The 72,089-nt window shown below is 34.4% G+C and overlaps 5 protein-coding genes across 8 annotated transcripts; 4 read left to right on the top strand and 1 right to left on the bottom strand.

Moving 5' to 3' along the window:
* The first annotated feature begins 2,744 nt into the window (after window positions 1–2,744).
* Window positions 2,745–9,488, top strand: LOC120346075 (dual specificity tyrosine-phosphorylation-regulated kinase 3-like). Its single transcript, XM_078115384.1, has 9 exons — window positions 2,745–3,414; window positions 3,820–4,022; window positions 4,655–4,800; window positions 5,088–5,225; window positions 5,805–5,937; window positions 6,573–6,669; window positions 6,821–7,066; window positions 7,659–7,779; window positions 7,967–9,488. Exons 1-9 carry the CDS (start codon window positions 3,021–3,023, stop codon window positions 8,085–8,087), a joined length of 1,599 nt encoding a protein of 532 aa, XP_077971510.1. The 5' UTR covers window positions 2,745–3,020; the 3' UTR covers window positions 8,088–9,488.
* On the top strand, window positions 8,018–13,982 carry LOC144425761 (transmembrane protein 17-like). Its single transcript, XM_078115385.1, has 4 exons — window positions 8,018–8,125; window positions 11,932–12,084; window positions 12,434–12,651; window positions 13,509–13,982. The coding sequence occupies exons 2-4, from the start codon at window positions 11,958–11,960 to the stop codon at window positions 13,794–13,796; spliced, it is 633 nt and encodes a 210-aa protein (XP_077971511.1). The 5' UTR covers window positions 8,018–8,125; window positions 11,932–11,957; the 3' UTR covers window positions 13,797–13,982.
* Window positions 13,983–14,425: 443 nt separating this feature from the next.
* LOC120345612 (rabphilin-3A-like) lies at window positions 14,426–34,412 on the bottom strand. 3 transcript variants are annotated; one of them, XM_039415133.2, is made up of 18 exons: window positions 34,274–34,412; window positions 33,718–33,852; window positions 33,177–33,309; window positions 32,851–32,925; window positions 30,147–30,238; window positions 29,615–29,826; window positions 29,232–29,330; window positions 25,817–25,891; window positions 24,464–24,598; window positions 23,718–23,801; window positions 23,036–23,115; window positions 21,301–21,375; window positions 20,400–20,414; window positions 18,360–18,493; window positions 17,731–17,830; window positions 17,035–17,192; window positions 16,521–16,699; window positions 14,426–15,405 (listed from the first exon to the last, which is right to left on the bottom strand). In XM_039415133.2, exons 1-18 carry the CDS (start codon window positions 34,345–34,347, stop codon window positions 15,296–15,298), a joined length of 1,965 nt encoding a protein of 654 aa, XP_039271067.2. In that variant the 5' UTR covers window positions 34,348–34,412; the 3' UTR covers window positions 14,426–15,295. The 3 variants fall into 3 exon arrangements, with proteins under 3 accessions (XP_039271067.2, XP_039271069.2, XP_039271068.2); XM_039415135.2 differs by lacking the exon at window positions 23,718–23,801; XM_039415134.2 differs by lacking the exon at window positions 20,400–20,414.
* Window positions 34,413–49,495: 15,083 nt separating this feature from the next.
* Window positions 49,496–55,055, top strand: LOC120345842 (protein FAM221B-like). 2 transcript variants are annotated; one of them, XM_039415411.2, is made up of 8 exons: window positions 49,496–49,637; window positions 50,967–51,085; window positions 51,421–51,570; window positions 51,663–51,773; window positions 52,082–52,226; window positions 52,782–52,847; window positions 53,436–53,548; window positions 54,495–55,055. In XM_039415411.2, the coding sequence occupies exons 1-8, from the start codon at window positions 49,603–49,605 to the stop codon at window positions 54,737–54,739; spliced, it is 984 nt and encodes a 327-aa protein (XP_039271345.2). In that variant the 5' UTR covers window positions 49,496–49,602; the 3' UTR covers window positions 54,740–55,055. The 2 variants fall into 2 exon arrangements, with proteins under 2 accessions (XP_039271345.2, XP_039271344.2); XM_039415410.2 differs by lacking the exon at window positions 49,496–49,637 and adding an exon at window positions 49,683–50,061.
* Window positions 55,056–67,282: 12,227 nt separating this feature from the next.
* LOC120346080 (cytochrome P450 2C30-like) lies at window positions 67,283–71,965 on the top strand. Its single transcript, XM_078115695.1, has 9 exons — window positions 67,283–67,511; window positions 68,059–68,201; window positions 68,389–68,491; window positions 68,765–68,874; window positions 69,400–69,515; window positions 69,787–69,905; window positions 70,140–70,284; window positions 70,579–70,742; window positions 71,014–71,965. Exons 1-9 carry the CDS (start codon window positions 67,503–67,505, stop codon window positions 71,332–71,334), a joined length of 1,230 nt encoding a protein of 409 aa, XP_077971821.1. The 5' UTR covers window positions 67,283–67,502; the 3' UTR covers window positions 71,335–71,965.
* The last annotated feature ends 124 nt before the right edge of the window (window positions 71,966–72,089 follow it).

A 72,089-nucleotide genomic window follows, 5' to 3' on the forward strand; every position in this document is an offset into this window, starting at 1 on the left:
AAGAGTATTTCTGCGTTATAACAATACATCTTGTCACGAAGGAATAAGCTCTGTGCCAAGTAATCATATATATGTCGTCTACGAAAGCATACGAATAAGTAGTAATGAATGTGAACGCATTACAAACCCACACATAATTAATTCAAATTTCCGCTCATTAGTTTAGCCGCGAAATCTTAAACAGATAAAAAAGGCGTGTAACTTTGGATACCATTATTATGTAAGACAAGAGAGCTATGCTCAAATATATGGACACGTAGAGTCACATAATTTTGATGACGTCATAGCGAAAAAAAAAGTAATAGCCTTCTGGAGAAAATTTTTATCTTTAACCACTAAAAATTTCAAAGCAATTGGTCCAGTATTCGAAGAGAAAAGCGACTTTTTAAAAACGTGTCAAGCGGTACTGAGTTAGCAGTCAGGCAGCATCTTACCTGTACACTGTAGGCCATATACGGTAATTGATCACAGAACAGTTGTTCCCTTGCAAATTTTATGTTGTTTACACTTTAGGACAGATAATTGATCCCAGAACAATTCTTCCCTTTCAAATTTTATGTTGTTTCCAGTAGACTCTCATCAAAATAAACAAATATAGTAGGCTACAAGTGCTACAACGCTTGCATTACTGCACTGGTAGGACCGTAAAAGAATAAGTTACGGTAATTTCATTGTGGTAAGACACCGGTACCGACACCAGTACCAGTATCGTACTTACGTACTGAGCTACCAGTACCGGTTAGCAGTCAGCCAGCATCTTACCTGTACACTGTAGGCCATATACGGTAATTGATCACAGAACAGTTGTTCCCTTGAAAATTTTATGTTGTTTACACTTTAGGACAGATAATTGATCACAGAACAATTCTTCCCTTTCAAATTTTATGTTGTTTCCAGTAGACTCTCATCAAAATAAACAAATATAGTAGGCTACAAGTGCTACAACGCTTGCATTACTGCACTGGTAGGACCGTGAAAGAATAAGTTACGGTAATTTCATTGTGGTAAGACACCGGTACCGGCACCAGTACCAGTATCGTACTTACGTACTGAGCTACCAGTACCGGTACCGAACCTGTAGGTCTGATATTCCGTTCCGCATACGATAGGCTATAAAACTTGCATTGCAGCATTAGTAATACCGCGGAAGGAATAAGTCAATTTCACTGCGTTACGGTACCTGTATGGCAACTTACCAGTACCGACCTACAGTAGCTGTAGTACTGAGCAAGACAATCGATCGCGAAACCGCTTGAAATAAGTGTAAAACAGTGTTCCCATGAGTAAAAATAAATACCGCGAAATTTTGTATGAAATATCATATCTCATAGGATTCATATAAAATTTAAGAATAAACAAAAGTAATAGCCTTCTAGCGAAAAAATTAATCTTTAACCACTGAAAATTTCAAAGCAATTGGTCCAGTATTCGAAGAGAAAAGCGACTTTTTAAAAACGTGTCAAAGAACAAGAACAAGAACAAGAACAACAACATAATATTGAAACGATCGTTATGTCCACTACGTGTCCAATTAACAAAAATACCAAGAACAAGTCTCGTAAACATATTATCATGCAAGCCTTAATTTCGCCGTATCAACATTGTTTATTGTTCTATTTTTTTCTGATCTACGTATAATTATTATTCTTATCGAGGCACGCTTCTAGTGTGCAATTTGCTAACTTCGATCTTTCGAATTTATTTGTGCACAGTTTTCATACGATGTCTATCTGCCAGCGTCCCACTCCCAACAAACCGAACACCGCCTAAAATTCGATGTATGATTATTCATGGTTGTAGCCAGTGGTGGGATTCAAATTTCTTGTCAGCCGGTTCCTTCATAAAAGTCATATTTTTCAGTCGGTTTTGTTACAAACAGAACATTGACAGTAACCAGTAATTCTAACCGGTTCTCTGATCTCATAAAATTTCGTGATACAGTTCTATAGAACCGGTACGAACCGGCTGAATCCCACCACTGGTTGTAGCCTACTACGTTTGTGTTATTTTGTTAGGATAGGATTTACAGATTTATCCAGGAAGAGAAGAAAACCGATAAGACGACACCCGATCTGAACACAATCATTAGCGAGTAAGATGACCGTGAGTGCGTCCACGAGTGCAAATGTCCGCGGATACAAATGTATGTGAGCGTAAATGTATGCAAGTGCACATGTACATGAGCGCAATCCAGCGCTGAATGTATACGATGATAGGCCCGCCGCCCTACGGCATTGGCTACGTCATTTGGTAGGCCATATTAGACCCTCCGCGGTTCTTGTTACAGGCGAGATAGTACGCTAATCAAGGGTGAGGTTGAATTTATTTGAAAACACTGATCCCTCATGAATATATCGCTCGATAAATTATCACCAAAATTCACAAATAAACAATAAAAGGTGTAAAAGGAAAATGCAAATTAATATTTGGTTGATTCAAGATATAAGTAAGTAACGAAAAGATTTTGGGAAAATAGCGAGGAATTATCGAATTGAAAAGAAACCTCAAATTGATTATAAAATTGATTGGAATCTATGTCAATATTGATACTACAACGAATACTATATTTTAAAATGCGGGCGCTTTTGACAAAGTGGCAAATAAAACCTTCGAGTTTAAAAATTGGATGCTTAATATGCTTGAGGCAATTTAAACTAATTAAAGTTAGCAGTATTCTAGGGCGTCTTGTTATAATATTACTGTATCGGATATATTGCGTTTTGAAAGGTTTTAAAACAAAAGTAAAGTATATCGTTATCAGGATGGCAAATGAATGTTCGTTTTACAAATTTTGCAATAGTTAGAAATAGAACTCCTTTTTTAATATAAACTAATGGGAGGAGAACCATATGCAGATAGAATATTGAGGGGGGAATGTCAGAGTGTAATAAGAACTAAAACAGAAATATCGATGGGGTGAAGCTTTCGGCTTCATAACACTTAAAGTTTATTTATCATTGTGTTATTTCTGTCACTTTTATTCATCCTAATTCTAATCAGATATTTTCTTCATATAGAGAATGTTCTACTTAAAGACAAAAAGTAGAATCATATATACATTTCTAGCCTGTGTTCCATTTACCTTACTACACTTCATCATCAATAGCAAATTTGCTGATAAAGACAAAAAGTTATTCTTCGTGAAAGATTCAAGCAAAAAAAATCCGTACGAAGATTTAAACTACGCCAATCGCGAAGAAGTGTATTATAGAGTTATACGTGAAGCAGAAGTGGCATTTCAGGCCCAAAAGTTGAACTTGACAGTGAAATCTTTTTATAATGATATTTTCCAATTAAGCGACAGCAGAGTTAAATTTTATAGACGCAGAAACTATGCAGAAGTTGAAAAATCATTAGTAAACGAGAGCAGAGTTGAAGATTCGTTCCTAGACAATTTTCCGATGTCTCCAGAAGGTACGGACATATTTGAACAAGCCTCTGACAATAACATATATATGTTCGGATTTGGTGTGGCTCAAATATTTATCAGATTTTTGTAATTGCAATATGTGTACTGTAGGAAGAAAATGCCTTTTAAATCTTCGTATCCGTTTTGTAATGATCAATCAGAGTTGTTATTTGTAATTGTAGTGGCAGCATTCTGCCATGTCGCGGGATCGCAAAGGGCTGTTACGCCCTTGGGTATGGAACAATGCAAACAAAAGAGAAACGATAAATGATCTGTAACTATCAAAGCTGTACGCATAACCAGCGGCTATACGGAGTTGTTGCATATAAATTAAAATATTTTTGTTTGTGGGACACAATCAGGGACACAACGTGGTACACGATTTGATAAATACTTCTCATTGATTACAGAGGCAATACGGAGGTTTGGGAGTAAATTACCATACTGGGAGAAATATGAAATTCTCAACTATCCAAAAGTATATTACCTCGGATTGAATGCCAACAAATCTCAATTGAAAGAAGACGGCAAAAACAATTTTGGATTTGATTTTGATACATCGGTTGAAAAAGAATCTGAGGGAAATTATGACGTCGGAGGTCACTATAAAATGGTAATACATAACTATATTAGTTTTGGGTCTATGGAGTCGTAAAATATTTCGAATCAATTACGGGTCATTTATAAAATCAACTCCGAAACATAGGTTCATTCGTTGACTTTGGGTGTGCTGATTATCAAGTCGAAATAAACCTAATCACTACTTATGGTTTCATCACTTTGATGAAAATGTTACCAATTACAATTCAACCAAACTTTTAAAAGATTTTCTTGGACTAACCAAAAAATACTAGACGATACTGATAAAACGGAAACACTTCCCCAACCTCCAAGAATATAACGTATAGAAGTGTTAGGACAAAACTGAAAGAACATGCTATATTGTCTTGCCATATTTGAGATGAACTTATCTGAAGATTTCAAAACTCGGTCAGACAACATTTTATTAGCGTGCAGCAAAACTCCTGTTTCACGTAGAATAGTCATAATCCCTACAGCGTCTGTGTATTATACGCATGCGAATCCACCAGAGCAAAGGTATGCGGCAAGAATGGATCTCGTGTAACCCAAACGGATAGTTGACAGAATACTAGTTTGATTATTATTACATGATGAAGAGAAAACTCCACTTTATATTTTTGCATGTTCTAATCAATTCAATTTTTTTTGTTCTATTATTTTAAGGTTCCTGGTGATCATATCGGTTACAGATATGAAATTATCAAATACATTGATACTGGCTATTATTGCGATGTTGTTGTAGCAAGAGACTGGTCAAATCCAATTTTAAAAAATGTTGCCATCAAAATCATGCGTGTTAGAGGTCACGGGTGAGTAAGTTATAATTAAATGCGGTTTTATCGATAAATCGATAACAAATTCACAAAATACCATTCCACTTTATTTTAAACTAATATGCACTCATTATATTTTGCATGTGACACGCCGGCACAGAAGGGCGTATCGTGATACGTTTCTTGATTATTTATTTAAATGTAAAGCCGACTTTCGTGCATTCACGAACGAATTTTTCAGACGGATTCTCAATTTATCGCTAAGTGGTCACTTCCTCGACGCTGAATTACTCCCCTTTTAAAATTTATTTTGTATTTTCCAGCACGTCAAGATTTTACTGGAGAGAAGTAGGTATTCTGCAGTACCTCAATTCCAACGCTCCCAATTTGGATTATTTTACACGCATGTTAGCAACCTTCGAATTTCGCAACCATCTCTGCGTAGTTTTTGAATTGTTAGGGTCAGTATTTGTCTCAGAAATAAAATATAGTGTATTTTATTGAAAGAGGTAGCTTATATTATTACATTTAATTGTTCGTTTCTATAATTACATAAGGGAGATCGTGCGCTCTCGGGAGTTGATGTTGTAAAAAAAATCTAATTTGCAACTATTGCATCAGTCAATGTTAAATTTTACTACTTGAATCCGCTAAAAGGATATATAATATATTAATCCTCTTTTTTTTCAAGTGCGATATTTCACTCAAAATTTTGCTATTATATTTAAAATTTATATTCATTGAAACACTTTTTATGATATAGCAGCACATTTTTCCGAAGCAATTGCTGGCTTATGTCAGGTCGCCGTCACATTTCTCCACCGATCTTTTCAGCAAAAAAACTAAGTTAAAAAGCTGAGGCGGTACGTGTTCATCCAAATATATGAGCATTGCTCTATTATTCTGATTTACTAAAATGCTTAATGAATAGATAACATGTTATGTGTTTTCTATACATAGCATGCTATCTATATTTAGATGCAGCATTATTCTACTTTTACATGTATTGTTCACTTACCAAACTTTACTGTACTTCACAGGGGAACTATTGATTTAAAATATTTAAAACACTCTGTGCGAAACACAACTTCAATACGAAGATATGCAAGTGATGCTTTGCATGGTTTGCGTATTCTCAAAAAAATCGGTGTGGTGCACGGAGATTTTAAACTGGTAAATGCATTATATTGTCACATGTTGCCATGTTGCAAAATTATTGTTAATTATTTACAATTTTACCATAGTGTGTAATCTTACCTGATAGTGAGAATTAGCAATTTTAATCAACGAGAAACCGCACTTTGGGAGTACACTAGAACTTTGCTAATCCAAGTCGCTGACAAACTAAAATTCAGTGGCACATAATGCATCAGTTTTGTGCCAGGCTCTTTTTTATTGTATTTGAGTTGAATAGTTTCTCATCAGTTTGCTTATAGGTGTGTGTTCAGCAACAACTCTTGAAACTAAAAACTAAAGAGAACTTTATACAAATCCATACTGTTGTTTGTATATAGCTTGTGTAGTAACGATTCTCTGATCTTCAATAACTATAGTGGGTGAATATGTACAATAAAATGTTCTCTATCCTTCAGCTTTCAAGAATATTTACTAATCCATTCCACTTCGCATTGTTATCAAATAATATTATCTGCTTATATGCGCTGAAAGATAATAAAACGGGTCGTTAAGGTTTGAGACACGAAACTGCGAGGAGTTTGTAGGCCAGCTCCTTTTATTAATCGCATGAGAAATTATCCGCTGTGCTAAGCCATAGCAATAAAGCATTAAATGTTTGTATATGTTTTCAGCACAACCTGATGTATATTCATGGAAAAAATATTGAAAGTAATGGACAACTGATAAAAATAGGTGATTTTGGAGGAAGCTGCATTATTGGTCAGCCAAGTATGTCTTTCTGAAAATATGATATTAAAATTATATTATTATATTTTTTGTTGCACAAAGTTCATAAATTTATCAACTTTTTAAACAATTGGTGAAATAAACTAAAACAATGATATGAAATGCCTTTGAAACTGGACTTATCTTTTCACAGAATGTGGATATATGTATTACTTTATTACTCGACCTTATCGTGCTCCTGAAATAATTTTCCACCTGCCACACACAACCCAGATTGACATGTTCAGTTTTGGGGTTTGGCTGGCAGAACTGTTTTTGGGTCAGCCTCCATTTTTTGGCGAAGATAATGAGGAAGATCATTTAGGAGCAATGATGGAAGTACTTGGGCTTCCTCCAAGTCATATGATTGCAAGGTCACCTAGAAAGCACATCTATTGGGGTAACTACGTTGATAAACTTTGTCTAGGCATTGGCTGAAGTGATGTTATCTACTAAAAAATACTGTAGTTATTGTAAACAACATTTTTTGTTTTGTTTTATACTTCTATTTGACACCACGTTTACTTATGGATCGTTTGGTTATTATAATGTCGCTGTTGCCGTTAGTATTTCTTTTTTGTTGTTGTTATGAAAAATCTTTCTTCTTTCTGATTACTCGACCAATTGCTTTAAAATGTTCAGTGGTTGTACTGTTGCTAGAAGGCTATTACTTTTATTTATTTTAAAAATTTGTGTAGGCTCTATGGAAGCTTTATGAGATTAGTTTTTTGTTTACGAGGACACCATCAAAATTACTACTTCGTTTTGGCTTTCGTGTCCATATATCTGAGCATTGCTCTCTTGTTTATACGAAGTATATATATATGATAAAAATAAAACAGTTTCAACGATTCGATACAGGGATAAACGCTGAATGCCATTACTTTGCCCACATTCTTATTCCTTGTTGCATCAGGGATTTTGCAACCTACATTGCTAACTAATTAATTCTTTTAATTTTTCATCTTTGTTTTTTTCATATGTTTGTCTAGATGCCTTTCGTCACAAAATTCACGATAAAGGGACACATCGAAAGCCTTACAGTAGACCGTTGTTGAAAGTTTTGGAAGGAATGGACTTAGTGCTAATTGACCTGATTTGCAGATGCCTCGAGTAAGTTTTGTTGAAAATCACTTAAAACGTTGTGTGTGTTTGTCTAGTCATCTCATACATCAGACTACACCTTTCTTGGGTGTTTTTCCGTGCGTACTTATCCATGAAACCGCCACTATGTTATGGCGACATCCTAAAATCAAGTTTAGGATCTAAGCACTTGGTGATTTATAAACTTCACGTACAGATGGGACCCTAACCTACGCATCACACCTGAAGAAGCACTTCGTCATCCTTTTATGACTGGAGCAGAGAAGAATTTAGAAGAATATCCAATAGTCATTCAACGATTTCTAGGGAAAATTTAGTGTGGAAACTTGGCAAACGAAATTCACAACAGACGGAGGTAAATCGCCGCCCAGTGCGCTGGGATTCCAAATTGTCAACAATCGTCATTGGCTACGAAGATTGTTTTCGAATAAAGTGAATGTTCAAATAACAAGAGAGACGCAAAGCACACCCTAAAATTAAGGAAAAGTGAAGAATATTAAAGAACGTTAAAACAAAATTTTAATTGGATTGAATATACGCGTACGTGTATGTCCGTGGTTCTCAAACGCCTGAATGAGTCGTTTAATTTTCCAAGAGCGTCGTAAAACAATTTCATTAGCAGAAAATACTCAACTCAACTTAGTAAATACAATAGTAGAAAATTGCACTGCAGTGAAGCTCTTGACAAAAACTGCTAATATGACGTCCTGTTAGCTGGGACCATGAGGTTTCATTACAGCTTAAACTCTTTGGACAATTTATAGATCGCTCGCGTACCCCCAAAAGTTTTGACCACTAACCTCAAATTGCTCTGATGCACAACTTATTTTCTACATCTAGGCAACCCATTATATTACCTTTTAATTTGTTGAATCTATGAAATTGATTATTTCAGTTCAATATGATGATAAATTTGCGCTAAAGTTATTCATAACAATGTAATCCCAAGCTTAACAAACACTACAATCAAAGTAACAATATGTCTGATAACCGGAGGAGTGGTCGTGGTTCTCCATATGATTGAGCTGTCTTATTGGCTTCCCTCTCACCTGGGATAAATATGTAAATCATATCCTAATATGATGGGCGAGCTCATTACTAAAATCACGTTCAGGTGCTTTGAACTGTGACATGCATTTTGAGCAGCACTAAAAATGCCGACTCACACAATCAAGTTGATGGAAACAACAACAATGCTTGAGTTTAGAATCAAAATAAAAAAATCATACTTTAAGGAATTGACAATTTTTTTTCATTTGTTGAGTTGCTGAAAAAATCCCTGAAATTCTTCACGAAACTCATATACACGTTTAGAAACATTTACCCCGGAAAACCATCGCACATTACTGTGAAATAGTAGTAGGCCTACACTGTGATCGTCGCTCAAACTGCCACGGAGAACGTTGTTCAAATATACCCATTGAAACGTCGAAAAGTACCTCTCGGGGTAGGCTACCATACGTGTACCCCAGTTTGGTGACCCCTGGTTCAGAGCTTATCTTTTACCAATTTCTGATTAATAATATTTATTAACATAATAATTTGAAGAATAAAGTTTTTAGAAAGGAACGCATCGTTTATTGCCTGTATTGCATGATGTTTTACTTTTATACACGTATGGAAATAAGTATAAGTTTATTTCGACTCCATAATCAGCATAAAAGACGATAAAATAATTGATAAAAACAAAATAAATAAAACTGATTATATAATATATGGAACACAGCAAATTACACTTTCCGTTGATTTTTGTTGGTAACGAGGGAGGGAGAGAGAGAGGGAGAGAGTTTATTTGTTTTGTTCATTAGAAAACATATACACAACATAAACATAATTAATAAAAAGCAAAACAGTTCTCGGTACAGACTTGGTGGCAACGATACGGGTATCGGAGTCAGTTACCACCCAATATTAATATAAATAGACATGAATAAAAAATGCTTCAGATATGATTTAACATATTTCAGGTGTGTTCAGAAACAACGTAAAGAAAAAAAAAGGTTTACATATACACAACAGGCAATTACATATAAGCGTTTAAAGCTAAATAAAATTTCGGACAAGTTACACACTTGATCAAGTGTGGTATTGGTCAAAATTGACATCAATATGTATTTTTGAGTAAATGGAGCATCAATTGTTTGGAATCGGGTATTTCAAGTTGAAGAATACATAATAACATTTTGTGTAAATGGTGAAAGACTTAAGGCAGCATATATATAAAGACATTAAACTAGATCACTACAAAGTAGCAAAATAAATTTGAGCAACTGTGTATAAGCGTAGTAGCCTAGTATTTATTTACGGTATAAGATACAAAAAAAATGCAAAATCTCAAAATTGAGCTTAAGCTGGGGCATGCAAAATAATACAGTTATAATATATATTAGTTATATATGATAATATACAAGATAGGTTAAATTGTAAATTTCTCTAATTCAAACCCGTGGGTTTTAGCAATTTATGCACCACTTCTGATTCTAGACTAATCAGTCGTAGACTACACTTGTCACCATAGTAACATCAACGTCACTTCACTTTAAACGCAATTCGGATTGGAAATTATCTACTTTGGATATTGTTATAATAAAGATAATTATGTCTTTTAGTGCAGTATGGCCAAAGTGATCGCAATAAATAGTTGTCAACCCCATCTTTCAGTGTATACCGTATCCGGATATTTTCAAATATGAAGGTTATGCCCTGTGGGTCTGCTGGTCTGGGCCTGGCAAACCGCGCGGCGCGGCGGTGTGGCTCAACGGGCTAAGCGTTAGGAATACGCTCGCCACCGCACCTCTAATTACTCTGCGTGGGTTCGCAGGTTCGAATCCCATGCAGGGATGGTTATGTACGAGAGGATTGCTGGACTCCTCGCCGTCGTTGGGTGGTTCACGTAACCGCTGGTCGGTTACGGCTTCCTCCACCACCAAGTCCATGCTTCCGAAAACAAACAATACAGTAAAACTAATCCCATACCCGACTTTGAATGGTAACCGGACGAGAGGCCGTGGTTCGCCATATGGATAAGCCGTCTTATCGGCTTTCCTCTCCCCCGGGATAAATATGTAAATCCTATCCTATCCTAACCAATGCAGTGACGGCACAACAGAGCTAGGTCAAATTTAAGATTCTGAGTTTAATAGTCTTGTTACTGGGCTGACACAAATATAGTTGGAGTCTGGTATAGTTTAGTACCACATGCACTTCTAGTTGGCCTGGCTCAACAATTTTTGCATATGTCAATCCTAACCCTCACCTGACTACGTCACCCAAAAATTACGTCATTTCGACGCGCAGACGAGCACCCGAAATCGAGCAAGCTATCTCTCTCGTTTTCTCGTCACAACGATCACGATAGGAGAGAGATCGCCGGCTTTAGCGAGTTCATTATCAGCGGCGCAGATGTCATTTCGGGCGATCCTAATTATACTTTGGCAAGACCTATGACGTGATGGTGACGTCGTAGTGACGTAATTTTTGGATGGCATAGTCAGGTGGGGGTTAGGAATAACATATGCAAAATTCGTTATGCTACGCCCACTGGAAGTACCTGTGGGCTGTGGTACTATACTAGACCCTATAGTTGTATTTTTAAGTTGAATACTTGACAAATGAGACTTGATAAATCTTGATAGTGCTCAGACAGTGGCAAAAATTACATATTTCAAGTAAAAAAATGAAATTAATTTTTATTTACGTGTATGTATACCAGTATTCCATGTGAAACTTTTATCGGCCTCATTTTTTGATACTTATATTACAACCTGGTGAAATTCATTTATCCTATATCATATTCTAGTCTACATGAATGGATGAGTACCGGTACCCTATGAGTATTTTAATTCTGATATGTTCAAATATTATTTTTAAACAACTCCCAACCAAAACCATAAACTAAAATCATCTTGCAGTCGGAAGAGTCTTTGTGGCAAAACGTCCATCGAGTGGAAAGTCTGTAAACCATAAAAAATCTGGCTTAATACTAACTCCACAGCTCTGAATACCGGGCCCATAAAATTTTCCGCAGGAGCATTTTGCTGTAAAACAAGTATTTGTGATGAAAATGGTTAGGTTTTTAGGGTTGGTGTTTGCTCCTAAATAACGAATTTTTTTTAAATAAAAAGGTACTTACAACTACCATAAACATCTTACTTGTTGCAGAAACTGATCTCATAAATATACTACTTATGGCTTCTGTCACATCAGGACCACCAGTTTTGACACCTCACATGCGCCAAGCTTTGTCAAACTTATCCAACAAACTCTTTATGCAGGGAAATTCAAAATATGACAATTTCACATCTCAATTACCAGGTAACCTATATCAATTTAAGAGTTGTAAATTGCCTATTATAGAAAGGCGTACAGGTACTATTAAATCAAAAGTTATGGTATTTGTGTAAAGAAAAACGGTAGACATTTATTTATTTGTATAATTTAGATTTCAATACTTGATAGCAGCTACATTTATCCTTACCAATATAAATAATTTCATCATTGGGAATTTTTTTATTGTATTAAGTTATCAATATCAAAGTTATTATTTGACATAACTAACATATTATTCAAGCAATGATTCACTATTGAGGCGATTTTTTCTGAATTCTCAAATTACATTTTTTTCGATTTTCCATATTAATAATATATATTGTTATTTTGTCAGGAAATGAAATTCTGACAAATCTACCCCTTCAAATGACAATGTATTTCAATGTCTATCTCTTTCCATTCTGGTTCACAACTTACTGTGTTATGCTTGGAGTAAAGTATTCTTATCTTGGAGGCACATTTAAAGTTATATTAATTGCTATGTTGATTCTATACACATTAATTGAAATTGCACGATTGTATCTCGGATACATTGGAAACTTGCAAGAAAAGGTTTGTACTAAACACCAGTATGGATTCTGCTTTACAAAGTTTTCTTCATTTATGTGCCTAGACGAATCTTAGTTGTATGCTTTTATGATATTTTCATCGCTATCGGTCAATAGCGTAGCCAGCCCCAAATTTTGGAAGGGGGCAAATTTTTTTCGTATAATGACGTAATACGACGCTTCCTCGTGCCTTTTGCTCCGAACAAACCGAGATAAAAAAGCCACTGATATATCAATATCTCAAAGAAACACTCCCGTGTTATTAAAGGCATATGAGCACGCATTTTCATCTATCTCGTTTGCTTCATTTGGTGAAAGGATTATTGACAGCAAGCCAGGAAACATCCGGTTTTCAATGAATCGTTCAAGAATAAAGCAAAATGGTGTTGGAAAGGGCATATGAATTTATGGGTGACCGTACATTTGAACCCATGCGTATATCCAAGGGTTCAATCTATATGCGGGTGCTAAAACCCATGGGTTAGTATGGGTTTAACTATCCGTGAAACAAAAAAAATTCCATAGGTGCAATTGTCATGGGTTCAAATGTAATGGAACCGAATTTATGTATTACTGCAAATTGGCATTTGAGAAAAATAGCGAAAATTGGGGGGGTCATGGCACCTCAGGTTCCCTGGCTATGACTGTATTTCATTATGGAATATTTTCGCTGCTACAAATAAGGATGGGGTTAGCATGGGCTCTGAACCCAAAATCCATTAACTTTTGATAGGTTATACTAGTAGGCCTGTTGCCTTAATTTTCCAAATTTATATTTTGCTTTTCATCAATGTGCATTCTATCCAAATGATCCATTTGTAGCAAATAGTTATGATATTAACATTAATTCCATTTTTTTAGGTTCCCGAATTAGCAGGATTTCTGTTGTTGAGCGCTCCTCAAATCGTTTTAATTTTGATACTCCTGGCTCATCCAGATGTTATACTATTACCAATGGAAGGTGTTATGCATACCATTTTGTTACTAATGATTGTCATAGAACTCTTAAGTGGTCTCTCCACACTTTCTGCAATGACCAGACAGCAAGCAACAAAATTCAGATTGCAGCAATTTATCGATCTTGAAAATATGAACACACCTCTTGTGGAAGAGCATAACCAACCTGATGAAGTGGGGAGGTTTCAGTGAAAAAAAAAATCTCCAGAAGAGCTTGAATTCCATTTCCTGATATATACATATGTATAAGGCAATTGTGAATATATTTTGCAATGAGTTGAAATACAGGACCATCCAGTAGTTGGGTGAAACAGCTGTCGATTAACGATCATTATCTGATCTTAAAATGTTTTGACATATCATTTTATACCTATTTTTCAAAAAAAAAAGAATATTATAAAATAACTACTGATTGGAATCATTTATGCATAGCTTTTTGAATCATTGGGATTTGCAGTTATATCACTTGAGAAGACTTCAGTTCCAAAACGGAACAGGTTTAGGACTGCAGTTACTAAACTCAAACTCCAGTACCAACGCCATTGATTACTTCCTACTTTAAGCCGTTTATGCAAAAGGGAGGTATCAGTTTAGAACCCTGTTACTTAATTTGATCAATGCTAGTGAACCAGTTTTCCAAACATGTCAACAACCAATGGATGGTTCTGATTGACAGTAATTGCCAAACACCACTACTAAGACAGACTAGTATTGCTCCTTGATCTTGTCCGGCATTACAAAATCAACACAGTAGGAAAAACACTAGATTCGTAATTCTGTCACCTATCCTTTTCCCATCACACAATTGCAACTTATTACTGTAGTTTGTTTGAAATGATATATTTCTTTTCAGATTATGATAAAGTAAATGAAGCCTCCCAACCACACGATGATTAAATAGACAGTGATAAGAATGCTAAATACAGTAAGAATACACTGGTTTGCCATGGTACTGTACGTACACCTGTCATTCTAAAGTACATTTGTTATTTCCTTCATTTGTGAATGACTGAATACAAAAATGGTATTAATGCTGAAAAATAAAGTGAAAGTGTGTACTTATGAATAAATGTGCAAATACATTAAATGAAAGCTATGAGACATGATTAAACCTTGCATTTATTCATCTGGAGCTTGAAGTGCCCATATATTGCTAAAATGCATAAAAATGAGATATCAAAATTTTCGGACACATAAAAACATTGTGCTTCATATAGAAATCAAATCCTTGTGGGATATATATCGAAATATTACTCATATCTGAAATTGAATAGAGTGATGCCTATATGAACATTATTATGTTGTTTGCCTTTTTTGTTAAGAAAATACAAATTGGAAATCTTTAATAAGATTTTCCGCTAAAATGCATTGACCACCTGCACTAGAGCTATGACAGCAAGCAGCACTAATGAACAATTGCGTTAGAAAAAAGAAAAACATATTGGAATGGAATATAACTACATCATACTGTGTCAGGCCAGAAAAGAAACTGATAATTCAAAAATCAGTGCTTTCAAACTGAATAAATTATAAAAAAAATTCAATGCTGTCAATGCTAATGAATATATATTGCTATCATTGCATCATAATTCAATGAATACTAACAAAAAAATCAGGCACTTCTGGTGAAATCTTACATTAAGACCTGAACTATAGATTATTTGTCATGAAAATTTATAGATTGTATTGCTTCATTTAGACAATATATGCCATGAGTTGAATTGCTGATCTTTACTCTTCAGGCAATTATACCATTGCTTCAGTGCTTCGTCCTTACTATTGATACTGAGTTCTACTGAACCTAAAAAGAAGAGATGTTGCAAGAGTATGAACTTCACAAACAACGTTCAGCTCAAAATTTAAAAATAATAACATCCACACTACTGTATACATTTTTACAAGGATAAATAGCATATTCAATATGTGTATGATATGATATAAATTTCACAGGTTGGCACATTATGTTGAAGATGTTAGCCACTAGGGCTGGGCATTTCGAATCGAATAGTAAATTATTCGAATCGGTTCAAAGCTAAATTTCGAATCGTCGCCATCTTGCTTTTTTTTATTTCCGCCAATGGTGGAGGTGAATTCCATAATTTTTTTTTCTCATTGAAGTCATATTTTTTCAACGCAATTCTAACGACTATTTTATGTGGTGAGTTATTGATAAAACGTGTTTGTTATTGGGTGTGAACGCTCAGTAATCTATCTGGGTGATGTATTCTATGTTTTCAGTATTTCATTTGTTAAGAGGACCAATTACTATGAAAATGTCGCTTACAATTATATATTTCCAAGTATTCGAGATTCGATTTGAAAATGCCCAGCCCTATTAGCCACATAACCACCGACCGAGAAAGCAACTTGGCAAAAAGATTGCAAGATTTTTGGCATTTCTAGTTAAGCAAAGTGTGCTTCACTAACCATCTTCACACATTAGAAATTCAGCTACCCGAACATCCCAATATTAAACTTGAATTTATTGATGGACTAAAGCAGTGGTTCACCTTTTGATTAAAACAACTAGCAGTCTTCCGGGAGAATATGGAATCCTATGCGCCGAATTTAGCCTACTCTTAACTTAATAATTATTGTTTATGATATAGCTGGCACCACTTTTTGCACAGTTTTATAAATTGTGGCAAACAAACAATCCAAAAATCAAGCTCTAGCTTAAAGCAGGCTTTCTCAACCTTTATTCCCTCGTTTACCCCTAGGTAAATTTTAAAATTAATTTTTTTTTTAATTTTAAAATTAAAATTTACCCTCTTACTGTCTATTCCAGTGTGTTGTGAGTGTAATATGAAAAATAGACTCCAGGCCAGAAACTCTCTGTAGTGGGAGCATAATAACAACTATTACGAGACAAAGGGCATTGCAATCCAAACAACGTTGCAATCTATGATGACTTACCAATAACATCTTGGCCCTTATTCATAACCGATACCAACAGCGATCCGCGAGCTAAATCAGCCTGCCCAGTTTCTGGTGAAACCTTGAACTTCAGTTCTCTATCAAATACTGGATTTTGAGTTTTCTTTTTCACTTCTGTCTTTTGTGTGAACACTCGATCATCATCCATGGTTAATGTTCTATAATACATGTTATAAACATAGATTGTGTGACATTATACTACAATGCATGTTAGATCTGAAGGAAATAATTGATTTCAACGAAATTATTTCATTAAATTTTGATAACCACAGTTACTTATTCAGCTCTGAATTTAATTGATTTATTTTCACTCAAGACCCATATGTATCGATTAGATTTTGATATTGAATATTGAAGTCTATGTAGCATTAAATGTCCCAGTGTATTCAATGAATTGAGAATTATTGCAAAATACATGCAATGAGATATTAAATATACTGGGCAATCCCCTGGAATTATTACATTTCCATTCAAAAACCACCTACAGACTTACGCTTTGACAAAAGCATTCACATTATCATTGCTGTTTTTCTTTGGTACTAGACTGGTGCATCGATGAATTCTTACAGAAAGATAATGTTCATTTGTATAATAACGAAGACCGAGATAAAGTCGACCAGGATCAATTGGATTCTTTTCTTTTTCTTTCAGCTGAATAAACCATAAATAGCCATGAGTCTAAAAGGTACTTTTAGTTTACGTAATTCAATTGTCAGGTATTTGGTTTATATGACGCTTATTCATGCCATTCGTTTCAAACAAGCACCAGTGTAAGAAGCTGCTGTTTTTTTTAAAGAACTAAAATCTTATGGGTTCTGCATTTCCTACCCCCAACACGGTTGAGGTGGCGGGCATAAGATTATTAATTGGTAAACCAAGATTGTGTGTATTATACTTTTAAAATTAATGGGCATCGCTCGAGGTAAGTTCACGACAAAAAAGTCAAACAAATCCTTATGAGTTCATAACACAAAAAGTTCGGGAACCACTGAACTAAATGTACAAAATAAAGCAGTGTTTAAAATTTTAATTTCTAGGGTTGAGCTGCATAGGTCAGAAATTATGGAATGACGTAACGAAAAGCCAGATTTGCAAGTATTATACGGTAACAACCCAGGTATTATGGTACAAATCATCTAATAAAACTATGTTTATTTTATAACATCAATGAATATATATCCATACTCACGGCATAAGAAGATCGCAGAGGCAAGGAGTATGTCTTCTTTTGAGTAGCAACAACACTTTTTAATGGTACAATTACTTCTCCAATAAAATCATGGCCAAACCTGAATGCGACATGAGGTTCTCATAAACACTGGTAAATTTAAAAACCTGATTCAAACAATAGTCAGGGTAGAATAAAAAAGTCTGAACAGTGTAACAATACTCAAAATTTGTATGTGTAGTATGTGTACCAGGTAAGGGTTGGGTCATAAAATTATTCTGATTTTCTTTATGTTAGTCAGGAACTGTCTTTGTTAGCCAAGTGAATATACCCCCTGCCCATAGGCTTCAGTCTCTTTACACAACTTGATGTAAAGTAGGCGAACAAAATTAGCTACCTCCTTATTGGAGGTACTTCTTCCCAAAATTTATTGCCTGAAGTCAATTTAACAATAATTGCCAATCTTCTTGTAAAGTACCATATATAAAATATGCACAAAAGTACATCTGCAGCTGGCGCCAATAGAGATGGAGATAGGCCTACATTATTTGATACGAAATGCTAAAGTGTCACACACAGTGAATTCTGATACCTGGATACAAATCTCAGTTTTAGTTGAAGGGATATATGCAAAAAACATAAAGTTTAACCTGTCTTCATCCAGCACTGTTAGCAGCAATTGTCTTGTAGCAAGTTCATGCTCTAATACTCCCAAGTATGTCAAAGTTTCATCAAACACAGGATTAAGAGTCTTGTTTTTAGTTTTTGTTCGAAGCTTCGTTGCCTGAAAATTATACAATAATTAATAAAATATTCTATAAATTAGAATCGATAAAAGTCGAACCAAAGCAACATTTCTGAAAACACACCAAAAACTGAATTTTTTAATAGGCATTACCAACAATATTTAGAATATTAAGTCAGGAATCAACTTATATTACCACAGATCGATGTTTATATGTATTATAATATATGTAAGTTAGTAAACATCTAAATTAATTCGATACACTAAATACATGAGGTTGCATCCTACATAAGGTTATTTTTTCCAGAAATTTAGTTTATAGTCTAACAGGATTTAAGAAATTTATATGTTTTAGATTGAAGCTCTAAAATGATAAACATATCATGCGAACAAGGCTGTTATGATTGACAAATTACAGTCAACTACCTTATGGAAATGGAACAATGGGAACATCACAGATAGCCGCATAAAATTTGAACTACTGTTTTTTGTAAACACGGAATGAGCATATCTTATGTGAAGGTAGATATACTTTTTTCATGTGGATCCATAAAATAATATACAATTATGCCTCATTTAAAATACCAATTGTATCATAAAATAAAATCCATGCAATAAATCACCAGATCAAATGAAGTATGATAATGATATTCCCCAGAGATGGTCAAGACCGAAAATTGACTGTTTGGAAAACATTTCAAACAAAATATTTTTGAATATGGAATATATGCGGAATCAGATTATGTGCAACAGATAAATTTGCACAAATTTTGTTCAGATATGTTCCATAAACAATTTATTATCCTTATGTTAGAAGTGGTCCCATTTAAAACAAAAGAAAAATTATATTAACATTTATCGTACAGAATCAACAAGTACCATAATAAAAGTTTGAATCTCTAAAAGTTCACCAAAAGTCTAAGCCAGTGTTTCCCAACCTTTTTTGGTCGCGGACTATTTTCTCACTGTCGAAAACCTTTGCGGACTCAACGTATTGCAACCGTACTCTGTGTGAGGAAGTGATAAAACTAAACACAACAGAATTTTTCCGAATTTCAAAATCGGAAACGCTACGCAATTACGCCTTTGTTAAAAGGGCCGACTTTTTTGGTGTATAAATGACCTTTTTTGTTGCACAATCTTCAATCCTTGACAACGACAAGAATTTAAAATGTATTCCTATTTTAATTTAATTGTGTTCATGGTCACTCGCGGTTGCATTGACTTATGACGAGATGAAAGCACTCAAGAAAGGACTCATTTGAGACCGCAGACTCGGGTTGGGAAACACTGGTCTAAGCTATGATGTCACTAAGATTTGTTAAAATGATCTATTTTTGGAATATATGAATCATCGTTGTCTCAAACATAGATACAAGAAAAAGCAAAAAAAAAAAATTGTCTGAAAATCTTAAGAATTAAAATCTTGAAAACCCATTTTCATTGTCAATTATACTAAGAAAACGTTTGATGTATAAAAACCTATGGGGTATAACACTGCTTAGGTAAAGGACCTATGTCTTGTTATAAGTGCAGATTGAGTATGAGAACAGTAATCAGATGAACATGTCAGAGGCAAAAGCGTAATTGAATATAACAACAATAGCTGAACATCAACGTTTTATAAATGATTAGAACACCATATGTAGGTTTTTGATGAGCCCCGAAGGCATCAAAATACAATATAAAACAAATCCTCCAAGTTATGTTCCCAATCTCATGCATTTGTTAATGTTAGAAAAATGAAACTACAATCAAGCAAGCATACATCAGTGGTTATATGTTACAATAAACTGATGTATTTATACCAAATTACCCCGAGCCAAGGTTAGTCCATCAATGAAGCATGATGTGCCATCTATGGTTTAAACTTGGCAAAGGATAATTTTTATCAGGTATTTAGATCATTATCACCAAATCTATCTCTCTACGAGATAATACTTACATCTGCTTTTTTATCCTTTTTGAAACAGTATCACAATAATCGATTAGTTAATATAAATATAAGTAAATTTAATCCTAACAGTAAGCCCCAATGAATATAAAAAAGACTGCGGAACAACAATGACCCAGTAACTTAAACCACTGGTCTAACTATTTTGCAATGAGGTTACCAAACATCTCGGATTCCAGACGTGGCTCGCAGATTTCCAATATTTCACAAAGATGTAGAAAATTGGGTAAGATGAGCTACACTAACATTTTATAAAGCTGGTAGCCTCATAGTGGCTGAGTGATAAATTATTGGGATCTTGAGATAACATGAAACCCAATTCCATGAAGCCAATGATTTAATTAAACCAGGCGTGTGGAGAGATTTATTGATAAAAATGCCATGATTTACAAAACTTGAAAAACGATTTTGTACCTAAAGTACCTGCACTCCAAATGTAAAGTAAATGTTCTGAAATTACTGGCATATGGTTTTGTTATGTTTTGTGAGCGTCAGCCAGGGAAGCCTCCTGGCGTCCCATTAATTCCTGATATTCATTATTATATATCTCCTATTACCTCATGTTAAACATATACATACATATTGCAACATGAACATTAGCATTTATTTGTGTTCCACCACATTTTCAAGCCTATTATTGTTTTTGAAATGGATTTAAAATTTTGGAAAAGCCACATATGTAATGAATTACAACTAAAATTTCTGAATAGAGAAAATTGATGGTTCTTAGTCCAAAACCTCAAATATATCAATATCAATCCAATTGCAGAAAATTGTTTAAACTTATGTTAAAAACACACAATTAATTTTACTTATTAATATATTTTCACACACAACAGTTACACAAGTTAATACCAAATTCCAACATTGCAACTGATGACAATATACATACCCTGGTAGCCCCTGGCAGAAGATGAAGTTTGACATATGGATCAGACAACCCATTTGCATCCATTGCAATCAGATTCTAAAACAAAAGAGAAATTACAATATTACAATTTGATGAAACAGGTATGAAAATCAAGAACAAAAAGTAAAGATATTATCAATCAACGGCGCTCCAGAAGCGTGTGTATTGTGTACCAATATGGGCGCTCGAGAAGTATGTGCACCAAGATGGCGCACAACCTGAACCCTAATCTGGTACACATACTATGTTCTGGTTGTGCGCCATCTTGGTGCACATACTTTTGTGGAGGTCCCCAATATGGAGGTACCGTATTTGCTCGAAATTACGCCTATATCGCGAATAGGCCAACTCCCTAAAAACGGCCTTAAAACGGCGATTTTATAAAAAATCGCACATAAGCCGGTCCTACGAATCGTGACACGCCGGACGCTTCAAGAAAAACGTAGAAAGAGAACAAAATTACTGTAAAGCAAACATTTCTCACGTTTATCGTTTCTGCATGTTACCGAGGGCCGTAGGTGGATTATTACCCGTAACTCTTACTTGTTAATTTATGTTAAATAAAGTCTATATTGCTTTTCAGTGCGTCGTGATTGTGTCGGGAGTTTAAAATAGAGTTCCTGAATCAGCATAAAACAATTTCCTTTGATCGCCACAACGGCGATTAATTTCGTTCCGTGTTCGTTTCAAGGAAAGAAATAACGCTGTATTAACACATTCTTATAAATCGCTACAATTCTCAACACGCCAGACGCCTTAAGAAAGGCGCAGAAAGAAAACAAAATTGCTGTAACACAAATATTTCTGTTTGTTAGCGACGGCCGTAGATTCTTACTCGTAACTCTTACTTGTAAATTCATGTTAATAAAGTTTATATTGCTTTTCATGCGTCGTGATTTGTATTAATGGAAGGGATTGTTGTCGGGAGTTTAAGAGAGTCCCTGAGTCATAAAACCATTTCCTTTGATCGTCCACAACACGGTTAATTTCGATAAGAGTCCTTATCACCGCCCCTTATCGGATAACATATCGTAAAGGTGATTAAAAGTTGCGCGCCGTTAATTGCCTCTACGGCGATATAATAACGTTTTCACCACGAAACAACTGGCCATAAATCGACACTGTTGCACAAGCAAGCGCAAAACAAACCAATCACAGACGGTACAAGCGTCACATGTTAAACAACCAATCACAGACTGTACAAGCCATCAGCTGTATGATAAGACAATCCACCTTCACAAGCGATTGTGTGTGTGCGTGCACGCTTTTTATCGTGAGAACTTGGCATGGTTTGAAGCTTTTGGAAGTACCGGCAAGTCAGCATAATATCATCTCGTTGCGTGATCAAATTCTGATGCGCGAATGAGCCGATTTTTTGGTGCAATCTGAGCTATGCGCGAATAAGACGGTCCCTTAGTTTGGCAACTTTTTTTTTGAGTTTTAAACTTGGCCTATTCGCGAGCATATACGGTAACTAATATTGTTCGCCTACTATACATCAAGTTGTGTAAAGGAACTAAAACCAATGGGCAGGGGGTATATTCACTGAGCTAACACAGACACTCCCCGAACTCGCAATAGAACTAAAATAATGAAAATTGGAATAAAATTATGGCCTAACTCTAACCTGGTACACACACTACGGAGTACCCAATCAACTAGGGGTATTAAAGAGTTATTTTAGTCTATTAGTAATATAATATATAGTCTAGCTTACCTTAGCTCTGATAAGTTCAACTTGGAGAGCACATTTGAGTGGATCATAAAGAATCGAAAACTCAAGATTTCCTCTGTTTTCTAAATCAAATAGATCTATTAGGTATTTGAAGAATCCCAAACAAATTCCAATTGATTTCAAATATTCTAGAAAAATCTTCTTCTACAATAAAATATTGCTAAATTTCTTACCATTTAATAGTAATTTCAATTATTATAAATATGGAAATATTAACACTAATATAAGTCAACTCTAAATTATTTTTAGTTAGTTTTAGTTTTATCTTTTTAGTTGAAAGGATTTAAAATTCTCCGTTCTCATTAGACATGAAACACACAGACTTCAAATGATAATAAAAACTGAATGAGCATTTTGTGAAATCATAAATAACACAAGTTAAAACCACTTGCGCTAATGATATGGTTTCTGCGTGACTAACTACTTATCATTCGTCTATACTTTTGTGCCGGCGGATCCGTATGCATATAATGCAAGGATGCTGTAGCAAGAGTAAAGATAACTATCCTTAGTGAATCAAGAGTCCTGCTGCATACTAACACAAATATATTCAAAACATTTAAAACCACTTGATATAAAAAATACCTAACAGATAGTTATTTGTGTTAAAATAAAACCGAAACCCCATAATGAGAAGGTTAGTAAAACCGAGAAAATATCTGACCTTTACCACCCGATATAGATTTAGCATCTTCGTTAGATACAGAACCCCCATGCAACGTAGACATGTCAGTCATTAGTTTGTCATCTGAAAAGTTATCAAGTAAAACAGAAGTGTAGGTAGAAAGTGATATCAGATAGACAAGCAATGAAATATCACCATGATAAAAGCGCACCACCAACTGATAAATATAAAATTTGTTAGTGTCCAACAATAAACTAAAATGCAATTTAAAAAAAAACAGAAGACTATTACTAGATCGTTTGGATATCTCACAGTAAATGAATATGCCAAGTTTTGCCAACTCTTATAGATGTAAACCTTCTCAAATGGTGGGTCTGGGGCCCATAAGGGGGGCGTAGACAACTTTTTGAGGGGGTGTGAGGATATTTAAAAATAAAAATATTTGTTAGATTGTATCTCACTTGCCTTTATTTTGAATATTTAGATTTCAACACATTTCATTTATTTCATTATTAACGTTCAATCCAGGTATTTTCAACATGTTTTTTGAATAAAACATACTTTTGCCTTACTATCTGTTAGCCCTTTGTTGGCTAGTTATTTTTGAGGTGGGGAGCAGCTTAGAAAGTTTGAGAACCACTGTTGTAAACCAATGACAATTTTCAAGTTGCTTCAAGGTATTCCAAACCACATACTAAACAAGTAATTATTAGGCATAATTTAAACAAAAACAGAAGTCAATAGTAAATATAGGAATAGATAAGTAATTAGTCTTCATGCTCTACCTTCTACAGATCTATCTGTCACCCCACTATCCATGGACACGGTGTCATATTCATCCGTCACTGTAACTTTAGGAAATTCAGGTTTTTGTTGCTGTTTACCACGGAATGTTCTCCTACCAGATGATCGACGAGACACTGTAAAAAGTTGAAAAAATAAAATCAATACATTTAAGGACATCTCTAACTGTCTGAGCATAGGGTAAACAAAACTACATCTTGTGAGAATATGCAGATAACTTCTTGAGTACAGACAAAACAAACTGGAAATTAAATAGTTAAATATTCTGAATTTTGTTCATAAACTTTTCTATATAATATACATCACAGTTTATTTCAAATCAATATATTGGGTATGCTAAAGTACTCAAGTATGATAAACATACTCTTCTAAAGAGCAATGTTTCAATTTCCAGTTATATTAAAATATTTCTTTGGATAACTACAGAACTTAAACGTCAAAATTTTTTAAGTGACGCTTATTCACGCCCATCGCTTTGATCATGGTCCAGTACAAACTTCCATTGATATTTACTGATACATAAGGAGATACTTTTTTTGAAAGGACCGATATCCCAAATAGGGTGGGCATGAGATTTAAACTCAAACCTGAAACTGCAATGCCAATTTTAGCATAACGCTCAAAGGTCAATCGCTAGGCCAATTGAAGCTGAATACTAGTTCCATTATTTACACTATTTAAGTAATGTAGACAACCCCTACAGACAAGGTGGATTGGTAAACAGCATTGTAAGCTTCTAATTCGTGGTGTTATAAAAATCTATAAATAGAAAATCTATGCATTGATTTCAGATTATCCAACATCTCAAGAGGGTTAATAAGCCATGGAACATGATATCAATAATAAATTACTCAATAAGCACGAACAAATACAAATACTCATGAGTGGACGTTATCTAATATTCCTGAATAACTAATTATTTTTTCTTGCAATATGCCTGAAGCAAAATCATGAGCACCTATTACAAACATGAAATTATATTAAAAACGTCCAACCGTAATCAGTAATGTCAGATGATGAATAAAATGAAATTCTGTAAATCCAAAAATCTCACTTATATGGCGAACTATGGACTCCTATTATTTAGTTGCCAGTGCGGTAGACTTCCGGATTCATAGACTTTGGTGATGATGGTAGAGTAAATTGAAACCTACCAGTGAATATCCCCAAGACAATGTTGGGAGTTCTGTAATATTCTTGTAACCCGTGAATCACTAAGGATTTCAACCTGAGGACCAATGAAGCGTAATGAACGCAATGATACCCCTACACTACTGATGACATTATTATTAACAAATTTGTTCATGACAACAAGAAAATATTCAGGAAGGTACCTGAACTTCCAGTTGATTGTTGCCCTGTACTTGTGGCACTTGTGCTGCTGGTGAGACTGATTGTATCAATACTCCCTTTGAAAAAAAAGGACAGAATTCAACGAACATAAAATACAATTGTTGTACTCAATAATATGTCTATAGAATACATTTGCAATATTGTCGCATACACCATAAAAGTAATTCAATTAAACATTTAATTCAACTTTCAATATACTCATGTTATGTATACTTTCATATATGATAATCCATTGTTTATATATGATCAAATATCTATTAGGTTGGCCACTGTTATTAAATTTGCTACATTTTGAAGACCAATACTTAACAGTATATAGTTTACTATTAAATACGTATACAATATAGTTTATACAATTCAGACAATAATTGTTGCAAACTATCGCGAAGGGGTTTCATGAGCTTCTCAAATGTTTCATTGGGGTTTCACGCCACCAAAAGGTTGGAAATCACTGCTCTAACCACTAAGCCAACTCGGCAAGAATTCATTTGTTAATGTGATTAAAAAATTCTAATCCTTATTAATAAAATACTCATTGTACATCAACATTCTCAATCATGTGAGAAACAACATTAGCATATTGATTTTGGTATTCGATTTAAAGCCTTGTGTAAGATACACATATAAATTTTCGTGACAATTTTTGAAAAATAAATAATTAACGATGTCATTAGGTAGGTTACTCTACGGCTGACCGCCATTAATTTTTCATGTGAAATGGATCAGTTTTGGGTCATATTGGGACAATTTTAGACATTCAAATAATTTTCTGCCTACTTTACCCAGAAAAATGACACCGCATGTCAGTGTTGGGACATTTTAAATATGTATGTTGCCTGACCTCAAAAATTACTCATTTCATCTTTCTGTTTCAAATTGTGACGTAATATTTGTGTGATGTTATTCAATACATATATGAAATGACTTTGAAAAAACAATACTTCATATTATATCACAAATGATTCAGCAAAATAGATTATTGCAAACCCCCGAAGCAAGCCTAAAATTACAATATATCTGGTTATGTTTATTTCTGAATGAGACAATTGCTAGCATATTATAGGGAAATTGTCTCAAATTCTCTGACAATTCTCATCACTAATCAGTGTAAAATGTAAATAAAACTTGGGGAAAATAAGATATTATCCTGTTTTATTATTGATTCAGGATATTTATGCATCCATGATATACCGGCATAATTATTACGGTAGTTTTTGAATAAATTTGAAAAAATAAACTTTTTGGTTATTTCAGAATATTTGCGTTACCAACAAAAAGTGAGTTATATTATTAAAATAAGACTGCTGTTTGAATAGACCTGTGTATTGTTGAAAATACATATATAGGCATAAAAACCTGAGAATTCCTAAACAAAATAATATGAAAGTCCAAGTGATTATTATCACTCCTTTTTAAAATACTTGCTGATATTTCCAGCTTTGACACAGTCACATTGCTATTTTCAATGTTAAGTCCTTTATGGAAATGTCTAGGTAAAAATAGAAATGCTAAAAAATGGAATCTCCAATAAAATGATTCAATTAGTTGGATTTATAGTTTAATTTAGGAACTTTTAGACTGAAGTTTCAATTTATTATTAAACACTAAAATATCAGATATTGAGAAGCTATGGATAATGTCCATTTTACCATAAATCTTTAAACTACGCAATAGCGAAATTAACTGAATTATGTTAAGACGTTGCGTTACGAATGTGATGAAACCCATTCAATATAAAACAATACCAAAATAACCAAATTTAGAAGTGCCAGTGTGTTTCTATTTATGACTCACAATTATGCTAAGCATTTCCTGTTGTTCAATGGAAGCAATTTTATTTTGTTACTACTAGTTAGTCAGCTATGAATCACTTTTTTAACAATCAAATTCTCAAAATACTTAATTATTACACAATTCAGTTTTATATATATATATATATTCCAAGCCTAAAATAAACATATCGAATGTTTGCGAATAAATTTGCCAATTGAATATTAATAATCACGGAAAAGGTATATTTAATGACTGATCTGTTTGATAGTGATTTATCCCGTACTTTTTAGGTAGGCAACATCATATTTGGCAGAATAAAATAAGTACCGGTAAGATTACGCTTTGGCCCTCAATGAGTGCAAACACACAAATTTTCATATTTTTCAGATTTTAATATCTAACAATTTTTTTGTAAAATGTAATATTAAATTGTTGATTTCCAGGAGTGAAATTTAAATAATTCTCACCATGTAAAAATCCATAGTTTTTATCCTAATTGGACCATGAATACTTAGGTCACTATAAGTATATTCATATATAGATAAAAATTTGTGGGTGATTGGACTGTAATAAATATTTAATATCATTTAAGAATAGGAATTTTCTAATTTCGATGGTTGACAATTCGACGTCCGCCCGTGTATAAGCCACATGTATCAATTTTAAAATGTTACATTCCGTTACTATAAATACTCTCTTCTATTTTTGTTTAAAAAATAACACAATTCATCAAAGACTCCAATATATAACTTAAATACTACAGCATTTATTAATGAATATTATCATGTTCACGTGATTGCTAAAAAATCATAGCTGGATAGTTAATTTGATTACGCTTATTTTAATAATGCCTGGAAGCCATAATTTTTACAAAAGAAAACATCCAATGAAAATAATCAAATTGCAAAATTAATTCATTTCACAGTCTACATATTTCTTTTATTCTTAATTCTAAAGATCAATGATATTATTTTAAATTCGATCAATACGTCATAATCTAATACATAGGCCAACCTAAGTATGAAAAAAAGAATAATGACATGAATAAAACAAGGTAGGTTCAATAAGCATAGAAATCCATAAAGAGATTACTAAACACGCAAACAGCAGGAGGACAATCTAATATAAGCGTGAATTTGTTGCTAATATCCTTAGGGATTTGTAATAAATTACATTCCCTAGCCACCAATCACAATTGAAAGAAAAGGCTTGATTGGGTAAACATGTTGATTGATGATCAATACCCCAAGTACAATCACTTGAATATTTTAAGAAGATTTGAAAATTTATAACGAAAGATCCAAAAATCATGATCATGTAAAATTTGAAGTAAAATAAAATACGAAAATACTTCAATTTCTGATACAAGATAAGGTAACGGTTTGATTGAAAAGAAAATCTTCCCAAATCTTCGGCCTTTATTCTCTCTTTATTTCTCCCTCACTTTGCATGCAAACTTTTTTAGTAGCAAAGTATTTTGGTAATAATAAAGAACTATGAATATCAGTAATAGTACCCCAAAAACAAAGCAAAATTCCTTTACAAGAACGACTATATTTGTCTTTGGTTGGAAATCAGGTATAATAAAACAAACATAAATGCAGTACATTGAATAATACATACTCAGTTGCATATTTGATGGTTTATTAGTTTTTCCTAAAGTTATTCCATCGTCATCTGATGAGCTTTCTTCAAACTCAGAACTACTTGTCAAATGAATCTCTAAAATACAAAAATAGGGGTTTTATAATCCAAAAATTCATCTATATTGTAGTTTACACTGACGTTTTTTAATATTAAATTGATATGTAAAATAGTTGATTGTGACATAGTCAATGATTTCCATTTTCATGATCAAACATTTCCTGTTTCAAACAAAGATCAGTCAGAGAATTGTGGAACTAATACATAGGGATCAGATAAATCCAAATATATCAATATTTAGTTTTCATTACAATGACACATTTACAATTTCAATAATAATATTTGTCGAAATTTGGACATACTTGATGGCTTAGTCCATTGAAATGACCCAGTCGAACCAGCAGAAACCGTCCTACGATGCCCTTTGCCACCCACAACCGGTGAATCTGGAAGAGCAAGAACATCTTTCCTATGCATTTTAGGCGAATCAATGACTTCAGGGACATAAGGTCGTCGTTGAGGCCTTCTTTCAATATGGTCAACATCAGAATGCCTGAAATTCGGCAACTTGTATCTAAAACAAAATGAAATATTATGCATATTTGATTGTTATTTATAAAGTCTTACAATCTAGTAGAAATATGGAAGACATTTATATTACCAACATGATAATTCTAATTAATACAAAACAAGCGCTGAAAGGAAATTTTCATTTTTTGAGTGTTCTTGAAGTCCTAAATTAAATTAGGAAATAAAAGTGTGCTTCGTACAAATAATGTTTGGCATATAAAGGTGTATAAAATAAAGTAAAATACTTCATCCGTTTGCAATTTCACAAATCCAACAAAAGTTCACACAAAAACATATTACTTAATAACGATAAAGCAAACATACGTTGGAAGTGATTGGAAGAACCATGCACCAGAACGTTTCCAAAGTTCTCGATTTTCACTGCAGATCTTACATAACCAATTCATAGATAGATTCTGTAAAAGTATAATATGCATCTCAGCTCAGCTATGCTTCATATGAAGTAACAAAAAAATATTTTAATCACTCTGTAGATTGTAGAATAAATTCTTGATCTCAATTTAAAATGTATCTTCGATGGTACATTGCAATCCACAAAGGGTTTATGAATTTTTCTTATAAAATTCCCTAAAGTATTTTAACATACCCTCATGCAGGGGCTGGGACTTTCCATAATTTTTTTTTTTTTTGGGGGGGGGGGGGGAGGAATGTAATATTAGAATGTAATTTTACTATTCAAATACTTGTACTTATAGGTAGGCAACAAAATATTTGGCAGTATGAAGTAAGATTACATTAGGCCTTAGCCCTCAGTAAAGGCAAAACACAATTTATCATATTTTTTTTATTTTAATAATATCTAACAATTTTTTGTAAACTGTGATATTAAATTGTTGAATCCCACGAGTGAAATTCAAATAATTCTCAGTGAGTAAAAATCCATATTTTTATCAAAAGTTGAGTGTAATTAATAGGAAATGGCAAAGTATCAATCAATAAGTTGAAACTGTCATAAATCATAACCTTGATAGTCAAATAATTGAATAATAAATGTCCAACGATTATTAGGCACCAAAATATTTGGCAGTATGAAGTAAGATTACGCCTTAGCCCTCAATGAGTGCAAAACACAAATTTCCATATTTTTCAGATTTTAATATTTAACAGTTTTTTGTAAACTGTAATATTAAATTGGTGAATCCAACAAGAAAAATTTAAATATTTCTCACTATGTAAAAATCCATAATTTTTATTAATAGTGGACCATACATACTTGGTCACCTAAAGCATAGGTTCTCAAAGTGCTCCGTACGGAGCCCCAGGGCTCCGCGAGAGAAACCCAGGGGCTCCGCGAGCTATTCGATTACTCTTCAAAATACTGACTCAAAATTTTGTAACTGTTCAAAGAAGCAATAACATATAAAATCTAATAACAATATAGCCTAGAAATATGGTAAATAGGCGGAATTAAAAAATGACATTATTTATAAGCAGGAGCGCAGCCAGGATTCTTAAGAGGGAGGGGGTTTAAAATTGGAATCGGAAATTTTCGCGCAATATTCTTCGCGATTAAAAATACTGATAACGAGATTTCTGTTGCGTAAAATATTCAATCCATGACCGATGCGAACATTTAACGTGTCTCGTCGTTATAATGTAATTGTGCATACCGTTAATTCGAGATTACTATTAGGTTTACTAAAATGAAAGTATACTATTTTAAAATAACATAAAATATGTGATAAACTGCCAACTATAAATAAATTGGAGTCGTATTTTTGCGACCTTAGGATTTGTCAAACTTGATTTGTTCTTTCGCACTTGAGATTATTTTTAAGCAAGATATCACCGTTTGAAAAATCACAATGTCTGGGCAAAATACGAACAATTGAAATTTATTTTATTGCATTCGGCTCCGTCGATAGTTTCAGAATGAAAAAAGGTACATCGCGGATCGCGCGCACAATTGATTGCGTGCGGCTCCGTCGGTAGTTTCAGAATGGGAAAAAAATGGAACATAGCACACACAATTGACTGTAATTCGATTTCGCAGTTACTACGATGAAAACCTAACATAACACCAAATTTTGTGAATATACAATGTCTATAAAAGCGTTTTCAATCTGAGGGGAGTCTGCTGAAACCAAACGCGTGATCTTCCATTCTTAAGTTTCAGTTGTAATATTTTAGAATGCCGTTTTTCAATCAAGAAATTAGAGTTGCGGATTTACCTCCTCATTAATTATTATTTTTAGCATTTCGTCGTCGATGACTATAATATGGTAACATGTTTTTCACATTGAACTCATAATTCCCCACGAGAACAAAAAAGCAATTAGAGTCGTCAATGTGTAACAATACATGTATATGCCGAGGGAAATTTTTGATTTAGGGAGAATAAACACCAGCGTAAAGATGTTTAAAACACGCCATGCTGACGAAAAAAATCGGTGATTGTAACAAAATGAAATCGCGCACGTTATTAGCGGCCTTTTAAGTATTCCAAAAATGTCAAAAGAGAAAGATTCGACCCCTACTTTATTAATATGTTCGTCAAGTGTCAAATTTACAGCTTTAGTATAAAATTAAGATTTATTTATGACTTGTGTTAACCCTATTAAAAAAGGTTCAGCATTTAAAATAAGTAAAGTACTTTTAACTTGCTCAGGAATATTAATCCGAAAGTAACAATTTTTACATTCAATTTGGGGCTCCGCGAATAATATTCAATCTTCCAAGGGCTCCGCAACACCAAAAGTTTGAGAACCCCTGACCTAAAGTACCGGTATATATATAAATAAATAAAAATGTATGGGTGATTGGGCTGTAATTACCGGTAATAGGAAATACGGAGGACAAGAATGGAGAATAACAATCAATTAGATGAAATTGTCAGAAATCATAACCTTGATACTCAATAATTGGATAATAAATATCTAATGATTATTAGTATGAACTCTAGCGTAAAAAAGGCTCAATTTAAAAGATTAAAGTAAGTAAGTATGATCAAAAAAGTAACGTCTACTATCAATTATAACATGAAATATATTGAAGGAATGGGGCCTACCTGAGCAGAACTTTGTTTTCCATTTATATGTTGTTGTCCTGTATCATAATCCACACAACATTTGTTGCAGACTTTCTGTCGTGAAGAAAGTGGAAAATTATTTTAATTTTAATGATAGTATTTCAGATAAAATTTGAAATGGGCTACCGCCATTGTAATACACAGGAGAATTAGGCTTAGTCTAAGCTAAGATAATTACAATATAGCAGACTTATAATAATATGAATCACAAGGAACAATCACTGCACTCAAAATAGAAACTGTCATTAAACACGTAAAAAATTGAAGTTTTTTTTAAAGTTTGGCAATTTGACAAGCAGAGTTACCTTCTTACAATCCATACAAATGATTGGTGCATTTCTCGAAAATTTCCCAAACTGTTCTGCACAGAGAATGCAAGTTGCTTGACCATCTCCCATTGAATTCTGTCGCATTATGTTCAAGTGATGCACGAGTGACCTAGAAATGAACATAATAAATGACTTTATAAACCAATAGACAAACTGAGTTAGGTTCAATGTTTGATACATTTTACCACACCTCGAATTACCTCGCGTGGATTTAGAGATATGAATACTGTGTGAAAAAATATGTGTGAGAGGATATGAGGATTGATGGACTCTTGGTGGTTTACGTAACCGCTCGTGAGGTATGGCTTTCCCAATCAATCAAAATTGGTGAATTACTATTTCCATGCCTGATCTGAACTGGAAACTAGAAAAACGCCATGGTTTGCCATTTCATCTATCAAGATAACACACAAAAATCGAAATTAGAAAAAAAAAATTAAAAATTTACGACTGATGCATGAATGCCATCGGCAACCAAAATCAAAGTCTTATTTATCAAAATTATTGAATTTCATACCCGACCCTTTCCTGTTCAGTTTCTTCCAACATTTTTGCTTTATTTATTACATTTCGTATCTTTTCTAATTCATCATGAGTTAGAGAATTTGATTCTGTTCGACCAAACTGATTTGTTCTTACCGACCATCCTGACCTAAATATAATTAATAAGTCTTTTTTTTTTTACATTAATAACTTTTCTAAATGTGCGCATACAGCATGACCCAAGTGTGGCAGCACAAAGTCCTTTGGGTATTAAAAGATTATCATCCGACAATAACACAAGAAAAACTGTTATTTCTCCCATTTTCACAAAAAAGCTTTTTTAACTTTTGCTGTTTAGGTTACAACCACGAAAGGGGACTCAATTAAGTATGGTGTATGATTGCTTTTTCACAAAATTAAACAGCAATAAATGATTGAGTGAAAATATTATTCATTCAATGAACAAGTTTTATCTATATCTCTAACCTATTTCATTATCAGTCAAGCTTGAAAATTGTAGAAATTTGTCAAAAATTGTGAATAATTTTGTTCTTCAAATCAATGATTATTATTATTGTATTTATAATTACCTCAACTTAGCTCTGAGTGCCAAATGACGATCATTAGGGCAAATCCAAGCTGAGGTATTAGATTCGTCATGCATATTTACATTTGCTATGCTACATTACCTCAATTTATCTGAAAAATATATACACATACATACATGCGGTACATTGTCGATATTGACATTTTTTTTAAAAATAAGCAATTAAGTACATTCAACCAGAAAATATGATGAAAAAGGTTTAAAAACTAAGAAACATTAACTGTAGGCAGTAATAACATTGATGAAAAATGTGAATTTAATCTTCAATCTATAGAATATTATTGAAGTGCTATAACATTTTAGCAGTGGCTTTTATAGAAAAAAATTATGTTCAACAACCTAAGTCTTTTATATCGATAATGTGACAGCACCATAGTAAAATGTAATTGTTGAAAAAACAAATTTATTTTTGTATATCATCAATATATTCCATATTAAAAAGAGTCTTTAACTTTAAAATTCAATTGATATTACACAAAATAACGTATTTTTGAATACAATCAATTCTGATAATACAACACAAAGTGCAGCATGGATATCACATAACCAATGACCCTCTTTCTGTTAAAAATGTTAATTATTAAGATATGAAATCAGTCGTTCTGTGATTTCTAAGGTTTTTGTATTTTTCATTTATATCTTTTAAGCTTTATTCAAGGCTGTCTCTCGATTTATACCACGATGAAGATTTCATTCTGTTCAAAGCATAATCCAGAGATGATGTGTCAGTAGTGTAATCCTTCATTTCTGCAATTTTCAGTTTGTATTCTAAGACCTGTTTCTGATGGATGGATGCTTTAAAAGCATTTATTCTTTGTATTGATTTGGTTATTGCTTCTGGATACATGACACGCATGCGCGGAATCGTATTCATCATTTTCTCCTCAATTTCTGAATCATTTTCTAGACTGTTCTGCTCATCTCCCATATTATCTATTTTTACCAATAAGTAATTATATTGCAATGCAATAGAATAGATGAAGTCAATAAAAAGATATCCTTATTGATATGTCGAACATATTCTAAATAAAAATTACAGAAGCATAATAAAAAATATTTGTATACTAGAGTAGAGTGTTTAGATTTGTCTTTATCGATTGTATATTCTCAATTATAAATATCCATTCAGAATTCAGAAAAAAATGATTCTTTAGAAAATCAAAGCATCAACTATGGGTACCAACCCAATATGACTTATTATTGTAGAATATCAGACTGTATCTATCTCCTATATCAGTACCGGTATATAAGATTGACAGAATTGATCGTAACTACCAACGAAAGATATAAAGTAAAAGTAATACAACAAGATAGCAATTACCTAAGTCAAACACACCTGTTACAGTGTTACCGGTAGCATTATAATAAATTTGTTTTCAAAAATACATGGACCACTTATGGGTCTCGTGTAGTTTCGTACTTCTAGTAGGCGTAGCATAACAGTTTTTTGGCAAGTCAATCCTGCGGATTTCTTCCTGATCTTGAAACTTACAGTACCAACTTTCAGACTTTTTAACTTTTACAAAGTTTGTACACTCAAGATATTCAGTAGGATAGGATTTACATATTTATCCAGGGGGAGAGGAAAGCCGATAAGACGGCTTATCCATATGGCGAACCACGGCCTCTCGTACGGTTACCATTGCAAGTCGGATATGGGATTAGTTATATATATTGTTTGTTTTTCGGGAGAATAGACTTGGTGGTAGAGGAAGCTTTAACGGACCAGCGGCGGTTACGTGAACCACCCAACGACGGCGAGGAGTCCAGCAATCCTCTCGCACATAACCATTCCTGCATGGGATTCGAACCTGAGAACCCACTCAGAGTAATTCTGTAATTAGAGGTGCGGTGGCGAGCGTATTCCTAACGCTTAGCTCGTTGAGCCACACCGCCGCGCCTACCGGTCACCCGGAGAGAATCATTAATTTTTAATAATAAAAATTTGAATAAAAAAATATTTTACAAACACTCCCGACTCCTCGCTATAAAATACATTAGTGGTGGCAGCCTAAAGTCTTTTTGGCTTTTAGGCTACCAACCCCTCTCATAAAATACGCATATTACTGTATTAGCAGCCCTGGGGCTCCGTACGGTCACGGAGCACTTTGGGAACCTATGGATTCAGTGATTAGAGCAGCGTTTCCCAAACTGTAACCCGCGGAACACTGGTAAAGGGACAACACTAAAAGGCTGAAGGAAGAAACGGATGAAGTGGAGGGAAAACGGAAGTTGAAGTGTTCCCAAAGGTGAAAAATTAAAAAACACTAAAAGGCTGAACACTAAAAGGAAGAAGTGGATGAAATTTCTTCCGACGGGTAGTTAGGTGGCTGAAGTCACTAAAAAGCTGAACACTAAAAGGAAGAGGTGGATGAAATATTTTCCGACGAATAATGAGGTGGTTGAAGTCACTAAAAAGCTGAACACTAAAAGGAAGAAGTGGATGAAATTTCTTCCGACGAATAATGAGGTGGTTGAAGTCACTAAAAAGCTGAACACTAAAAAGAAGAAGTGGATGAAATTTCTTCCGACGAATAATGAGGTGGTTGAAGTCACTAAAAAGCTGAACACTAAAAGGAAGAAGTGGATGAAATTTTTTCCGACGAATAATAAGGTGATTGACGTCACTAAAAAGCTGAACACTAAAAGGAAGAAGTGGATGAAATTTTTTCCGACGAATAATGAGGTGGTCGAAGTCACTGGTTGAAGTCACTAAAAAGCTGAACACTAAAAGGAAGAAGTTGATGAAATTTCTTCCGACGAATAATGAGGTGGTTGAAGTCACTAAAAAGCTGAACACTAAAAGGAAGAAGTTGATGAAATTTCTTCCGACGAATAATGAGGTGGTTGAAGTCACTAAAAAGCTGAACACTAAAAAGAAGAAGTTGATGAAATTTCTTCCGACGAATAATGAGGTGGTTGAAGTCACTAAAAAGCTGAACACTAAAAGGAAGAAGTTGATGAAATTTCTTCCGACGAATAATGAGGTGGTTGAAGTCACTAAAAAGCTGAACAGTAAAAGGAAGAAGTTGATGAAATTTCTTCCGGCGAATAATGAGGTGGTTGAAGTCACTAATAAGCTGATGGATGAAATTTCTTCCGACGGATAATGAGGTGGCGGAGGTCACTGAAAAGCTGAACACTAACAGAAAGAAGTGGATGGAATTTCTTCCGACGGGTGGTGAGGTGGCTGAGGTCACTAAAAATCTAATCACTATAAGGAAGAAGTACGTTAGGGTTAGATGATATTTTGTCCTATCAATTTTGAGGCGGTTGAAGTCACTAAAATACCGAACATTGGGAGAGTTAAATAGCCAAAACATATCCCGACGGAAGTGAGATTGGATGAAGACCCTGAAAGCGGACTGATGAGTAGGCATGCCCCTTTTAGATTTATGAATTGAATCGATTAAAATCGCAATTTTTTTCGAATCTGATTTACGCGATTCGAAAGAAAGAGAGCCGTTTAGCGAAGAAAAACAAACACTCCAAATAACACCAATTGCCAGACGGGAATGTAAATGAATTTTTCGTTATTTACTTTTATTGATCTGCCTTCATTCATTTTCATGTTCAGCGCAACACACCCTGATCATCACTCGAGATGCTGACGTGCTGTGTGGGTAATTAATTTCCTTCAATCTGTCAGTTGAGTGACTGACCTAAGTTTCTATCACACGCAAATTTAAATGGATCGTATACCCGAAAGTTCGTTGCAATTTTGTTAAAAATATGCAACAGCACACCTTCTCTGCGACTAAGTTATGGTACGCCTTGACATGATTTGATAAACGATCAGATACCGACTTCTAGAAAACTTTTAATTTTGATTGAAATTTAATTTAAACTTCGTTGAAATTGAAATATTTGTACTACTGAAGTATGCGCACCAAGATGTCGCACAACCTGATCCCTAACCTCGTACACCAGTGATTTTCAACCTTTTTTGTATCGCGGAACACTTTTTTTATTCTAAAATTGTGACGGAACACCAAATGAGAATTTTGGAAATAAACTATATTATGCAATTAACTGACATCGATCATTTCGGAAAAAAATAAATTAACGAGATTTAATATTAGCTTGTCAACTTCAGCTGGAAAAGACGTTACACATATTCCGATTCAGAGCTACTGATGAGCTAGGAACAGAAATGGTATTTTAATGTAATATCTGGGCCTGTTTCGATGAGTTTCAATTTTTTATTCTGGCTGGAATTTAATTGAGAGAGACAAACACGCAGCTCTTTCTCGACGACTCTCAATTTTTCGTGTTTTTATACTCTTATGGCGGCCAAGAAAAGGGTGGGCAAAATCGAATATTTTTTCGAATCAAATAATTCGAATATTCTTAACAAATACCGAATAGTCCAATACCGAATATTTTTTATACGCAGCAGGGTCCAGAACGTCGGAGGTAGATTTGGAAATTAATAGAAACATTGAAAATCGGCAACAAAGCGATTTTTACTGGTTAATTTCGTCATATGCGCTGATATTTTGTCCCCCTGAACGTTTTTAAATTCCCGCCATTTGTTCTTTTGCGCAACTATTAATTCCCGTGGGTCGGCGGAGATCGAAGTTTCATATTATTGATATAATTATGAGTTCACATCAGCGACAGATTTTAATGACATTAAGGAGTGATTTCAAAGCCAAATTAATTGTATTCTGATATTTATCTTTTGCGCCGACTCTGATCTAACTTATCGCCGTTTGCAAATTAAATGTCCCAGTTTTAAGCAAATAATATTATCATTATCGTCAACGGGATGCACACATTTATTATTAAGACGACAATTGACTTTCTTAGGCTCAGTGTTATTTTCGAAATAAATCAATTTGATACTGTGATTAGATAAATCTGTGAAGCTGTGATTGCGTGAATAAAGAATGTTGATTTAAAATCTGAAATAAAGGCATTTCTACGTTGTCGTTTGGCAGCACTCTCGAACGATATTTTACATACGCGACCTGATACCAAAAAAATTGTAAACAATTTTGTGCCCAAGTGCTTTTCGTACCTAGTAGAAGGGAAGACGCTAATTATAATTAATCACCTCAAGTCACCATTTATTTTGCAACAAATCAATACCCCGACCAATATCATAGCTAATATCGTTACCGGGAAATTCATAATTTTATTTACGGAATTTGCAAATTCAACACTCCAAAAAAAACGTCTTTGTAACTCTTAATTTCCGAAAATGATTTTCTATTCGGGTCATGCATGCGGAGGCTAATAACATCTTTAAAATCTGGTAACTTTATTTTAGATATCTTATTTGGGTTGACGTTTCTACATTTACGGACTAGTGTCGGCACGCTTTTTGCATAATAACAGTGGAAGCCGAGGGTGAATTCTCGCGTAATCCAAGCGATCGATTTACCGGCGTGAATTCCGTGCCCAAGCAAAGCGGTACAGATTATGTGGTATTGTACATACGAATAGTAAAATGGCATTCGAATATTTTAATATTGTATTCGCTATTCGAATATTTTGCACAGCCCTAGACCGGCCATGCTTAAAAACTCATTTCGCAAAGATAGGTAGTGGAAAATGATAGCAAGATTGGAAGCGGTTGTGAACCGCGCTTTGTGAAATTTATATAAATCCATCGGACGGTTAAATATCAGTTATGACGTCATAATACTGCAAAAAAGCAATTTTCTGCGGAACACCCGGAGGTCTCTCGCGGAACACCGGTGTTCCGCGGAACACCGGTTGAAAATCAATGATCTATAGCAGTGGCCGGCAACCTTTTTTCAGTAACGGACCGATAAAGCCTGACCAAAATTTTGGCGGACCACCTTTATACAAACGAACTAATCTAATGTAATAAATAATATGCGTTAGAAAATGTATGTTGACAATACATTCAAAAACGAAGGTGATACTATTCACGTAACGTATTTCTTACGTTAAACCCACTTCGATCTTTCGTTTTTGTAATTGCCATTTTAAAAACCCAACCTCACATGAAGATAACAATGGCATTGTACGTTTTCATGTCACCTTTCTGCGGACCGGTAGTGACCTTTCCGCAGACCGGCGATGGGCCGCGGCCCGGTGGTTGCCGACTACTGATCTATAGTATATGAAGGAATTTGCATACAATAAACAATGGAATAACTGTTATCTACAACATGACTATATTACCATGCATTTCATGTTTGCAGATTACTGCGATATATTTTTATATACCATGAGTTACGTTATCAGAATTAAATTAATACGGCAAGCATTTAAAATAGTGCTATCGGTCATAGATTTGAACATTTTGCGCAACACAAAATCATCCTAGTAAAAGTCCATACTTTTAAATACCAACCATTATCCAAATTATTTGCCAAAAAGCGGGATAAAGTATAAATTATATTTCTGACTTGCGACAATTTTTTCGTGAGTACGTAAATACGAATGGATTTTTTTTATATTCGGGCACTTCAATGTCCGCATATATATCTTTTATTATTTTATAAATACGAAAATATGTATCAAGAATTAATTATAATCGGGCAGTTTACCACACATTTTAAGTCCATGGATCGCCGTTGTATTTTGTAAATACGAAAATAGGAATCAAAAATTAATAATAATTGCCGTGATAATTGCCGTGATTAATAATAGATTGCCGTGATATTGTGCCCGAATATAATTTATTTTTGATTCCGTATTTCATTCCTTGAACTTAATATCTGTTTTTATAAATTTTGCAAGCAGTTCACGCACGAAGACTTTGAATAATGATGTATTAGTCAAATCGAAGTCCTGTTAGACCACTGGTTCTCAACCAATGGGCCATGGGCCACTGGTAAGCCTCAGAGGCATTTTGAGGTGGGCCACAAACATATTATAAATTACGAGGTTTGTTGATCTAGAACAGCTAGATATGAAAATATATATATATTAATTTGTTTGCACATTACATCAAAATTAAAAAGAATATAACGAGAATGTCATGGCCTTCAATTCGGCAGGCTCGAACTGAGCATAACATATAAAAAATTAACAAAAAACGAATCCACGAGGACATTGTCTCATAAATACGAACAGAACAAACATTAAATTACCCAATTCCTAATATATTAAATTTTCAAGTATTCCTCACTATCCATCGGAGGAAATTTCATCCACTTCTTCCTTTTAATGTTCAGCTTTTTAGTGACTTCAACCACCTCATTATTCGTCGGAAGGTAATTTCATCCACTTCTTCTTTTTAGTGTTCAGCTTTTTAGTGACTTCAACCACCTCATTATTCGTCGGAAGAAATTTCATCCACTTCTTCTTTTTAGTGTTCAGCTTTTTAGTGACTTCAACCACCTCATTATTCGTCGGAAGAAATTTCATCCACTTCTTCCTTTTAGTGTTCAGCTTTTTAGTGACTTCAACCACCTCATTATTCGTCGGAAAAATTTCATCCACCTATTCTTTTTAGTGTTCAGCTTTTTAGTGACTTCAACCACCTCATTATTCGTCGGAAGAAATTTCATCCACTCCTTCCTTTTAGTGTTCAGCTTTTTAGTGACTTCAACCACCTTATTATTCGTCGGAAGAAATTTCATCCACTTCTTCCTTTTAGTGTTCAGCTTTTTAGTGATTTTAACCACTTCATTATTCGTCGGAAGAAATTTCATCCACTTCTTCCTTTTAGTGTTCAGCTTTTTAGTGACTTCAACCACCTCATTATTCGTCGGAAGAAATTTCATCCACTTCTTCCTTTTAGTGTTCAGCTTTTTAGTGACTTCAACCACATCATTATTCGTCGGAAGAAATTTCATCCACTTCTTCCTTTTAGTGTTCAGCTTTTTAGTGACTTCAACCACCTCATTATTCGTCGGAAAAAATTTCATCCACTTCTTCCTTTTAGTGTTCAGCTTTTTAGTGACTTCAACCACCTCATTATTCGTCGGAAGAAATTTCATCCACTTCTTCCTTTTAGTGTTCAGCTTTTTAGTGACTTCAACCACCTCATTATTCGTCGGAAGAAATTTCATCCACTTCTTCCTTTTAGTGTTCAGCTTTTTAGTGACTTCAACCACCTCATTATTCGTCGGAAGAAATTTCATCCACTTCTTCTTTTTAGTGTTCAGCTTTTTAGTGACTTCAACCACCTCATTATTCTTCGGAAGAAATTTCATCCACTTCTTCCTTTTAGTGTTCAGCTTTTTAGTGACTTCAACCACCCCATTATTCGTCGGAAGAAATTTCATCCACTTCTTCCTTTTAGTGTTCAGCTTTTTAGTGACTTCAGCCACCTAACTACCCGTCGGAAGAAATTTCATCCACTTCTTCCTTTTAGTGTTCAGCCTTTTAGTGTTTTTTAATTTTTCACCTTTGGGAACACTTCAACTTCCGCTTTCCCTCCACTTCATCCGTTTCTTCCTTCAGCCTTTTAGTGTTGTCCCTGGTAAAGAGATCAAAATTACGACTAATCGCAGAACCCGAAGTCACAATAGACCTTTCGCCGACCTTTGACTCCTGAAAAATTTTTCCTATGCTTCACCATTGACCTTTCCGCGAGCATCGACTTCCTTGTTTACTTCATGACATTGGCTAATCAGCAAAATACGGTACAAAAAGTGACGTAACAATGCCCCCTTTTCGCATCCGATCAGACATTTTTCTGACTTAGACAGATTTTCAAGCGTGGTTGTAAACATTATTGGACACGTAGTGGACATAACGATCGTTTCAATATTATGTTGTTGTTGTTCTTGTTCTTGTTATCCTTGTTGTTGTTCTTTGACACGTTTTCAAAAAGTCGCTTTTCTCTTCGAATACTGGACCAATTGCTTTGAAATTTTCAGTGGTTGAAGATAAAATTTTTCTCCAGAAGGCTATTACTTTTTTTTTCGCTATGACGTCATCAAAATTATGTGACTCTACGTGTCCATATATTTGAGCATAGCTCTCTTGTTTATTTGTAGCAATCAAAATTAGTGTAGAGATAGCTGTGATAGACTAGCCTGGAATTATTTACCGGTACTTATAAAAAAACAGATTGTTGTATGCGATGAATCATAATGATGATTTGAAACACATACCCCCTTTTACAGGCGCCAACTCGCAAAAGTACTAGCCCCGAAAATTTTGCTCCCCGACCTTTATTGTTTTGATTTAGGTCGGCGATAGTGTGGTACGTTGCTCGTTTTAAAGGTCCTAAAATGGTATTTCACTAGTGATGGCGGTATTTTCGTGCCACTAAAGTTTTAACATGTTGCCAAGTGATCTAATATTAACGGTATTCTGTCTTCACATTGCCGTTACTGTACCTAATTTAGTTCCAAAAGCTTTTCATCAGATGGAGAAGAATACAAAACTTCTCACTGAGAGGTGATATTTAAACTTCTATGATCGAAGAATGTCAGAGGGTGGTGATAGGACTGGGAGACGTGTGTGCCTACCGGTATCCCGTAGTTCATAGACTAATGGATAGGGATAGGATATGATTTACATATTTATCCCGCGGGAGAGGAAAGCCGATAAAACGGCTTAGTCGTATGGCGAACCACGGCCTCTCGTCCGGTTACCAGTCCAGGTCGGGTATGGGATTAGTTGGCCAGTTATTTATTTTCGGAAGCATGGACTTGATGGTGGAGGAATCCGTAAGCCCGTAACCGACCAGCGGTTACGTGAACCACCCTACAGTGGCGAGGAGTCCAGCAATCCTCTCGCACATAATCATCCCCGAATGAGATTCGAACCTGCGAACCCACGCAAGGTAATCAGAGATGCAATGGCAAGCATATTCCTAACGAGAGAGAGAGCTTAGCACGATGCGCCACACCGCCGAGTCTTAGGGGTCTGTTGTTGTTTTCATTTAATATATATAACATTCATTTAATGACTTGTGTGTTGTATTCGGGGTGAAGGATTGTGGCAGGATCCATTTATACGTCCATACAGGCAAGTTAGGGCTGAATTGGTGGATTTAGCTTGAAAAAAAAAATGAAGTGCAAAGGCAATATTTTAAAATACATTTTTGGAAACATTGCACAAATTACTGCAATCAGTATTTATAACTTGATGAGTATTTCATTCAGATACGTTCGCCTGATAGTCGTCAATCTTCGTCAACCATACATTTACGGTTCAACGCTAGAGTTCAAAGCCAAGTGCTATAGATCAGTGCAGTTCATGGCTGCTATAGATCAGTTCAATTTGTACATGCAAGGCAGAGTCAGGGCACGTAAGTTTATGATAGAAATACAGGTTTATAAGCTCAAAAAGATGGGTGCAAATATACTATTAAAAGACTAAATTTATTGATGTATTATGATCGATTACAATTACATGATCGAATAAAATTACAAGACCAATAATGTTATAGTGATAAAGAAAGTTTAAAAATTGTTACATATTCATTAGAACTACTGGTGCTTGTTCACATATCGTTGGACTAACCAACAGATGAAATTGATGGGAATAAAATATTTTCTGCTGAGCCAAGCTTGTTCAAGCCTTCTCCAGCAGTGGCATCAACCCAGAGGGAACAAAATAGATCCAACAGTTTTGTCGTCTGCAGTTTCTTGCTAAGCCCTAAGCCATGTATCTGATAGATTTTACAATATATATGCAGTGTAGAATGCAGAAATAGAATATACCAGATTATAAAAAATAAATCATGAAGGAACAAACAAGTAAATCCAAGAAAATTACTACAAATTATAGTTTTCCAGATATTGTATTGTATAGGACAAAAATACACACCAGTATGGTGGCCCATCGTTGTCACGCGTAAAATTAAAAAAAAAAATGAAAAAATAAAATGAAAAAAAGCGAAAATAAAAAAATGGTTGCGAAAAAACATAAAAATAATTGAAAAAAAAAGAAATGGAAAAAAACCTAAAATTAAAAAACAAAATTAAAAAAAAAAAATAAATTAAAAAAAAAAAAAAAAAAAAAAAATTAGATAAAAAGAAAATAAAAAGGTTGAAAACGATGGTCCGCCTCGTGGCCCATCGTTGTCAAGCGTTTTTATTTTTAGAAAATTTGATGCTGCTTGGGACCAACGTTGTCAGGCTTAATCCTACACGCACAAATGTGTTTCCTGGGTTTCTAACTCACTACTGATTTTCATGAGCAATATTTAATAAATTCAACATGAAAATATTCTATAAATTCTTCATGCTACAAGTTCAACCACAAGCAATATAATTATAATAATGATAAGAGAATATAGAATTGAATACGAAAATTTGTTTTTACGTGTAGAAGGTAATTTAATTGGAAAATGCTGCTTAACTGCTCAGTTGTCTGGACACTTGTGCGATGTCGGTACGGTACCGTCTGACCATGCAATCACTCATGAAAGAATGGGAGATACGGATAGTCTCGTGGAATATAGACTACTGAAACACTCTCTGCGCCTGCCCCATACCGTACAGCCGTAACGTACCGATCCAGACAAATGATAAATCGCCCTTGCTCAACCATTTATTTCAATTCATACCTCGACTCACTATATTCTACTAGGATCGAGGTATGGATTGAAATAAATGGTTGAGCACGGGCGATTTATCATTTGTCTGGATCGGTACGTTACGTCTGTACGGTATGGGGCAGGCGCAGAGAGTGTCTCAGTAGTCTATATTCTACGAGACTATCCGTATCTCCCATTCTTTCATGAGTGATTGCATGGCTACCGGTACGGTCAGACGCAAAGGGACTATAACCGACTACCGGTATTTGGTAAGACGGTACGGTACCGGCATCGCGAGTGTCCAGACAACTGAGTAGTTAAGCAGCATTCTCCAATTCAATTAACTTCTACACGTAAAAACAAATTTTCCGAATTTTCGTATTCAATTCTATATTCTCTTATCATTATTATAAATATATTACGTCTTGTTGAACTTGTAGCATGAAGAATTTATAGAACATTTTCATATTGAATATTGCTCAAGAAAATCAGTAGTGAGTTGGAAACCCAGGGAACACATTTGTGCGCGTAGGATTATGCCTGACAACGTTGGTCCCAAGCAGAAGCAAATTTTCTAAAAATAAAAACGCGTGACAACGATGGGCCACGAGGCGGACCATCGTTGTCAACCTTTTTATTTTCTTTTTATTCAATTTTTTTTTTTTTGTTTTTTTTTTAATTTTTTTTTTTTAAATTTTTTTTTTCCATTCTTTTTTTTTCGTTTTTATTTTCAAATTTTTTTTTTTTTTAATTTTAATTTTTTTTATCATTTTTCTTCAATTATTTTTATGTTTTTTCACAACTATTTTTTTATTTTCAGTTTTTTATTTTATTTTTATTTTCAATTTTACGCGTGACAACGATGGGCCACCATACACCAGATAGGCCCTACATGCTTTTGAGCACAACAAAATAATAGAATTGAATTCGTTTTACAATCCCATTCATGGACAACCGGTCTTGCTCAGTTGCTTCGCCGTGCTACTCGAAAAATCGTGAATCGCCGTAATCGAAGGGGTACGGAAGTTGTTTTCTTTTTCATCTCTGGTAAGTGAGTTGATTTTTCAAACTAATATAAATTTAGCTAGATGGGGCAAGTTTAATTTAAACATCTTCCGCATCCATTGTGTCGCTGTTGAACACAAATTTGAAATACCGGTACTGGTGGGATCCCGGTGCGGCATATTGGCATGATAGTTGTTGTTTTGAAACAGAGAATTAAATCTTGATGTCCAAAGATTTATTGGTATAAACTGAGCGCAGTACGACTTCAGTTTGCATTGATAATTCTTTTGGAATTGCACCATACAGCCATACCTCATCCTAGCTGCACCGGTACGGTACCCTTACTGCACATAGACCTACCGGCACAAATTCGAAGCTTCAGTGTCGGTAACGTTGCAGTAGTGGAGCAATATTAAATAATGAAAGTGTTTCTGTTTACATATGATGAGCCCACTTCACACAAGTGTTTGGTTGATAAAATGTAATTGTTTTAATTTGGTTGTCAGTCTGCCAGTAGACTACTGGTGACTGTAGGCCTACCGTAATTTTTTAATAGATCGTGTGGTGTAAGGTGCCAGTAGTCTGCAACGTTTAACGCAGGATGGTCGACCAAAATGATCTAAACCGACTATCTTTTATGCCCCAAATAAATTTGTCGTTTTGTTCTTAGATTGTGGGCAAATTTCAACGGGAACGCAATCCCTCATCATATTCTGCAAATAACTTCAAAGAACGTGCATTTAATTTTGATACTTTAATTAACATTATATTGAATTTATTGAAAATAAAATACATGCAGTGTTTGCAAATCATGACTTATTTGCTCTAATCCGGCAACTCTAAAACTATTCTCATCTTGTTGGTTTGGACATGTAATCGAGGGCGCTAAGTGGTCTCCGAGACTACTTTGACCGAACCGGTTCGCTAGACTGGTTTTGATGGACATGTAATCAGGCCTAATATATGTTGGCCCACCTTGGTACTCACGTAGGTATTTCTGGTGATTTTTCCCAGATTGAATTTACTGTTAGGCCTGTTGCATGCTTTTATCCACCTCATTGCTTTTTGACGGTCGATATGTGGTTTCGGAAAAGGTACAAATCCTACACCATTTGTCCGGCAGGGGTACCGGTTGTCAGACCGGCAAATACCATAGGTGCAGCGTTTACCCATAGTTAGTCTATCAAAATAATCCACTAATAGATTCTCTTTTATAAAAAGGCAACATGGTATCGATGACGAAATGTTCCTTAATGACATACGGTAGGCTATCGGTATCCTTGATTTCATCAGCATGACTGTCTACTATTTTTTGGTTCGTAATAGCAATTGCAGTGTTGGTTGACCTGTACGTGTAAGGTGCCGGCCTAGGCCGAAGCCTTTCAGTATAAATATATAAACAAAGACTTACTTTTTACGACGGAAATGCGTGTAGAAAGACGTAAACAATCTAATGCGCGCCGTTACGCGTTAAAATTACCATTAATTTTACGTTTTTTTCGCGTTTAAAAAATCTCGATACCACTGCCAAGTATGTTGCAGTCGAGATCATATTATCAAAACAACACAGCGCCAGGATAGTGTGTATGATTGAAAGCACATGCTGAACCAATAATAAGTCATTACAAGAGAGCTGTTCTCAAATATATGGACACGTCGCAAGTGGTCGCTATTTTTTATTCTGTCACAAAAAAAACGAATCTCTTGAAGTCCACAGAAATTTTTGAAAAAAGTATAAAAGTAATATTCTTCTGGCAAATAAATCAATCTTCAACCACTGAAAATTTCGCAGCAATTGGTTCAGTATTCGAAGAGAAAAGCGATTTCATCCTGACGAAAGTGAAGAATAATACTAATAACGAGAATATCGGTCAGAGACCGAAGACTTATTGATCGAAAGTGAGGGGATCCCCAAAACAGCGCTCTTACTCCACAGTGACACCTTGTGTCCCAGCACTAATTGATTATTAACTCGCTAATTATACGACATAATTTATCCAAAATCAATAGACTTCTGGTCCGACATATTATGAATGCACATGCAAAATCTGGAGCAGATTCAATCTCGCTTTCGTGAAATATCGCGTGCATCTAACAGACAAATACCTATCAACATACTTACCGATTAAAATCGATAAATAATAATATTAACAACAACAACATAATATTGAAACGATCGGTATGTACACTGACGTGTCCAATAAAGGAGTCAATGTTATTGATTTTCTGTCTGAGTCGCGTCAACAATTTCACATATCTGAATGGCGATTTTGAAATTGACGCTATTTAAAGAACTGGCATTCTCGGACAAGCAGGAATATTTTTTTGTGAAATATACGACTCTACTGCTTGCTTCAAAAGAACTCATGTTCGCGCTAAACTCGATTTAGCAGATAAATACACTGCAGCTCGTGAAATTGCAGCCCTTTCCCCGCCCTTTGACCCCCGGAAAATTCTTCCTATACTTCACCATTGGAAAATTTTCGGAGCTATTTCAAGAGTGCCTTTGCGAGACGCCTGTAAAATAGGGTATGTGTTTCAAACCATCAGTAGGATTCATCGCATACAACAATTCGTTTTTTAGACGTACTGGTAAAGAATTTTAGCCTAGTCTATCACAGCTATTTCTACACTAATTTTTTATTACTGCAATTGAATTAAAACTCCTAGGGAAACAAAGTGTCCATTGAATTATCTGATTTATATTTGTGTTTCCGAAACACAACTGAAAACTAACAAATAGAGTCCAAAAAAGCGAAAACGAGGTAATGTTTATGACCACGCTTGAAAATCTTTCTGAGCGGATTCGAAAGGGGAGCTTTGTTACGTCACATTTTGCATCTTGCTGATTGGCCAATGTCACGAAGTAAACAAGGAAGTCGATGCTCGGGGAACGGTCCATAGAAAGTATGGGAAGGTAAAATGAATTCACTGACATATACACAGCATTTAAAATAAGAAACAATAAAACATTTTTGGTAAATGCAATATGTTACATATTCAAGGATATTTTAGTTATGTTTAACAATCTGCTAGTTTTTCGCGGCGCATTTGGCTACACCAGTGTATAACGTTAGTTGGCAAGAGGTAAATTTTATAGTAATTGGGAACACTGAAACATGACACCATACTGTAAACATTGAACAATGATCCATTGTTTATGGTAGTCTATGTCTGTATTGTCTGTATCAGTGTACCACTGTTGATAGCTTGTTGTTTTACAATTGGAAGAAATTTATTAATATTATCAGTATGGCTAGTTCTAGTAGTAATTCAATTTCGAGAATGAACAAAACAAATGGAAGTAAAAGACCTTCATTGAATCAAGACAGTCAACCAAAGTTAGTTTTTTAATCAGACAATCCTGATAGTCTACTCAAAACATTTTGTTGCAATAGTTTCCTTGTTGAATTGTTTTTTATATCATGTATTTATACATCTTCCGCTCTGAACAAGGCTCTGTGCATAATCAACGACTAAAGTTTGGGAAGGACCAGTATTCCAGTATTCTGTATTACTGGTTTGTCATGCCTACCATCTGACCATGGCATGCCTTGCCATGTAGCATTTATGGTCGTCTCCTATAACTTTCATGTCTACTGGATGCTATAGGTGTTTCAGCTGCTGAAGCCATACTCGTCTTTTTTGAAAGTGTTCTAAAAATTCAATTTCCGACTTTAGAAATTTAATCAGATATTGAACCTTGGGTGTCCCTGCTCGATAATCAATTCTTGTTCCTCGCGACTTCCTTTCCACAGTAAGAATGTGTGTTCAATTTCGTATTTTGTCAATCTTGTACATGTTATTTTTTACTGAATGGAAAAAACAAACTTGACTATGACTACCCAAATTGTCACACAGTGGGTGAAACGCTGAGCATGTGATGCCTTCCATCATAGTTAAGTCTAACTCTTTAACCAGTAGGCTAGGCCACTGCTCCCACTTTTTATCAATAAACTCTCATGGTTCTCAATGCTTTACATCTGAAATCCACCGTACTTACTTATATTTCAGAGGAAGTCTAACTCTTTAACCAGTAGGCTAGGCCACTGCTCCAACGTTTTATCAATGAACTCTCATGATTCTCAATGCTTTACATCTGAAATCCACCGTACTTACTCTTATTTCAGAGGAAGTCTAACTCTTTAACCAGTAGGCTAGGCCACTGCTCCAACGTTTTATCAATGAACTCTCATGATTCTCAATGCTTTACATCTGAAATCCACCGTACTTACTCTTATTACAGAGGGAATGAGATTGTTTCTAAAAATGATCGCAATAATTCTGCATCAACAAAAAGTATATCCCGATTCAGACCAGGAAGAGGAGGATTTGGAGGTGTGAAATTGAAAGCACCAATGTCAGGTAGAATATTTCTTTATTTCCTTACACCCATACAAACTGGCTTGTTTTCAGTCACTCCTCAGTCCACTTTGACAAGAATAAAAATTTGAATTTAAACTAGTTCATTATCCCACTTCAATAGATTTTATACCAATAAATGAAACGCAAGCAATAAGCTTAAAAACGTTTTTTTTTATCTACTGGTATGAGGATAATACCACCTATTTTATTTACGAGAAGCACATAATTTATTATTATCAATTTCTTAAACTGCAAATAGAAGTTGTAAATTTTCAACCTCATTTAAAGATGACCTTGTGCTGTATTTTTTGAATTATAAATTGTTATAATCTTAGGTGTTCGATACACTGCAAAGCCGATTGTTCCTGCTGAAAAAGCAGAGTTGATTTCAGTAGCTAAAGCTATGCATCGAGAAAATTTTGGAAAACGTGTTCAAGAAACATTTAGTCCTGAGGTAGCTGCTGCTGTACGAGCTGTGGAAACAGGTGTGTTTTTGTTCGCATATCAAACAGCTTGAATCAGTATCAGAGTTGAAAGCGAGGCCTAATCTAACAAAGTAATAACTCCTTTTTCTTAGGGCATTATGTTGGATGGAGATGCCCAGAGTTCACTTGGGACTGTATCAGAGTTGGAGAAGAATCTAAATGCTTTTGTGGTCATTTGTTGAATCAACACAGATATTTTAATGGTTGGTGGGAATATTTTTTTAGTTAAAGAATGCTTTCATTTGTTGACAGGGGTTATACCTTGCCTTTCAAATATTATTCATATTGAATTTTGATTTGTGGCATGTTTTGTATTCCACAAATTCCATTTACTTAACAATTATATTAAAATGCATGTAAAAATAAATCAGTTCTTCTCAATAAAATCATCTTGTTCAAAATACCAAACATTTTGCATAACAGTCAGCATATGTGACCGGGTTTGTCTATGTCATTTATGCTTTTGAGTTCAATTGATTGTATTTTAAATCATTGGTATTTATTTTATCAGGAACAAAATCCCAAGTATCTTGTGCTATTCATGATTGTCGCTGCAGATGTTTTGAATTTGTTCCATCAAGACCAGAAGATGTTGGTGAATTCTGGCTTAAAAAAAGACCAGGATATGATCCTAGCACTTGGACAGCAAAATGCAGGTTAATGTTTTGGGTTAATCTAGATGCTCATTGATATATGTGCATTCATTTTTCATAAGATATTGTTAGTGGGATATTTGAAACCACAATAATAAATGTGAGAATCTCTTCCTATGCTAACAATGATATTTCTATTTGTCTAGCTGGTCTTTCAGGCATTAGGATCTTATTATACAAAGTCAATTTATGTTTTCGGTATTTTTAAATGAAAGAACGATATGATAGAACAACAATGACTCAAATTTCATCAATCATAGTGTTTTCTTAAACATAACTATGTGTATTTATCAAATATTCCCAATTGATAATTTTGTTAAAACAAGCTTATTTGTATTCCGTAGTCATACAAAATGAATTGTCATTTTTGTTTAGAGAAATTATATTTACCTACATTATGATAGCCCCACATCCACACTAAAATGTAGCACATTTTTTAACCTATCCGACTTATATTGTTGTTATAGTGAGTGAACTCGGATCTGTTCAACAAATGGCTTTTATTATGTTTGGCATGGTCTTTATGAAGTAAAATATGTTGGTTATATGTATTTTTAGATGTAAGCATTCTCATACTAATCACTCACCAATTGGAGTTCGAAGATGTCAGTTTAAGGGTTGCAGGTAAGGTTTTAATTGGAATACAAAGGTTTGACAATTATGGATTATTAAGCATTGGTACAAACTTGATTTTGAATGACTATTTGAATTTCCTAATTTTACAATACATAGTGAATTATTTTGCTGTTTTTTTTTCTCGAAATTGAACATTTTAGTTATTACACAAAATCAATGATATTTTCTCAACTATAGTACCGCAATTTCATGATAGTGAAACTTATCCTATTATCTTTGTAATCCTTTTTTGTAACAATATTGCTCATCAATTCTTTTTGACAAAAGTAATATTTGTTCCTATGAGTGAGGAGGATGTGGAATTATGTTCAGGTATCGAAAATTTCACATATATTGAAAACACCAATCAAGAATGAGATCAACACTATTTTTGCCAAGCTAGAGTTTGGTGGCATGTTTTCATTGCAGTCAGAGTCAAAGTTCCTATCAGTCTGGAGGCCAGGGTCAAATTTGTTTACAACCTCGAGTGTGTAGTCAATTGTAACTTTTCCAGACTCCACATCCCTACTCAAAACATTTATACTTTCATATTGAATTTTTGATCTAATCTTGATCTTTTTTTGATATTATTGTTAGATGTCATCAGTTTGAATCTAACTTTCTCTGTGCTGCTTGTGATAGACATTGGGAAGATCATCAAACTTTCTTTGAAACTGAAGATATAAGGGTCGCAAATGGGCTGCCAATTGGTTTGTATCAATTTTCATTCGTTTGTATTCTTAGTGATATTAGAATACTTTCTAGTGAAGAATTTTTGGATTAGATGGAATGACTTTTTCTTGTTTTTTCTTAGTACTTCAAATTTTAGTAAACTCAAATGACTGAGTCTGTAGGCTCATTGAGTAGCATGTTAGAATCAGATTCTAACATGCTTTTGTCAAACGAATGAAGCTACCGTATATGTAATATTTCCAACCTATAACTTCTAAAAACGAGAATATCGGTTGGAAACCGAAGACTTATCGATCGATAGTTAGGGGATCCCCAAAACAGAAACTGCAGTTTCGATTCATCCGCTCTTGTAACTTGCGCACTGCGCATCGCACACACACACTCGGCGGGTTTCAAAATTCTCTCGCTTTACAAAAATCTAGATCACTATATCAATAATTGATTGATAACTCGCTAATTATACGACATAATTCGCCCAAAATCAATAGGCTTCTGGTCCGAGATAAGATGAATGCACATGCAAAATCTGGAGCAGATTCAATCTCGCTTTCGTGAGATATCGCGTGCATCTAACAGACAGACAGACAGACATACATACAGACAAATACCTATCAATATACTTACCGATCTTAAGATCGATAAGTAATAATGTGACTGAGCTACTCATTGTATTAGTGCATTTGCTATTGGAACCACTTGAATTAATTCTAATGAATAAAACATCCGATTTGAACAAGGAAATTTTGGGTTCTGAAATATTCCAAGAAGCCTGAGGAGGCCTTGTTAGAAAGTCAGACTCATGCAACCCACTGCACTGATTAGATTCCCTATAACACCACTACTGGAGCAAATCACAAAAAAACGAGAAAATTTTTTGAAATATCAGATATTCAACATACAACGAGAAATGTTTTACTATAAGGATTGCATATTCTGATCTGAATTGACTTTATCCTTTTTCAGGCGAAGCTTATATACCGTTTGCCGAATTATCTGAACTACGTGATATGGCTCTAACTGGAGATGCGAAGAACAGTAAATCATATTTAGCAATAAAGGAAAGTCAAAGTCCATTTGCATTGCAACAAAACTTCAATGATCTCTCTCTTCAAACAACCTCGCCAACTCATAGTAATAGCGGAAGAATTACAAACGAAACACCAGTACCTTTCGGTTATCAGCGGCCAAAGGGATCTCCTTTTGACTAAGCCGAGTATGATAAGATATTGTGGAACATTAATATTGTTTAGTGGTGCTACCAATTTTGGAGTGAACTCGAGAATCATTGCAATTCTTCAATGTGATAAAGTCATGACATCCTCGATAACCGATGTGCTATTGACTCATCTTTTTCGGATTGTAAAAAAGAATTGGGTTGTTTTTTTATCAACAATCAGGTCTTTGACATGATAGCTCATTGACCCAAGTAACACATATTCATTTTACCACTTGTCTTACCGTACTTGAGTAAAAACTTGTAATATCTATTGTTGCTTTCTTTTGTTCAATATATATATACATATACTTCATATGTCTTGTATTTTAATTTATTTTTTACTGAATGTAATTCATATAATATTTTAAACACTGTAATTACACATATAGATTATTTGCACTGTGGCATATGTTCTTTTTTATTCGTCTCACTGCATTGCACTTGTATATTTTTCTTTTGTTTTACTGTGTGGAACAGGCATCTGCCACTTCTGCCTCGCGTATACTTTGTAACCATGTACAGAAATATATATATTTTTTTAGTTTGTAATGTTCTCTCGTTTAGTTTGTAACATTACCTCGTTTTCGAACTATATATTCATTAGTTTTCTGTTGTGTTTCGGAAACTTAAATATAAATCAGATAATCCAATTATCTCTCTGTCTTCCTAGGGGTTTTAATTTAATTGCAGCACTAAAAAATTAGTGTTGAAATAGCTGTGATAGACTAGGCTAAAATTCTCTACCGGAACTTTTAACACACAGATTGTTGTATGCGATGAATGGTTTGATGTTTGAAACACATACCCCATTTTACAGGCTAATCGAAATACTAGATGAATATTTTAGATTCTTATGGTTAAATCTGAAATAAGTTCATTGTTTTACTTTTGGATTAAGCCTGATTTATTTGAAAATGAGTTCTGTAACTTCCATTCTCTTCCAGTGTATTTTTTTTCCGTTACTGAAATGTTCAATAAACAATAAAACAAAAAAATCCACATTCATATATTAAGAAGTAAATTGTCCGATTTCGGCCAAAAGCAAATAATTTACTCTTTTGAATAGCCTTTGAAAAAATATTTTTGAATCTAGAATATATTCCAAATTGGGCCATGGGCCAAATGAAAACCTAATATAACACGAAACATAACGAATTTCTAGGCTCTCAGCATTCAATGCATAAAACACTGATGAAATATGCGCAGTGGAGCATGTCCCATTATTCCCCATATAAGCGTCAAACCGTAAATATCTGACTGCTCCATTTCAAGAATAAAAATGTACATCCACTCGCCAATCGTTATGGATATTTCGCAGTGGAATGGAGCTAGAATATGCCAGACAGTCGTTTGTCCCGGCGGAAAAAGTGAAGTCGAAAAAGAAATGATGGAAATAGCAAAATTTTAGTTTCAGCCCCCTAACACCAATTTCATCTTATATCTTCCGTCACTCTGCACGGCCACTGTCTGTTTGAGAGGACGTTGTAACTCACCGAAAGGCGGAGTCAAACTTCGAAACGACTGACTGATTATGGATACCGGAACCCGTGTCCTACCTTCTCATATTGGCTTATGAAAGTAACTTACCACAAACTCATCGAATTACAGTCTGTTTAATTTAACCAATTTCACACGTTTTGATATCAGAGCACATCTACAGATAATTTATATTCATCGCACGCATTATTTCTTTTAATTTCGGACGTTTTGATATCAGAGCACATCTACAGATAATTTATATTCATCGCACGCATTATTTCTTTTAATTTCGGACGTAAAAAAATCGAAAATTGAGAGTGAATAGTGGGTATTATATTTAAAAAATTTATGCCTTATTTTGGGCAATAATTTGAGTCAGGGCAAACAAGATACTACTTTGGTATTGAATGAAAAATAACCCAAATTGGTCCGACCAGTATACGATGAATATGGATAAGCAATGCTAAAATATGTTGACATCAAGATCGCATATTAGACCTTAGATGACAACTGAGTTTGTTAAATAAAAGATCGACGGACAAGCGTGGTAGAATGATTTATTTTTTGCAACATATCAAAGCATAACATTGCTAAGCCCTCACGTCCCATAAAGCTAACCAAACTTGATTTTCAAGGTTTCTATCTTTTTTTTTCAAAAATTTTTTTTTTCACTTGTGCATCGCATGTCCAAAGAGGTTTTGCAGAGGCGTTTCAACACAAAAATTGGAGAATCACTGTTTCACGACATCTAGATTTCCATGACTTATATTTTTCCTGGATTGTTGTATATATAACCTATTTCATCATTATTACCGTGTTATTCTTATGTTAAAGGTATTTCCAAATTTTTCTGTTACAATGGTCTTTGCATAATAAGTGACATTTTGAATTTTTTTTATTTATATAACAAACTGGCCAATAAATAGTTCACCGAAAAGATATTTTCAATGTCGTCGTTGGCGGCAACGCTGTCTTCATGTCATCACAATCAGATGTCGTGGGGCGTTATCTTATGGCATCATAGATTGCAACCTATTGTAGGCCTATGTATTCGTGCACTGCGAGCGGCTGATATTATACGCACCTTTACGCACAAATAACATGTAGAGACTTGTCACCAAATGGTGCTGATATCACAATAATTTATTACATATACATTACGCTTATTGTGAGAAACTTCCATCAAAAGCCATTTTGGAGTTTCCGAGAGTCATTTTTAACGCATTCATTATATCAACAAGATGGTGCGTGGATATTAAATGGATTGGCGGTGTTTGTACATCACTTAAATGGCTGTATATGGCTGTATAATATATATTTAGTTTATAATGGTAACATAAGTATATGCATATAACAATAGTGGGCAACATTTTTTATTATAAGAGCCTCATGCGGCAAGTCAGAAATATGCGAGAGCCGTATAATTTTTGAAATTAATAATATTAGAATACCGTGATATGAAAAGAACTTTACACGAGCGTATAATACCAATATTACAAAGCATATATTGCGAGGCCGTATCAGAAGTAATTGACTTGTGTGTTCCCATCCTATCGGAAAGTTTTTAAAAGTCTTCGTGATATATGCCAACGCAGCAACAAACATTTGATCATGTAAGATTTGTCGTTTGACTGATTTAACTTCAAATTCCACGCTACGATTTTCATACTAGTACATAATTTGTCCTAATTATTGGTGAAAACTTCTTCAACCGCTTAATAATTAAAAAAAAATGTTACGCTACAGTTTCTCTTAGTTAAATTTGGATAATAATTATTGCTAGCGAGAAGAGCCGCATAAAAACTCGGGCGAGCCGCGGTTTGCCCACCGTTGGCAAAGTGACTATAACACTTTACCAGGCACCACTTTATAGGCACTTTGACCGTTGGCATATGGCATTGTATGTCGGCACATAGAGTTGAATATACATACATATGACATTGGCTGATTGTGTACATTACTTGAGTGGCCGTATTAGTATATATATTGTGTAATCTTTATGAGCATATTGCATTGGCTGTGTATGCACATTACTCGATTGGTCGTACATGTATATCAATTTGGCTGTGCATGATATTGACTTTTGCATGTGCATCTCTTTCACATGTTTTTATGTGTATATTAGATGACTATACATACATATGATATTGACTGTGTACATTTCTTGAATGACTGTATATGTATATCTGATTGGGTGTATATACATATGACATTGGCTGTGTATGTACATCGCCAAAATGGCTGTATTTGTATATTAATTGGCTGTATATGCATATGAAATTGGCTGTATATACCAGTGTTGGGCTATATGTATATTTTTGGCGGCATATGTATATCACGTTACCAACCCCACTGGATATATCGGCAATATCCGCCTTTTTGGTATCGACTAAAAGAAGAACGTTATTTCCGACATATTCGTCTTTTTGATTTGATCTAGAATGTTTGGAATGTTAAGTTATTATTCGCGTGTTGAAATTAGTTTTTGTGTATAAGTTTATTTCGACATCATAATCAGCAAAACGGACGATAAAATAGTTAATAACGATAAATAAATAAAACCGGATTGTAGGAAAGGAGAGAAACGAAACCTTGGTTTATAGCGTACATAATTTACGTTATAATAATTTGCCAAAAGAAGTGGTTAAGTGTTCACTCACGTAAAAAGTATTAAATTCATCCACACACAACCACAAAGATATAAAGAAGTAAGAAATACGCGAAAAACTTGTGTGTGGATAGATAATGTTCGCGGTATCTGCATCGTCAACTCTGAGCAACCCCACCCTCTCGAGTAAAAACGGGCACAGGACTGAAGCCCAGGCTCCTCAACCAAATATTTCTTGATTCCGCCAATACGAATAATGATGAATGCAACAACATTGATACTGTTTTCATGCACAATTGCTTAAATCAGTATATTTGCTCCAGTGATCTTAAATTTAATGATAGACTTAAACTAAGTGGTTTCATGACCCTTTCAATCAATATTAGATCTTTTGATAGCCATGCGTTCATCTCTAATAGTAGATCTCATCTTACCGTCATGTATGAGAAAATTATTAAGTCCTTATTTGTTGTCTATCATTAGAGAATCTGCGGTACTATCTACAGATCATCCCCCACTGATGAATTGAGCAATGCTAACTTTCAAAATCTTTTGTCCTAAGTCTTTTCAAAGATGATTAGGTTAAATTATAATTATATAATGGGTGACTTCAACTATAATCTTGTTGATGAGTCTAATTTTAATACTGTACCAACCTCTTTGTTGATATTATGCACAGTCTGGCCTATTATTTTTTAATAAACTGGCCCATCAGAATAACTTCAACTTTTGCTACCAGTAGGCTATAGACCACATATGGGCAAATGTATACAATAAAATAATAAACAGTGCTGTTTTAGTAGAATGTATTTCTGATCATATGTCAATTGTACAATGCTTTCACCTAAAAAGCAAATTCAAAATAGAATTAAACACACCATCACCAGTTTATCTCGTCCAACTTGAATAGCCTACTTTTATTAATAAATTCTATCGATTTTGATGACTTCAGCAGCATCCAGGATCCCAATATATGTAAATTCTTCGATAAGTTCTCTGTTGCTTACTTTCAGTCTTTTTTGTACAGGAAACAAACAAACCGAATATACAAACCTTGGTATGATATTGAGTTACGTAAACTCAACAAAGTCGAACATAAGCTTTATGAGAAACTAATAATAAAAACAGATGACACGTGCGAATCGCAGCATAATGAATGCAGTTATCTTTATGCTCGACTACCCCAAAATCAAAATATCATATGTCTAAATTTGCCTACCACAACGGCAACATCAAGGCAGTGTGGAAAACAGTTAATGAACTAGTTCACCGGTTTTCAACCAGCGGGCCATGGCTCACTGCTGGGCCACAGAAACAACTTCAGGTGGGCCACAAAGCTATTGAAAATTACAAGAGTTGTTGATTGATTCCAGTGGCAATAAATGATGTTGCTGTTTTTTTTACTGCGGAGTGGTAAATACTCGTTTTAATAATTATTGAAGTGAAAGTGTCTATATTGCGGGAAGAATTATTTGTTTTTCTTGTAGTCTTAGCCTGATATGGGAAAGTTAATAGGCCACAAAATTTTTGTGCCACAAAAATGGGCAAAAACAGAAAAAGGTTGAGAACCACTGAACTAGTTGGTAAACATAAAATCAATTTTTGCCCTTCGATTAGACTCAAATGCAGTATTTCGAAAATTGCAAAAAAAATTTAATGAACACTTTTCCCAAGTGGCACGAAGCTTGCTTGACAATATGTCACAACCAGCTAGCTGAAAAGCCACCTTTTATAGCTTTGGAAGCAAGAATTCCCATTCATGTTTTCAAGGCCAACTACAAACAGCAATAGAATTGAAAAAACAATATACGCGAAATGAAGCCCAAGACAAGTTTTCGAATCGATGGTATTCCATTTAAAAATATTAGTCTTCTTCAGTCGTTTTCCAAAATTCTTGAAAAAATAATGTATAGCAGGATGTCAAATTATTTTAAAAGCCATAATATATTCTACTCGCATCAGTTCGGTTACTAGAAACAATACTCTACTGATATGGCTGCTAATGTATTAGTACAAAATTTAACAAAGTTAGATTAACAATTTTGATGCATGAATTTCTGATAATGGATATTTTGTAAAAAGTTCAAACCTGCAAAGAATCAATGAATGTTAGTGTGATATATTAACAAAGCACCAGATAACTAATATGGGGTTTGAGTATTAGAATCTAAAATCATATATGGGCAAACGCGGTTCATGAATATATATAAATAAGCAGCTCGAGCTCTCGTGATTCGCCTATTTTGACTTGTGCTAAGTCTAATAGTTGTCTGCGATCTGAGTATAATCGTGGCAGTATTCTATCTGTAAACAGTAATGAAATATATATATCGATTGCGTAAATTTATTTGCAAAGTGAATGATTGATAGAAATTACAAAATAGCGCTTCAGGCAAACAAGACAGTGGGAATTTAGAAACGGTGACCGTACATTTCAACCCACGTACATTTGTACCTGTATATCCGCGGATTCAATTTATATGAGGGTGCAAAAACCCATGGGTTAGGGTTAGTACGGGTTCGAACATCCGTAAAAAAAGGTGCAATAGTATGCAGGTGCAATTGTCGTGGGTTCAAATTACGGGTTCTAATGTAATGGAACCTTTGGAAACACATAGGCAACCAAACAGACACAACACAAACACAGAGATATGGGAAGTAAGAAATACGAGAGAAACTTGTGCGAGAGATCATGTTCGTGGTATCTGCATGCATCGTTAACTCTGAGCAATACCCGCCCTACACTCGCGAGTTGAAACGGGGACACGACTAGCGCTGATTCAAAACGAAACGTCTGCAGAAACGAGCGCAATTTATATTTTTGACAGTGACGGTTATCTACTGTACATCATTACTAAATTTTCTTTACAGGTCGCTGTCATCCAAGAGATTATAGGTGATTGATCTAACAATTTTTATGCATGAATTTTTGTCCATTTAGTTTTTTTTTTATTTGTGATAAAAAATGACGATTGACTCATTGGTTGCTGCACTGAAATTTGGATCCTGTGATTTCGGCGGTGTGACGCATCGTGATAAGCGTTACGAATACGCTTGTCACAGCACCGCTGATTACCCTGCGTGGGTTTGCAGGTTTGAATCCCGTGGGGGATAAGTAAGTGCGAGAGGATTGCTGGAGTCCTCGCCGCCGAAGGGTGGTTTACGTAACCGCATGCAAAGTGTCAATGCATGTTAGTGCTGTACATAAATGAAGCACTCGGCAACTCAAATGATGTGCTCGTTCAAGTATGAGAATATAATCATACATGGTTTAAACTTTAAAGTGTTTCGTGGGCGCTCCCGAAATATATGCACCAAGATTGCGCACAACCTGAACTCTAACCTGGTACACATAATATTTTCAGCGAATATTTCTGTACACTGCATTTAACATTGCATGTTTGAATACGATGGGTAAAAGATATCAATACGATGATAAAATACTGGAACAAATGGGTTCGGAACTTGTGGATGGGTGAAATTAATATGCATTTTCCAAAATACAAAAAACATGTTTTTGGACACGAAGTTGACCCATAGGTCGTTTTGTTAGTGTGTTGTTGTTAGTATTTTTGTGGTTGTTATGAAAATCACTTTTCTCATTCCCGACTGGTTTAATTTCTTTGACATTTTCAGTGCTTAAATATTGTTGTTGTCGCTAGGAGGCTAGTTCTTTTATTGGTTCCTATATTTTGTATGAATTCTATGAGATCTGATGATTCATCCCAAATGTCACTGTTCTATTCTCATTGATGGAATACCGATTTTATTCCGCCAAGTGTGACGGCTGACGTCCTTCCTTTTTGATTTTGCGAACTCGGTGCTCAGACAAATTTCGGTACGAGTCGTGTTGGCGAGCGTCAAGATGACGTCCTTCCTTTTTGATTTTGCGAACTCGGTGCTCAGACAAATTTCGGTACGAGTCGTGTTGGCGAGCGTCACTGCGGACCACTAATATTAGTATACATATATTTGATATCTTCATATCTACTACTTGTATCAAGTAATATTCATCTCCTGTTCTGACTGTTCTTTATAATAAAAGAAATTATTGCTTTGTTTACTGCAGATTTCGGTAGAATGGATTACATATTTTTTTGTTATCAATGTGTAAATATCTGAAATATTTTGCTCCGTTCAAAACAGCACGAAAAAGGTATGTACATGATTTCAATGATATTCTTAGTAAGAAATATATTTGATGTGGAAAAACTAGTTTCTGCTTTAGATTGCAGTTTCAAAATGCCATTACAATTATCTTGATCTCACACAGAAATATTTATTATTATAAAATGAGCCTAAATGAAAATGTGAGAATTATCTCCATATAAGTATATAAAAAATATCAGATTTAAAAAAATTGATATACATAACTGATTCTTGAAATTTGTGTCAAGTAGCAAATTGAACTGGTAATTCTTTAATCACAAATTCTGTTCTGTTATAACATTTTTAGAATTTTTCACGAAGAAAGTGAAAGAACACGAAAATACTTACGACTGAAACGAAATGCGAGATTATATCGATATTTTTATAGAAGAAATGAAGAAGAAAAATCATGATCCAACGTTTCACGTGAGCAACATATAAATATTATAATATCACCACTGCACTCACCATACAAACATTATACAATATTATAGATATATTTTTATCCTCAAAATCATGTATTTATTGCGTATAAGCAATGTTTAATTTTTTAGTTTTTAACTTTTGGGCGCTGACATAATCTATACTTTCACTGTTATAGAACTCCATCTGCATTAAAATTAGCTATAATGTATCAAAGTTTGTATCCTGAATTTTCATTCAGAATCGTCAATTATCAGTTGTTTTGCATAATTTGATGGATGCGAGATCTCAAACTCTGTTATGTACTCTCTCATGGTGCATGATTGTCTTACTCAAGTACCCAAAATATTCTTGAAAACTTGCGCTGAACCTGAAAATGAAATTATACCTCATACTTATATGTGGAACTGAAAATGAAGAATCATTGTCAAAATTTCGGCTGGTCCTAAATATGTTTGAAACCAATGCATCTCAAATAATCATTTCCATATTTGAAAAACAAAGCTTCCTCTTTAGTTTTTCTTTTCATTCTTATTGGAACACTAACTGCTAACTCTATAAGCTTTTGGTTAAAATATTCATGTCTTTTGGTCAGGAAAATTTACTTTCCATAGGTTGTGACAGAAAAGTTTCGTTATCCGATCGTAAAAACATGCCGCAAACTTTAGCATTTTATCATGAATTGATGCGTCGATGTACCCTGGTCAAAAATTCTTTAACCCAAGCTCTTGAAGATGGAGTGGTTGTCAATGGATACAGATTACTAAAACATACTACGGTAAAATTGAAAAAAAAATTCAAATTTGAGTTGAAATTTTTATAACGTCCATTTTTCGAGTTCATAAATCAAATTTTGCATAAAATCATGTATTTGTTCATAAAAAATTTCCTGAAAAATCCGCCGCAAAAAAGACGTGATAATAAAATCGAGCAGAACATATCTATATTTTGAATTGAATACAGTTCTGCATTTTCCGCTTGCAAGATTTTAATGCTGTTTTCATGTTACTCAAGGAATCAAAATTATCGTGTTAGTAGGTTTATCTTGTTATGCGTGGCGAGAAAACAAATTTTACTTCGTTTACGTTTATAACAGATCCAGTCAGTTACATGGGCGTTCATTTTTACCCGGAAAGATTTATCAATCCAAAGGATGGATCTATTCAAAAATCAAAATATTGGATGTCATTTAGCATCGGTAAACGCAATTGTCTCGGAGATCAACTAGCACAAATGGAGCTTTTCATTTTGTCGGTAACGCTGATTCAAAATTTTGACATCTCGGTGAAAGATGGCACAAAGATTCCTTCGTTGGGTGATGGCTTAGAGGGACATTGCCTTCAGCCCTCCACCATTAGACCTGATAATGACTGACAGAGAGTAACTGGAGCGTTAAAATCACTGATATATCTATAATTATATTTCCACAATTATTATATAAAAAATAATGATAGGAAAAAAAAAATCTGAAAATCTTTGTCGTGTCTGATGTACAATGTCGAGCTCATCGGAAAGAGCAAACTCTAAGAAACCATTTCAAAAATAGAAAAGGGACAGTTTATCATATACAACATGGGCAACCTGGCACTGTCTATCCTGCGTGAATATTAGTTCAATTTCATTTTTAAAATAATATGAATATGTGATCCAGTCGAATATTTTCCAGCTTCTTTGTTTTGTGGTTTGATTACTTCCATTGCTACTACAGGAACGTTCAAGGATAAGTTGGGTTAGACAACTGTTTAGAAATCCTTCCTTCAAGTGACAAAAATATAATATTAATAAACAAACAGCATGTTGAAAAGTTTGGAATTGCTGCAGCTGAGGTTTTATTATTAGGCGCATTGTATATTATTTTGATAGCCTATATGCCTATTTGGGAATGATAGTCAGTGAGTGTTATTTTTACTGTTAAAATTGTGGACAACTTTTCTATCATTGATTAGTCCTAAATTATTTCCCCTAATTTTACATAACTCTGAAAGTAAAGCCTGCTCTGTGTCTTCAATTTTCACAAGTCGTTAATGTTAGCAATGTCGACAATTAATTGATTGGTACAATAGGTTTGTTAGAATAAGATCGTAGTCTGTTTAAGTTGTATTTTAAGTTTCCACAGACTTTCATGTTTTGGGCATGTTAACATAACTTAACGTTTTCTCGCTCGCTCGGTTCGACTCCGTGCTTCTCACATCAATGTCCCCATGTAACGCTCTCTTGGCGCTTTTTTGTTCATCATAGACGCATTCTTGCCATTCTGTTCATGAAATATAACTTTTTATGTCACACTTTTATGGCCCGCCAGTCTGTCTAGATGAGTAAAATTCCCACCTCTGATCTAAACGCTCTCTGGATGCAATGCAAAATAATTGACGGCATGACGGGTTATATCGACACGTAATTCTGATTGACTGATTTCAGCAGTTTTATTATCTGCTTTTACTACCTTTTAAAAGATCTTCAATCAACAAGTTTTATTTTCTGCCAATTGTTTTTATTTAAATTTCATCGTTAGGAATACGCTTGCCACATAATCTCTGATTACCCTGCGTGGGTTACGTGCGAAAGGATTGCTGACTCCGCCCGTCGTAGGGTGATTCACGTAATTCATGGTCGGTTACAGATTCCTCTAACATCAAGTCTGAAATGAAAATAATGCATCTGAAAACAAAATAACTGGCTAACTAATTTCATAGTCGACATGAACTGGTATCCGGACGAGAGACCGTGGTTCGCCATATGATTAAGGCGTATTAACGGTCTTCCGTTCCCCTTGGATAAATATGTAAATTTTATCCTGATCAATATACAGCGGTAGATTTGCCCTCCTCTCATTCACCGATCCTAAATTGTACGCTCACTCAAGGAAAAGAAGAATTGTTTGCCAACTTATTTTCAAATAACTGCAGTCTCGATATATAATTGCTTACTAGAGCAAGAATATCGAATCCGTCATAATAGTCACGTTCACCTGTGGTACATAAAGTTGAGGATCATAGAATACATGGCTCATTTGAAAGAACATCGACCCGATTGACACCTTGATATATTGTAAAAATATTGGATATATTGTAAAAAATTCAAACTTGCAAAGTATCAATACATGTTAGTGTAGTATTGTAGTAACTAAACAAAGCACTCGGCAACTCACATGGGGTTCTCGTCTATAAGTATCTCGTCCATAAATGAGCAGCTCAAGCTCTCGTGACCCACCCACTTTAATTTGTGTTGAAGTTTACTACTTGTCTGAGATCTGAGCATAATCGTGACAGTATTTTATCTGTGAACAGTGATGAAATATATATGGATTGCGCAAGTTCTATTGCAAAGTAAATGATTGATAGAGTGTCCAGCTAGCAGGTCAGGCAAACAAGACATTAGGAACACATCAGCAACCAAACAAAGCATAACCGCAACGACTCATTTCTCGGGAGGATGATGATGTAGTCTCTACACAACTAGCGAGTGAGCAGATTCTTGTCTCAAAGTTTAGGTATAATAAATTAAAAATAGAATTCATATTATCCTGCAGCATAACATACTTGAATGAGGTTGTTAAATGCCTTATGCTTGGTCAAGAGTAAACATTTTAAACAGGCTGTCGTACCACTATGCAGAGGCCGTAGCGATATAGATTGTTGTTACATTTCCTGTTACAACTGCTCGTATTGAAAAGAAATTTGTTAAAAATGATATTAAACTTTTTTCGACATTATGACTCTAGACTAGAGTCTGGACAATGAAAAAGTAATCATACTCACAGATATATATGTGATGCGGCTAAACATGCAATTCTACAATCGAAATCTAGCAATATCTTGATATTTTTTAAAACTATTTTCAGAGAGGTTTAGAGCTGAATTTAGCAATGCTCGCCACCACACTGTTGCTCGTTTTCATAGCGAGTTTGTTCATATACTGGTATAGACGCGACAGTCGTTTACCTCCAGGACCCAGAGGAATACCAATTTTAGGGACTATTCCTTTTTGGGGTTCTAATCCAGCGAAAAAGTTGACAGAATGGAGTAAGACATACGGCGGCGCATACACAATTCGATCTGGCACCAATGATATTCTTATCATAACAGATTACGAGATTATGTACGACGTAAGTTCAGTTTCTGTCATATATAATTATTGATTGTAATTTTACAACTCAACTAAGGTGTTCAGTCATTCGTTGCTACATGACATTTATCCGCCGACGTCATAGATGAAGGGACGCACCTGAATTTTGAAAACGTTTTCTCAAAAATTCTGAACCTTGTTCGAAACTCTTCCCTCCATCAACTTCAGAACCATCTTTTAGAACAGAAAGATAAGATAGTTGTGGATTTCGAGGGTGAATATTCAGAAACTAAGCTGTATTTTGTCAAGATTGACTTTTTGTATTACGAATTGAGTCATGGTTTTCTTTTTAAATTTAAATATCAATGAGTACGATTTTATTATACACTGATATTTCGTCGATTTGCATTTTAATAATTTAATTAAAGAGTGTTTTGAAGATACGTAGTCCTCATGTGTGATGACGGATAGCATAACACAACGGGACAGCATCAGTATTATTAAGATACCAGGAGAACCTCTGGGGTGGCGCAACGATACCATTACCACGTGGGGTCCATCAATAATGCTTTGCATTCAAATTTTAGGTACATATACGCCAAGCATCAAAAATGGGTGCTCGACCACGATTGGGCGTATTCGAAACGGCTAATAAAGGAATAGGCATCATCTTTGCTACTCCAAAAGTTTCGGAAATTCACAGGAATTTCACACTTCAAGCTCTAAGAAGGTTAATGATTAATTGTTTTAAAATTGTTCTGCTGAAAACTGTGTTAGGAGTATCAAACGTGATGGGGAAAATGATTCAACCAAATGCCAGACGGTACAATCGAAATGACTTGGCAAGTGTTTCAATTAAAATTTTACCAAGTTTATATCAAAAATTTGATAAATATATATGCTTGTTTTCTTTACAGGCTAGGTCTCGGTAAAAATACTATGGAAGACAGAATACAACAGGAATCAACTTGTTTGATTGAGGCTATCCAGAGTAAAAGTGGAAAACCATTTAATCCTGGTGTAAGTGAATTTTCATAATACAACACTGTTTTCCCAGTATCTACATTTAATTGTCCAGATTTAAAAAAAATCTTATCCATACTATATATAGGATGAATTCGTAACTTACAGCAGAGGAAATTGTAATTATCTCCAAATTGAAGACATAACAATCAAACGAGCATAATAAAATAACCCTCTTTTCTATATCCGTTTGCCTTGTCTCATACTCGACGACGTGCAAATTTAGGTCGCGAGGCGCAATAAAGTCATTCTAACGCATGTGTTTTTCAGCGATTATTTCTGTACGCTGCATTCAACATTTCATGTTTGAATACGATGGGTGAAAGATATCCATACGATGATAAGATACTGGAACAAATGGGTTCGGGACTTGTAGATGGGTGAGATTAATATGCCTTTTTCCAAAATATAGAAAACATTGTTGTTGGACACGAAGTTGACCCATAGATGGATTTGTTAGTAGCTGTTGTTAGTATTCTATTTTTTCTTGTCGTTGTTGTGAAAATTACTTTTCTCATTCACGACTGGGTTGATTCCTTTGATATTTTCAGTGGTTAAACATTGTTGTTGTCGCTAGGAGGCTATTACTTTATTTGTTCCTATATTTTGTATGAATCCTACGAGATCTGATAGTTCATCTCAAATGTCACTGTTCGATTCTTAGTGATGGGAATACCGATTTTATTTCGCCAAGCGTGACGGCGGACGTCATGGCTTTCTTCCGTTTTGATTTTGCGAACTCGGTGCTCAGACAAATTTCCTCACTAGTCGTGTAGGTGAGCGTCACTGCGGCTACTAATATTAGTATCCATATATTTGATATCTACTTCTTGTATCAAGTAATATTCATCTCCTGTTCTGACTGTTCTTTATATTAAAATAAATCAATGCCTTGTTTGCTGCAGATTACGGGAGAATGGATTACATATTTTTTTGATATCAATGTGCAAATATCTGAAATATTTCGTTCCGTTCAAAACAGCAAGGAAAAGATATGTACATGATTTCAATGATCTTCTTAGTAAGAAATATATTTCTTTGATGTGAAAAAAATAGTTTTTTTTTTAGTTTGCAGTTTCAAAATGCCATTACTATTATCTTAATTTCACGTAGAAATACGTATGAATATAAAATGAGCCTAAACGAAACTAGGAGAATTGGTTCCATATATATTTTTAAAAAATTTTAAATTATAAATGAATATATATTACGATTCTTGAAATTTGTGTGAAGTTGCAAATTGTACTGGTAACTCTTGAATGACAAATCGTGTTCTGTTATAACATTTTCAGAATTTTTTACGGAGAAAGTAACAGAACACGAAAATACTTACGACGAAAACGAAATGCGAGATTATATTGACATTTTCATGGAAGAAATGAAGAAGAAAAATCATGATCCAACATTTCACGTGAGCAACATATAAATAATATAATATCATCACTCACCATACAAATATTATACAATACATGTGATTATATTTTTAATCTTAAAGCCATGCATTTATTGCGTTTATGCAATGTTTGATTTTTTAGTTTTTAACCTTAGCGCGCTGACATAAACTTTCATTGTCAGTTACAAAAGTCCTTCTGCATTAAAATTAGCTATAATATTTCAATATCTTTATCATACATTTTCAATTCAGAATCGTCAATTATTAGTTGCTTTGCATAATTTGATGGATGCAGGATCTCAAACTCTGTCATGTACTCTCTCTTGGTGCATGATTGCCTTGCTGAAGTATCCGAAATATTACAAAATAATTCGAGATGAAGTCGATTCTGTCGTGGGTTAGTTTTACATTGTGTATACGTCATATTCTTGAACATTGCGCTGAATTGATTAAAATTATACGTCATAATTATATTCGAAATTGAAAATGAAGAATCATTCTCAAAATTACACCAATGCATCTTATCACAAGACTAGTACAGATTAAATGCGCTTTTTCGAATAGCCATTTTTATATTTGAAAAAAATGCTTACCCTTTAGTTTTTCTTTTCACTCTTATTGGAACACTATCTCTATAAAATTTTGGTTAAAATAGCAATGTATTTTGGTAAGGCATTTTTACTTTTTATAGGTTGTGACAGAAAAGTTTCGTTATCCGATCGTAAAAACATGCCGCAAACTTTAGCATTTTATCATGAATTGATGCGTCGATGTACCCTGGTCAAAAATTCTCTAACCCAAACTCTTGAAGATGGAGTGGTTGTCAATGGATACAGATTACCAAAAAATACTCCGGTAAAATTGGAAAAATTAAAATCCAAGTTGAAATTTTTACTACCTCAATATATATAAATGAATTTTCCAGAAAAATCCGCCGCGAAAAGCTGCGATAAGAAAGATCGAGCAAAACAGTTCTATATTTTAAATTAAATACAGTTTTGTATTCTCCGCTCAGAATATTAATGTTGTTTTCATGTTACTTAAGGAATCAAAATTATCGTGTTAGACAGCTTATCTTGTTATGCATGCAAAAGACACATTTAACTTTTTCTATGTTTTTAAACAGATCCAATCAGTTACGTGGGCAGTTCATAATGATCCGAAGTGTTTTCCTGATCCAGACAAATTTTACCCGGAAAGATTTATCAATCCAGAGGATGGATCCTTCCAAAAATCAAAATATTGGATACCATTCAGCATAGGTAAACGTAATTGTCTCGGAGATCAATTAGCACAAATGGAGCTCTTCATTTTGCTGGTTACGCTGATTCAAAATTTTGACATCTCGGTGAAAGATGGCACAATGATTCCTTCTTTGGATGATGGCATAGAGGGCATTGTCTTTAGCCCTTCACCATTGGACCTGATAATGACTGACAGAGAGTAATTGGGTCGTTGAAATCACTGTTATATACCTATAATTATATTTCAATAATTATTACTGTTGAATGAGGATAGAAATCACAACACCTTTGTCATGTCTGTTGTACAATGTCGGACCTATCGGAAAGAGCAAACTCTGAGAAATCATTTCAAAAATGGAAAAGGGGCGATTTATCATATACAATAATTTATGGGGCAACCTGGCACACTGTATTTTGCGTGAATAATATTTCAATTTCATTGTCAAAATAATATGATTATTATCAATTTTATTTTCGAAATAATATGAATGTGTGAACCAGTCGAACATATCGCAGCTTCTTTGTTTTGTGGTTTGGATACTTCCATTGCGACTCCAGGAACATTCAAGGATAAGGATCATTTGGGTTAGACAACTGTTTAAAAATCCTTCATTCAAGTGACCGAATATATGTTAGTAAACAAACAGCATGTTGAGAAGTTTGGAATGTCTGCAGCTGCGAATTTATTAATATGCGCACTGTAAAGTCGTTTGATAGTCTATATCACCCTTTTCGGCTCCGTGTTATATTTTGGTATTTGCAATACTAAATTAAAGATTACAAAAATGACAAAACTATCTCTTGTATAACATTTGTCACATTGGAATTCCAAACTATATCCTGGTATTGACACGTACATTATATTTCGCTTCGTTGTTTATGATTTATTAATTTTTTCGCATCAAATGTTTGTGAGGTATATAGCGGTACGGAATCTCTCTAGTCTATCCGAGTCTTT

The sequence above is a fragment of the Styela clava genome, chromosome 8 (assembly GCF_964204865.1).
Source record: "Styela clava chromosome 8, kaStyClav1.hap1.2, whole genome shotgun sequence".
Lineage (NCBI taxonomy): Eukaryota > Metazoa > Chordata > Ascidiacea > Stolidobranchia > Styelidae > Styela > Styela clava.

Bases quoted from the DNA above. Each gene is read 5' to 3' on its own strand.
- LOC120346075 (XM_078115384.1), top strand. From the start codon at position 3,021: ATGTTCTACTTAAAGACAAAAAGTAGAATCATATATACATTTCTAGCC. The intron at 4,801-5,087 runs GTGAGTAAGTTA...TGTATTTTCCAG, and splicing joins ATGCGTGTTAGAGGTCACGG to CACGTCAAGATTTTACTGGA. The intron at 5,938-6,572 runs GTAAATGCATTA...ATATGTTTTCAG, and splicing joins TGCACGGAGATTTTAAACTG to CACAACCTGATGTATATTCA.
- LOC144425761 (XM_078115385.1), top strand. From the start codon at position 11,958: ATGGCTTCTGTCACATCAGGACCACCAGTTTTGACACCTCACATGCGC. The intron at 12,085-12,433 runs GTAACCTATATC...TTATTTTGTCAG, and splicing joins TTTCACATCTCAATTACCAG to GAAATGAAATTCTGACAAAT. The intron at 12,652-13,508 runs GTTTGTACTAAA...CCATTTTTTTAG, and splicing joins TTGGAAACTTGCAAGAAAAG to GTTCCCGAATTAGCAGGATT.
- LOC120345612 (XM_039415133.2), bottom strand. From the start codon at position 34,347: ATGCATGACGAATCTAATACCTCAGCTTGGATTTGCCCTAATGATCGT. The intron at 32,926-33,176 runs GTAACTCTGCTT...TCTTCACGACAG, and splicing joins TTTGTATGGATTGTAAGAAG to AAAGTCTGCAACAAATGTTG. The intron at 30,239-32,850 runs GTAGGCCCCATT...ATACTTTTACAG, and splicing joins GAAAACAAAGTTCTGCTCAG to AATCTATCTATGAATTGGTT.
- LOC120345842 (XM_039415410.2), top strand. From the start codon at position 49,973: ATGGCTAGTTCTAGTAGTAATTCAATTTCGAGAATGAACAAAACAAAT. The intron at 51,571-51,662 runs GTGTGTTTTTGT...CCTTTTTCTTAG, and splicing joins TGTACGAGCTGTGGAAACAG to GGCATTATGTTGGATGGAGA. The intron at 53,549-54,494 runs GTTTGTATCAAT...ATCCTTTTTCAG, and splicing joins CGCAAATGGGCTGCCAATTG to GCGAAGCTTATATACCGTTT.
- LOC120346080 (XM_078115695.1), top strand. The intron at 68,875-69,399 runs GTGAGATTAATA...TGTTTGCTGCAG, and splicing joins GGTTCGGGACTTGTAGATGG to ATTACGGGAGAATGGATTAC. The intron at 69,516-69,786 runs GTAAGAAATATA...TAACATTTTCAG, and splicing joins TGATTTCAATGATCTTCTTA to AATTTTTTACGGAGAAAGTA.